Below are 72,089 nucleotides of genomic sequence, written 5' to 3'. Positions count from 1 at the left end.
AGAATATTTTGGTTTTTTTATAATAAGAGTATTATAGCCATTTTCTATAAAAAAGAAGATTAATTTAGATTGATTCAAGATTTGATTTATCGATTTTTCGGTCAAATCAGTTTGTTTGGTCTAATTTTGACAAAAATAACACAATTTGATCAGTTATATAAGTTAAATTTTAATTATTAAAAAGCGTTTAAAAAAAAAGACATTTTAAGAGTCTTTATGTGAATGGCTCCCATTTTAATTAGTTCGAAATATTGTTTAACGCATAGAGAAATTATTATTATTATTAATGTTGATAAATGAATTGAAGGAAAAATTAAACTAGCTAGTATACAAATTGGATAAGCTATGTAATGAAAACGATATGACATGATGAGAAGAAATTCATATATATGGATATGGTATGTAAAAGGTTGACCTATATATTTGTACTTAGAAAATGTTCCGTATTTTAAGAATGTGCCAAAATTGAAGTTCATTTTGTTCTTAAATTTCCCTGGCCTGTCTGGTCTCAAAGTAGTGTATCCAAGTTCATTTGTGTGAATTGAACAATTACCACTTGAAGAAACAAAATTTGATAACAGCTACTGTGCTGCAAATTCCAAATCTATTTTAATTTCGTCTTTTAGTTCTCTTCGTATTTTTTTATTTGTTAATATAGTTTGTTGGTAAATTAAACAATCTATGCATATAATAATAATCTCTAATTTACTTGAGAGAAAAGTATAAATCGATCCTTTATTTTTTGGTTTGCAAACATTTAAGTCCTTAAAAATTTAAAAATACATTCAAGTTCTTAACCTCTTTAAAATTTGGACACATCGATTTCTGAATCTAATTTGTCTCATTTTAAAAATTCTCTCACGTGTGTATCCGTATGAACCAGGTCAGCACAATAGGAATTACGTTTGATTTTTTCATTGGATCTGACAAACCCAAGTGAACATGAGGAATCGATATGTCCAAATTTTAAAAAAATCAGAAACTTAAATGTATTTTAAAAATTTATGAGAATTTAAATGTCTACGAATCAAAAGGTCAATGACTTATTATTTATCCTTTTCTCTTTACTTTATGCTCAATTTTTCTTAATCAATAAGGATCATATTCTGAATCAATTATTAAAATTAGTCACCGTATATTTAAGTATAATTAAATATATTATTTAATTTATTTTTTTTATGTATTTTATATTTTAATATATATTTTATATTAATAAATAATTTTAATGTATATCGTCTAACATGATTGATTCCGATATTATTATAAAATTATTTATCTCAATAGTGTAAATTAAACTGATATGGAAAAAAAAAATCATCTTTAAAATAAGAGTTGCACTCATTATTTTTTTCAGAACTCATAAAAACATTTATCCGGAGTAAGGAACGTACGATATATCTTGATAGAACTCACGTCCCACGTTAAACATGTTCTGAATGTTCCAGTGAACAGGTTATTTTCCACTTTTGTTTGCATTCTGAATATTTATATATATATATGTGTGTATGTGCAACATGCTTTAACAATTTGCATCGTAATTGTACTACTCTTTCGTTAATTAAACAACATACATTACGAAATGTATGTAGACTTAAATTAAAGCACATGACGATGAGTGCTTTTTTTGGTGTTGGAGTATAAATTAAAGATGAATTAATAAATAAAGTACATATACAATTGTGATTAATTAGATGAAGCTAATTAAGATGAATTAAATTAAAATGAAGAAGCCGCCAAAGCATAGAATGAAGAAGAAAAGGACGGGCACGATTGTTGTGTTAATGTCTTGTCGTCCTTTAAGCGCACGCTTTGGGGTTTGGAACTAAATAATTAAGGTTAAGAAGCAATATTATAAACCTAGGCGTGAATCTGTGTTCCCCAGTCTTTTCTTGTTTTTATAAAGTATACGTAACTATGTTGGTTTCAAACTCTACATTTGCACCATTCTTAACATAAAATATTTCTTAGTGCCTCCTCTATTATTTACAAACACCCTCCTCCTGTATGTTCCATTGCACCCACTATACTCAATTTTAAAAGAGCAATGCTAAGGAGCCAGCAATTTTTGTGATTGTTAGCCATCAACTAGCCATCAATGATGATTTGATGGTGTGAGATTGATATGAGATTTCATCCAATGGCTCACCTTCCCCTGCTGGTTACATGCTGGCCAAAATTCAATAAAACTGCTGGCCCCTAGACTTTTCCATTTTAAAATTCACTAGAGTACTCCACCACCATCATAATATCACATACTTCAAATTAAACAATCATAAATAATGCCCATATGTTCTAGCAAGAAAATACCTCAAAGGTGTTTTTGGCCAATATTTTTTGTTATTAGTTTAATTTAAAAAAATATATATAAGTAAACAATGTATATTGTGAATAATGTAAACAACGATTTGAAAAAGGAAAGTAAAATTAAAATTAAAATTTAGATTTTTAATTAATTAAATAATTATTAACCAATTTTCAAATTTAAAAAATTATAATTAACACCTAAACATATTCACACTCATGATTACTCTTAATTCCATCATAACCTTACTTTTGATGACTAGTCAATTTTTTTATTTTAACCATCTAATAATATATTTTTCAAGAATACTGATTAACTATTGATCAGAAACAATAAATTCTACTTCTGGTATTTTTACATTTTTGAGTAAATTTTCACTTTAACTTGGCCAATCACTATTATGTTCATTGATAGTTTGAAAAATTAACATCATATAAATTTTCATGGTCTATAATATTCAATAGTTTATTAGAATGCATTTAGTGTGGTTTTAACATTTGAATTGATTCATGCATGATATAAAATAGCAACTTCAATAGGGTATTCTTTGATATCATTTCTGACGCCTACAAGAATTATATCAATTTAAAATTAAAATTTATATTAAAAATAATTGATGAAATAAGACAAATCTCTATTTGTAACTAAAAAATCGTATTATTTTACTAGAAAACCAATCAAAATGTGTCATTTTATATAACTATTTTTGTTCAGTTTTTTTAATTTTAATTGAATTGAGTCAAATTATACATTTAATTTTAAATCATTATTTATAAGGGGAATGTTACGAAAATAATAATTATCTTGAATAACATGAACAACCACCAATCAAATATAAGTATATTACATCCTAATTTAATGCTACTCATTAAATTTACTCTTTTAACCCTATTAATTCACATTATTTACACATTGTTCAAGAATGTCATTAGTTACTTATACTTTTCCTATTTATAATATGTAATTCTACGAATGCTGATATTTTTGTTGAATCTAAAATAAAATTGAAATAAAAGGTAACATGGAAGATGCTCTAATAACCAATATGATCATTAACTCTGGATTGAAATGAATCATATTTATAAAAGACGAGAATAAGTACTAAATAGTCAAATTAATTCTTGAAAGATTACTCATTTTTTAAATTGATTTTTTTTAAAAAAATTATTAAATTTATTTGTTAATGTGATATGTTAACTAACGTCATAACATATACCGAATAATCCTAATTAATTTATGAAAGTAGATCAAATTAATCCTAAATAATTGAGAGATTCAATGCTTTAAATTTTTTCCTCGATTAAATTTTAATTTGATTTAGTTTCATAAACTAATAGTTAATTAAGACTTTTAAGTGTGTGTTATGATAGTGTCACTTAATATATTATATTAATAGATTTTGATATGATCAACAAAAAAATGACAGAAAAATTATCATGACTAATTTAAAATTTTTAAAAAACAAATTTGATTAAATTTTTTTTTAAAGATCCATTTAAAAAACAAATAATCTTTTAAACACCAATTTAACTATTTACTCATAAAGATAATGATCAAAGTAATTAAGTCAATACTGTATTTAGAAGGTGATAAACGAGAATCGTCCGATTATGAAAACTACTAAACAATCGATATTATAACGAACTCTAATAGAAAAAGTTGTTCAAACTTGTATAATGATTATCAAAATCTTATCTTTAGATCATAACATATATACATGGCAGTGTATCAACTCATGAGTTTTAATTGTCTTGGTTAATTTAACTAAGATTGCATGTCCACTTCTCATAACCTACACGGATTTGATGCCTCAAAATTAGAGGGGGTGTCATTATCTACTTACCTTTTTACAAGTCAGAGTTCACACCGTGGATGGTGGTGACTGGTGGCCGTGGGAGGAAATCAGATTCGGTTTATGAAGAGGCATGCCACGTGCCCCGCCATCCCATGACGGCGCAACACATGTCTCTATTTTACATAGGGTTCATGTAGGGGACCATTTGCAACTTGGTATCGTTTTAGTAAAACCCCACTTTTGGGTTGGTGACCTTTCATACACAATTATGAATGAAACATATATATGGTTATCATTGAAAAGTTGGTTTTTGAAAATACATGGATGGATCATTAGATTTGGATATATATGGTTTCTTCTTCGTAACAGCAAATCAGTGTTTATGAGTTGCATTGATTAAAATTTGGGATAGAATGAAAATTTTTTAATAAAATTTAATTGGTTCAAGTTGATTTGAGTTTTAAGTTTTTTTTTTTTTTGGAATAAATTCAAACTAATCTAAACCGATTAAATTTGAATTGCATCGATTGTATTAGAGTTTTTAAATATTTGATTGAAAATAAAATTTTAAAAAAAAGTTATTTATAAATATTTAATGATAAAAAAACACGAGTAATTTATTATCAATTTTATACTTAAAATGAATATCATAATTGAAACATTTTATGATATGGATGTTACAAATCTAATTTCATAATTTGGATTTATGCATTATAATTCGATACTTTATATTATAACTCAGCATTATATATACGTTATATCTTGAAATAAAAACGTTTGACTAGACGTTATCACTTATTAAAATTTAATAACTGCTCTTCAATTCGAATAATCAACAGTAACATAACCGACCTTTCATGTTTCACCTATAAAAGTATGATATCTTATTCTTGACGGATATACTGAATTCACAATACCAATTTAAACATTGGAGTGCTTTTATAAATACACTTTTCCTCTTTATTCATACTCCTCAAAAAACTCAAATTTCTCAAGCTCACAAATCTGCATTAAAAAAAGACAACTCGACGTCAACTCTCAAAAATCGAGTTATCTCCAAATTACTTACACCAAAACACTTTAAATTTTTAAAATTGTATATATATTATTATATTTTATTTTATTTTAAATTAATATAAGTTTAATCGGATAATTAGATTGATTCAAATCTTGCCATTCCAAAATTAATACTGGTATTAAGTAAGGTCGAATTTAATTAAGTTTAATCCTATTATATCTTATTATCCGACTACAAAATCGATATAAGGCGCATATGGAAAATTTCAAAAGTAATTTTTTTTGAATTTTTGACTTATGAAAAGTAGTAGTATTAATGTCTAGTGTAATTTTTAAAATTAAATTGTAGCTTTCTAATAAGAAGCTATCTAGGAGTTTATAGAAAAGTTAAAAAAATTACTTCTCTCATAATATTACTATTTTTTATCACATTTCTATAAAATAAACACTTTTAAAACTAAAGATTCAAATAGCAAAATAACTTATTTATAAATTAATTTTAATATAATCATTTATTATTTAAGTTATTTTTTTAAAAGTAACTTAATTAAGCTGTTTATATACGTAATGAACACCTTGAATGTAACTATTACTAAATTATTTATTTAAAAATTTAAATTGATAAACAATAGAGAGATATGAAAAGTGATGTATTTTACATTCTTCCTCACACAGAATTGTTTTTTAACATAAAACTTTAAAATAAAATATTATTTTATTTTTTAATGTTTGAAATAAATTCTAATTTTATTTTTAATATTTGAAGCATTAATTTTTGATTGCAAATATTTTATTTTATAATATTTTAGCTCTATATTTTTTATTATAAAAATTTTAGTATTATATTTTAAATCTAATTTTAAAATATTTAAATTGATAAAAATAAATATACGAATAATTATATTTGTAAAACAAATATTCGTATCGTTTTGCATGGATGATGTCTAGTTGAGATTGGTCCAAACAATGACACGAATACAAAAGAGTAATGGGTGCAAACATTCTGAGGTTAAGATAAAAGATATCGAGAAAAAATATCACAAATATATAATGTATGTTGATTATGATTTCTTATATATAATTAACCGTCCATAAATATACGGTTCCGTTCTCATCTGGAAAATTGACCCCAAGCTGTAGTAACTATCAAATAAAGATATATGTATGATTTTAATTACTTGGATCTTATGCAAAGCCAAGTCATCACAAAACCCTAAATTCTCCCACTATCTATATATGCTCAAAAAGCCATCATATAAATGGACCTATATATCTAGGAACAATGTCTCTCTATTTTAGATGTTATGACATTTATCTGTATATAAATTAAAGTAGTAGATAGAGAAAAAAAATTGAAAGTGATATATATCATAATAAATATATAACTTTTTAGAATGAATTGAATGAAGTGGGCATTTCCTAGTGGATCTCACTTAATTAATTAAATAAATATATATTTTGTTTTTTTGTTGTCTTTAATGTCAAAAGTCGAGTTACTGTGTAGCGGTAGTCTCACTTTTGAACCACACAAAATGTGTTACAAGTTATGACAATGATATAATAGAGACCATACTTAAAATTATTTTGTATGATATAATATTTATAATTATATATTTATTATATTTAAAATGATATAATTATTTTGACAATTAATAATTAATTTTAAATTGTTTTGGCTGAATTTTAATTATTTTTAAATATTATTGATGCTTTATTATTAACATGATATAATTAATTAACAAAGGAATATAAAAGCTAAGGTATCCTCTTAGCATGAGAATGCATGCAATATAAACTTACCAACACTCACCAATTCAATTTTAGATGTTATATAGATAAAACAAATCTACCAAACGGATATTAGGTTATGAATTCGCTTCTCCAAAAAAATTAAATTTGTAAAAAAAAAATAATAATATAACGATAATTAAAAAAAATCATGGTGATGAGCGTTCTTGATCTAATATCCATATTTTCACTAATTAAATGCACTAATTATAAAGCTTCATATATAGTTTTTTAAAATATTAAATAATTATTATATTACTTTTTTAGTTGATTTTTGAGATTGAATAAGACCCACTTAATTTTTTTTATAATACTTATAATAAGATATTGAATAATAATGCACTTCTGGTGGTATATTTTCCCCCTCATCTCTTCTCCCCACTTCATTTGGTGCTGGATTCGCTTCTTGAATAAAGCATCAATAATGTCGGCATCGATTTTTTTGAGCTCTATATATAATTACTAATAGAAAAAAAAATGTTACATATACATTCTTAAATTCAGTTCATAAAACGACAATAAAAAATATGTTATATACTATATATAGAAACTTAATTAGAATGTATTTATTAACAAAATTTAATTGAGTATTCTTAAATATTTTTTTTTTAATTTTTTACGGTATTTTCTAACTTACTAGACCAACAATGATTAATCTGATGCAGATTTGTATTTTTTTTAAAGAATTTACGTCTAAGTTACTGCATACATAACACATCATTTTAAAAAAAAAGTATAGATAGACAATGAATTTAGTGAACAATATAGTTATGCATACGGTAACTTCCATTCTTTACTTATGATTTTTGTAAGGGTGTAATGTATTTTTTATTTTATTAAACTAATTTTAAAGTCCATTGTTTACATTATTTACGAAAGTCATTGTCTATCTAGCAAAACCGAATTTAAAATCAATCATTCAACTAACTCAGACTGGTTAATGCTTTCTATATTCTTACTAGCAAATAAATGACAACATTTAATTTCATTTTCTTTGTCCTCTAGCAATTTTTTTCCCCTAGTGTTTCAATTAATATATTTCCCTTTCCTACCACTATAAAAGGAATAATCTTGATTATTGGCCAAATATTGGAAAAACGGAGAATTCAAAAGGCAATGAATAATAAAGATGAGAAAGAAAAGGTTGAAGATAACGACGAGATGGATATGAAACAAGTAACATACAGAGGTTGTGATAAGAGAAAGAAAGCTTGAGAAAGTGATGTATCAGTGTTCAAATATATGCAAATATATTTGAAGAAAGATAAGTTATTATTATAGCTATAGCCAATAGTCTAGATTCAATGACACTTATTGAATGAATGAAGTCCACGTTGTAAAAAGGACTTGATGTCTTTTGAAACTACTAGCTAGCTTGCTTTTCTAGATTTCTACTTATGGATATTGATTTATTCAATTCACTGTTTCATTTGCTTTCTTATAATGCTAATCTTTTCCCCCATTAAGAAATGACGGGACACTATCTTTTCTTGGCTCTATGTAGAAATTCTACTAAACTTTATCGTAAAATTATAGTTATGATATGATATGATAGGGTTTTAATTTCACTATCAAACTTTTTTTTTTTAATTTTTGGCTGCATTCTATTTGTCCCTTTGCAAGATGTTACTTCTACTACTACAATGCTTGTTTCGGAAATATTAAGTTTCATTATTTGTTCAATTGTTTTGTTACATTTGTATTTCAGAGAGTGATCCAACTTTATCATGGTCAACTCATAATGAAAGTTAAATATACTTGAAGAGAAAAGATTAGCCTTTTTTTTGTTTTTTGAAAATTGATAATAAGAAAGAAAAAATGTTTCTTTTTTTTTTAAATATCAACATCATCATATAATCTAGTTGTGTACACGTATATGAAACAAATCAACTTTACTTGTCAAGTTATAACCTTTAAACCAATCCTTATATTGTTCCAAAAGGATTTGGATCTTCTAAAGTTTGAACTCACTATTTATTTTATAGGTGGAGCCAAGAATAAATATGAAAGAGAAACCATTCAAGGATAGAAAATCACACTTTATCCTCTAAAATAAAAATTCAAAATTTAGAGAATCCAAATCCGTTTTAGAAAATCACTACTTTACATGAAGCATTTAACGTTTAGACACTTAATATTCAAACCAGCTTTTTTTTTAATAACAAGTATAGAAAATTAATTTTTAGTTAGTTATTAACTAGTGTTTTTTAACAATAAAAATTTAATTTTTGGAGGATTTAGAATTTAAAATGTAGAATAAAAAATAAGAGAAGTTTTAACATTTAGGATTTATCATGCAAGATAAAAAATTCTTTTAAAAAATTAGTTGATATTGATTGGAAAAAAATTGACTTTCTAATTGAACTCTTTTTTAATATATAAATATCTAAGAGTCGCTCGTTTAATTTTTTTTAAAGAAAAAGTTTATAACAAAACACGAAAAATGCATCGGAACCAACTTGCTTTACTTGCAATTTTAAGAGTTTAAATGCTAAAATCATTACAATTATATTCTTTCCATCTTAAATTGCATGGATAATTGATTAGAATAAAATGTTTACTAAAGACATGATTTTTTTTTTTGGGTTTTCTCAAACCGTCAATATATAACAATGATATAATTTTATTTAATTGAATTATTTTGTTATTTTTTAAAGTACATAAGCGGAATTTAGGTTCTTATTATATACACTACTATTATAAGCTTACATCTTTCGAAAATATAACATTTAATTAGATAACTTTTAAGGATAAAATATTTTTTTACGAATTAATATTTTGGATTGAATTATATCTATTCAATTTCAACGCTAAAATATATCAAAACTCGTATAATTTAATATTATTAAACTACTGATATAAAAATGTTAAAAACACTATATTATATGTTGAGTATCGTTGAATTTAATGTCGCACGTTAGCGATGATTTTATTGACAAATTTATCAACAATTTTGGTATGAGATTCTTCATGTCAACTAATTACTTGTGAATTATCGCTTCTGACAGTAAATTTGCAGGTAATATTTAGAGAAAAAAAATAAGAAAAATAGACACCAATTTCAGTGTCGGATTTATTGTCGAAAAAATCTGACAGCAGACACGTTTAGTAAAATGTTGCGTTTTGACGATTCGCACCGCGTTATCATCGAAGTTATCCGTCGTTAAAACCGACGGGAATTGTGTCTTAAATTCGAACCGCAAACTCCCTCTCTCTTCGTTTTGAAATCTCTTCTCTCTACCCCTCTCTTCTCACTCTCTCTCTCTACCTCCTCCTCTCCTTGCATTATCCCTTCTTCGTGATGAGATAGTTGCTCAAGCTGCGTCTTTGTTCCGTGAAGAATTTGTACCGTCTTGCCACTGCGACGAAGAGTTTGTTATGCCACCGGCTACCTCCTCCATTTTAAATAAGTTGGCAATTTCTACCATTAATGTTTGGATGTTGTGTAATTGGGTTTAATTTATGTTTTAAAAACAAATTGAACAAATTTCTATGAATTTGAGGTTTATAGTTTAAATTATGTTATTGTGAAATTGATTTAGGATTTAGAATTGATTATTGCAAAATTGGATTTAGGGTTTAGATTTTGTTACTTTAGAATTTTGTAACAACTCAATTAATTATTCAACATTATTGATAATAATATGATAATAAGAAATGTTATTTCATTGTATTTATACAATTATAAATTTAATATAAGAACAAAAACTGTTTGTTATAGAAATACGACTTTAGTTATTTAAAAAAATTGATGGGTTTCTATGTAAGGGTGTCAAATAAAAATAGTTATATTAAGAAAAATTAGTATAAAATCTAAAATATAAATATGCGAATTTGGTTATATAACTAGTATATTCATTATTTGCTACTGTGTGTTTTTTAAAAATTGTTTTTATTGTTTGATCTATAAATTATAAAATTAAAATGAAATTTTTTTAACTATAATTTCTAGTTGGCCATTAAGAATAAATAGTTGAATTTTTATTTTTCACAAATCTAGTCTTATAACAATTCAATTGTGTTTTATAAACAGCATACACCTACTTCTAAGGCTACTTAGTCATAATAATGTGTTTTCATGTGGTATAGGTCATTTTAAGTTTAAGTAATAAGTTGTTAGGCACATCTCAACAGATTAAATTGTTAAGTTGTTGACTCTGTCACCAGTCTTGTATGTCGATTTCGAATAAGTTGTTGACTTGAGGAAGGAGGTGCAGAAACTCAAATAGGAGTTTTATCAACAAGTTCAACAGTTTGAGCAGAGGTACAATAAGCTTCTTGTAAGCATGGAAGACACCGCAGTCATCAGCTCGCAGATGATAGAGAAGCTGGAGCGGTTAGAGCGTGCGAGAGCAGATGGAGGTGTATAACAAGCAGATGCGCGCTAGAGACAATGGCGCTGCTGGTAGGGCATTGACATTAGCACCTACTCCGTCGTCTCAATAGGGAGAAGACGACGACGACAATGATTACCGGGATCTGTATGGTTTAGGGATTTAATTTATTTTATGTCTATTTCACTCTATTATACTTTTGTGACATTTTATTATATTCAGACAATTGATATTTATTAAAATCATTAGTTGATTTCTGGTCATTTTAATTTTTTTCTCTAATTATGTTAACAAGAATTTTAATTTGACTACTAATTATGGCTTAATTGTGAAAAAAAACTACCGTAAAATTTATCGGCGAACAAATTCGACGGTAATTAGACTCCAAAATACATAATAAGGCACCAAAGTTACTGTCGCAATAATCCACCAGTATTTAACAACTTAATCTCGACAAATTCATTTAAAAATAGATAAAAAATCTGCCAGTAATTAGCGTCAGCCAAAATAATCTGTTAATAAATATTTTTCGACACCATTTATACGGTCAAATTTAATCCAACGGTACTCATAATTTTTTTTTGTAATAAAGACGGAGTTAGACTTATTTATTAATCTCAATTTTAATAACACCACCTACTATTATTTGGTATATTAAAATGGTTTTAGCTAACATATATTTTTAGAATATATAATAAATTTATCATGAATAAAAAATTTTAATTTTTTATTTAATAAATATAAAATAAATATATTAAAAACTTATTTTTTTGTATTTTTAATATTTTTTTAATTTGTAATTTTAATTTATACCCTTAACGAATATAATAGATAAATCCTATGGAAAAAACGATTGATATGCACTAGTAAATCGAAGTAGGTTGTTAATGTAACACACATCCCAATATAAGACAGTTGCTAATTAATTAATTAGTGTCATCTTAATCAACTCTTGAAAGTATGTACTTGTGTGTTACTCGCCGTGCTTAATTAAACTGATGAACATATGCATTACTACGACCACCATTTCCATTTTCGTACAATTATTGCATATTGAGTTTTCAGTTTTGGCTTTTTTTTTTTTTTTGCATGCTTGCTACCAAAAGCAGAAGCAAAATACGCGGAACTTGTGCAAAAAATTAGTAAAGTGTCAAACTCTCTTATAGGCTAAAAGATGACGAAAATATTTGATAACTAAAATAAATTAATAAAAAATAGTTAAAATTATTTTATTTAATATTTTTTAATTATTATAATAATTAATAAATATTAAATAAAATAAATTCTAACTTTGTTTTATCTCTCTAGCATTATCGAAAAGATAATATACACTAAATAATAAATATTACTTTAAATAGTTTGCAATAGGGAACGTAGAACCTAGTTAAATCACATTATGCCAAAAGTCAATAAACCTAGCTTAGGATTTCAAATCTTTTGTGTTTTATCCAAAGTGGAAATAAAAGGAAAAGCCAAAAGGCTCTTTGTTCACCACCATTATTGGTTATATCATTTTATAGGAAGCCAAGCCAAGCTTAATAAACTTAATAATAATTACTACTTTTTATATAGTAGAAACATTAGGCCCTAAACATGTTGCATGTGATTTGGTTAAAGCCCAGCATAATTATTCCTTTAAGTCAAATCAAACTTGCCTTTGGCAGCGCTTCCCTATGTTAATTCTCACTAAATAAAACTAATAAATCACCATGCAACTAGTTTGAATATAACAATTAATTATTGGTTTAATGCAGGCGACATTATTATGATATGTGAGTTTAGAAGTCTTCACTTTTGAATTATTTGTTTTGCAAGGATAATGTTTGTCTTCTTTAATTTGTTTTTTGTTATTATTTTAAGGACAAGAGGGCAAAATGCATGCGTTAAAAATGTTGAAGCCATCAATATATATGTCTTGGTGTGTTACCACAACTTTATATATTTATATATTTATATATTTATGTTACCATTCGTGCGCTTGCTTAGTGTAGTTTTCAACAGGGGAGTATAATTATTCTTAGGTTAAGATAATTTATATTATCCTATAAAAGTTATTGGTCAAAGTAGAAGAATGCATATGTTTCATCGTGTTGATTATAAATAAATAATTAATGTTACTAACCTCTAGATGTTTTTTATGAAGGAGTTCACATTTTGGTGATTGTGGAGGAAGTTATATGCAATGATTTCATTTTTATAGGTTAGATTATGATGGTATCTAACCTGCCAATTTTTATTTATTTATTTTGATTTCTCTCATTCAAATTTTTGTCAAAGCTTTCTTCTAATTAACAACTCAACAAGGTTAGACAAGTCAAAAGCAGAATTTTGCCTACCCAAAAAAGGTAGGAAATTAGATTTAAAAAAGGATAATAACTCAAAATTAAGATGTCAACGGACAAAAAAAACATTATGCATGCATTGTTTGGTGAGTCAGCTGGGTAAGCATTGTAGTTATAAACTACAATTTTCGGTTAATGTTGTTGTTGTTGTTGTCTTGCTCATCGTATTAGAATGAAGCACTCAATCAAAGTAAGGTTTAATTAATTTGCAAGTGTTGTTATTTTGCAGTAACACCTAATAATATACCTTTGACTTTTTATGTAGTTGACCCTTATTTGTTTAATAGCTTTCTCATCTGTCAACCTATTACATACCCACTTGTTATATTGACAAATCGTATCAAAACGTTGAATGTGTCTTTGACAATTTCGAGAATTACCAAGTGATGAATGTTTGAAATAGAATTAGAATGTTCTATGTTTTGGTCGTTCAATACTTGAATTTCTCTTCTTTGTTCGGCCGACTTTTTTTTTTTTTGGGTTTGTCAACTTGTTCTTTAGTGGTTAAGTTTCTTTGGTAGTTTGCTCTTAAATTTCTCTTTTTGGTGTTATGTTTGGAGAGCCCACCATCCACATAATTCGTTCTGAATTCGGCTTCCAAGGCCCATGAGGATTGTTTCATACTTTTATGTAAAGTAAATTTCTGGGCCTATTTTGGATATGCCTAAAAATTAAAAGATTCCTCAGACCCAAAATGACGTGAAAGTAAACTTAATACTTAATACTTAACTTTACAACTTTTGGATTTAATCTTTCCCCATTATAATACCTAAATGAATAGGCCCATTGTTTATCCAAACATGAATCTTCTCAATTTTTTTTCTCAATTATTTAGTAAGATGAAATTTCTTTGATCTCACTTAAAAAATATAAAGTAAAAAATTACATTTTATGAAATAATTGAAGAAAAAAATTAAAAAAAATATATTCTCGTTATTTCCTTCAATAGTTTGGGATGTTAATAATTTTTTTTGTTAACCAACTTTTGCTGATAAAGTAGTTAATTCACTTGTTTGTTTAAATAAATATTAAAATTTAAATCTTATTTGTATATGTAGTAACTTATTACATTTTTAAATAGAATTCAAATTCGTGGATTATTTATTATTTTATGGAATTAAATGCTTGTTTAAGTGTTATTAAATTGATAAAAAATATATATTTTTTAATCTTTTAATATTTTTGGTAAATTTTTAGTAATAAAAAATAAAAACACATAAAAAAACATCTTTTTTGAGAAACTATAATTTACATCTTTTTTTAAAGATTTTTTTTTAAAATAATATTTTTTTATGTAATAAATAAACAAAAAGTATCTTTATATGATATGTCCAAATATATAGAACTCATTTGGGTGCCATTATTTTGATAAAAAAAAATATTTTTTTAATATAAATTTTTTTTTTATTTTTTAGCGTGTTTGGCAAATTTCTAATAGTAAAAATAAAAGCACTAAAAAAATTAAAATAAACATCTTTTTTTGAGAAATTATAATTTACATCTTTTTTAAAAGATATTTTTGTATCTAATAAATAAACAAAAAAGTACTTTTATATTATTATACCGAAACATAATTGGTATATAAAAAGATCCTTTTGCATGAAATCTCTAAATATAAAATTATTTTTACTTTTTCATAAAAACTTTTAAAAAAAGATAATTTAAAAAAAGATATTTTATTAAAATTTCACCCAAATAAGCTCTATATAATTGATAAATAAAAAAATCTTTTTGTATGAATTATTCAAACATAAAATTATTTTTATTTTTTTATAAAATAAAAAAATTATAAAAATGCTTTTTTAGAAACTCACTCAATCCAACAAACACTAAGAGATACGATAAAAAAAAAATGATTCATTAAGATAAATATATAATAGATGTTTTTACTTTTTAGTGTATAAATAAAGTTCTAATAATATTTTAATGTTGCATTTTAATTAACTGGAGAATTGGGAATCCAGTTTCTTATAAACCTGCTTTCTCTTTTCTTCTTTTCTTCTTCTCTGCCGCTCTGAACAAGAAGTAGCTTCCGAGGTTTTGGGATTCATTCAGTGTATTCTAGGGCACCACTTTTCTTTTCTTTCACCTGAAGCCACCTCAGCTCTCACTTTGCCTCCTTCGATCTTCGTTCTTCTATGGAAGCTAGGGCCTGAATCGCTCCACTTCTAAATTAGCAACCGACAAAATGTTCTTCAGCGGCGATCCTTCTACGCGGAAGCGCGTCGATTTGGGCGGTCGCAGCTCCAAGGAAAGGGACAGGAAGAACCTTCTAGAACAGACTCGCGTCGAACGCAACCGCCGCCTCTGGCACCGTCAACAGAACTCTGCTGCGCTCAAAATTCAGGTTTTGCATTACTCATTGCATTTACTTGTCGTACTCGAACTTGCTCAATTCATCATCATATAGTAGTGGATTTGTTGCGGAGTTAGTTAGAGTTTCTGGTTTGTCGTAGTTTAGCTCAATTTAGTTGTAGTGGAAAAAAATCAGCTTCGTTTTATGCGTGTTGTGGCAAATGGTTGACGTATTCTAGCTGCAGAAATGCTTCAGAGGGAGAAAAGATGTCAGACTTGAAAAGTCTAGGTTGCGAGAGCAGTTCTACAAGACCTATGGCAAGTACTGCCAGAATGTAGACAGGTGAAATTTGATTTTCGTCCCTGAATTTAGCTTAGTGATTAGTTTTGTTTTGGCACCATCTTACTTGAACATTGTGCCATTTTGTAACCCCGAGTTGTTAATATGGTTTTCTGTGGATTCAGGAATTCTTTCTGTGTCAACTCTGATTTCCTTCGCCAGTTCCTTTATTTCTTTAAGGCAGACAATATAGATGATTTTTTAGTTCTCGTGCAGATATGCCGATTGCTTCAGCAGTTCGTTCACGAAGATGGTAAATGTTGATTAACGTTCCTTTCGCCATTGCTTTTACACGACTCTAAAAGTATCTTTAGGTGTTTGGAAAGAATTTATGGAGTGGAATGTATACTTGTTTTACATCTGTTCATTTAATCCAACGACGAAGGGATTTGTGCTGTAACCAACTTACTAAATGGTTATTGTTTTGTGTCTGGTTAAGCTGTACATCTTTCCAAGTGACATTTTGGATATGCATGAAGCTGTCCTTTTTGAATTCCTTTTATCATTAAAAGGGAAAAATAGGAATGAATTTCACAGAATTCAAATTCTGCTGAATATGCTAAAGTGGCAGTTTTCAATGTCATTTTTTATTTTTTATTTTTTGTGTCTCTTCTCCCAATTGTTTGTTATCTTCCTTTTGTTTATAAACTCTATTTATCGGAAACCCAAATTATGTTTGAAACAATATTGTGGGTATACTATAATACTGTAGATACTTGCTTCTGTTCTTCTATTAGAGAACTAATATGTCGCTGCAGGGGATGTTGTCAAACATTTTGCTGGTGTGGATTACTCATCCACGGGTGGTTTGGTGAATTACCGAGTGAAGCAACTTGTATATTCTTGTATTTGTGCACTACATCAGAATAGGTTAGTTCCATGGTCTATATCCATTATTTTCTGGGCCTTTGGCTCTTTTGAATCTAGCTAATTGTTGTTGTTCTCTTTGATATAATTTTGATGCCACTGATATGCATTTATTTCACGGCCTTCTTAGAGAGAAGTTTGTACTCATCATGGATATTTTTGAAGCATATTCCATTGTTGGGTTTTGAATTTTTTAAATCTCATTATAACTTTTAGAAGTCCTTATACTTTGCTACTTAGGTTTTGGGTTTCTTTACTAGCTCTCTTATGTAGTTTTTTTGCGGAATAGAAATCAGTTGAAGGATCAGCTTTTATTGAGTCCTGAGGAATTGGATGCGTCGGCTGTGCCTTTATTGGAAGTTATAGTATTGTTAATTGATCCCAAATTGCCATGGAGCTGCAAGATAGTAGGATATCTCTTTCAAAACAATGCATTAGGGCTACTCAGAGAGATTATCCTTACAGGAAAGGTAACATCTTTCAAAGTCCAGTTATTTTATGATTTTTCAGATTGTGAGGTGTTTCAGAAATATGGGAGTGAGCTAGGTCCCAAATTGCTGCTTGTTAGGTTTCTGCATATGCATTATATGATGAAAGTTTTTTAAACCCTAAGATGAATGACATCAAACTGGATGGTTCTCTCAATTTTTAAACCCTATTCCTCAACATGTTGATAGTGATTTCCTACCCTACTGGGGGAAAGAGTTCATCCCATCCTGTTTACAGATGACTTTGACTAAATGTCATTTAGATCTTATTCCTTTTCCATATTATATCATTTGTCATATAAATGCTTAAAGTATCTAGTGATCTGCTGCAGGATAATGCAGAAAATTATTTTCCCATTGGAAAAGGATCATCGTTGGAGCGTCTTCTTATGGTTGTAATTTGTCACATTGGTCAGAAACCATGTGTTTGTTCAGATATCAATCCAAGATATAGCTTTGCATCACAGATCATTACTATTCCATTCGTGTGGCATCTCTTCCCAAACTTAAGACAGGTACGTGTTGCATATTTCCATTTGTTGGGGTTGCGTGATGGTTAATATTTTAAGAGATGTATTACGGTATGAGTCAAGAAGGATTGCACTAACCCACCTTCTTACCACTGATTCCTTTTATCCAAAAAGAAAGTCTATGAGGATGTCTATCTGTTTCATAAATGTTAAGGATAAAAACTGTAAGCAGGAAATATTTTATTACAATATAGACAGAATCAACGAAGTAACATAGAACTAGAAACCTCGATGATAAAAATCTTGAAAAGCCAAAGGATCAAACTCTTCAGGGTAAATGGTTCAATAAATGCTTGAGATGATTAAGAGTGACTTATTTTAACACTCCTTTTCCTTTTTGGCTCCACCCCCCCAGGTTGTTAGTGTCTTCTTGATGTCTCCTATCTTTTCCCTGGAGTGACCCCTTGTGTTTTTGCCATTTTCCTGATCTGCTGCTTTAATCTTTATTTGTTCACATCTATTTTGTTTGTTCTTCGTACTCAGGTTTTTGCAGCAGAGGGCATGAGTCAACATTATATTCATCATATGGCAACATTTGGGCAAAATCTAATCAATTCGCTACCCAAAGATATGTCAAATGAAGTTCCTAGCTATGCATGTATGCTTGGAAATATATTAGAAACATCTGGAGTTGCTTTATCTCAGCCTGCGTGTTCATTTGATATGGTAAAGTGTTTATAGCTGCAGTATTTCATATGTTATTATCTTTCACTATTTAATTTCTCTGATATATCTCACCTTACTTGGTGAAAAAAGTTGTTGTCTTGATGGATATACATTTGATTCAGAAGGAACTTTGATATTGAATTTATTTACAAAGGATGTAATGATATATTCGAAGTTAAAGATTATACAAATAGCGACTTCAAATTTGACGTTGATTTTAATGGAAAAGGATTAATTGTCAATATATTTCTTTCCTTCTTTTGGGCGAAGAAGTTGAATATCTAGAATGTGTAAAATGTGCCACTGGATTGAATTTAGACTTTATATTAATTAATAGAGTTCTACAGCATTATTCTTAACATTTGACATTAACAACAACAGCAGCAAAAACAACAACAAAGCCTTATCCTATTAGGTGGGGTCGGCTACATGGATCAAATGACGCTATATTTGACATTGAAAGTGACTTCTTTTTTTCAGCCATGGAGTTGAAGTTTGAACCTTCGCCTTAACTTCCTTATTATTGTTTTCACTCAGGCCGTAGATCTTGCTGCTGTTACTACCTTTCTAATGGAGGCACTTCCTTCTGTGAGAACATCTGATAATAGAGAAAGTATGCCTTCTTATTGTATCCTCAATTTTTCTTTCATTTGAAGCTTTCATTCTCTGGATCAATTAATTACATAAAAGAATATCATTGTAAAATCTATGGTTTTAAAATTTATTATAGTCTTACGAAATTGAGATGGCTGTCCTTAGTGTTCAGTACTACTCTTGATTTGGTGTTGTTTGCATCAGGTTCAATGATTCTTGATGATGATATGATTGAAGATGAAGCAGCTGCGGAAGTAGCTTTAGATAAGAAACTGGAGCAGCAGATTTATAATGCCATAAACCCTCGCTTCCTTCTACATCTGGTATACCATGTTGCAAATGACGTTTGTATTTAGCATGTCAATTGTTTGATTTCCAATTTTCTTTGTATTCTATTTAAAATTGATCCATAACTATCTTTTGACATATGCAGACAAATATACTATTTAGAGAGCTTTCATCTGTCAATGCTTTAGAGTATGGACCGGATGATAGAGAGGTGGCAGCTGTTGGTGCAGCTTGTGGGTTTTTGTATGTTACCTTCAACAAACTTCCCATGGAACGGATTATGACTGTGCTTGCTTACAGAACTGAACTTGTTCCTATGCTTTGGAATTTTATGAAGCGGTGCCATGAAAATAAGAAATGGTCATCTTTGTCTGAGTGGTTATCATACCTCTCAGGTGATGCACCTGGTTGGCTGTTACCACTGGCTGTATTCTGTCCTGTCTACAAGTAAGACATTTTTACCATGGTCTTCTTCAATAAATGCTTGTATGGGTTCACAGACTGTCTTCTCTTGCTCATTGGTTTCTCGTTTTTTCCCCTCTTAAAATGTTTGATATTTTACACTGAGCTAACTGATTTTAACTATTTAAGTGTATACTTAAGCAGTTTTCTTTCTTACCAGGCACATGCTTATGATAGTCGATAATGAGGAATTTTATGAGCAGGAGAGGCCACTGTCACTGAAGGATATCAGAAGCCTTATCATTATATTGAGACAGGTAAGATTATTATCTTTGTAGGAAAGATTGAGAATTTTATGATTGAACTCCTTAGGGAAAAAAGGTTTGTTAACAGATACAGAGTCGGCACCTGATAAGGTGTATTAAATTTTCATTATATATATGCGACCAATATGTCATACCTTTTGTAAACTGGTGGTCTTAACACTTAAGCCAAGAATATAGTCTAAAGCTGCCCATGGTTTCTGCTAAAATTCCAATTACAAATGTATTTGCAGTTACAACTTTTTCATGTTAATTTTCGGTTTGTGCAGGCTTTATGGCAGCTGCTGTGGGTAAATCATACCACAAATCCTAATTTGCTGAAATCTGCTTCAGCCAGTTCGGCTAGTAAGAGGCAGTCTGTTGAAGCTATTCAACAGAGGGTTAGCATTGTGGTTTCTGAGCTTCTTTCACAGGTAGAGATAATCCATAGGTTGTATATCTTTTTTTCCCCCTCCTTTTTCTTTTTAACTATTATTCTGGAAAATTATATTCTTAGATCATTTATGTGGCAAAGGGTGTTTCTTAGGGTTTTGCTTTAAGCTAGGGTGTTGTTTATAGCTTATTTGCTCTATTCCTCTGAGAATTTCAGCGAGTGTCTATCACTAATAAACAGTTAGACTGGATATCTTCTACTCCCACTCTTTCATCTCTAATTACTTTTTTTATTTTTTTAAAAAAACTTATTTGGGTTTTCCTTAGTCTTATAATCCACGTTATGGGATCTTTGATATTTGCTCCTGGAAGAGAAATCCATGTGCATTTGCTATGAGTAACCTTATAATACAATGACTTTTTTCTCACTTGTGTTTTGATTTACCTCCCTAAGCTGCAAGATTGGAACAACAGGCGGCAGTTTACATCCCCCAGTGATTTTCATGCAGATGGGGTGAATGACTTTTTTATCTCCCAGGTATTTTCATTATCATTGATTTTTAAGGTTATATGAACAAAAGCTTAGGTTGCTAGTTGTATAATCCTTTTCCCACAGGCTGTAACAGAAAACACACGAGCAAATGAAATTTTGAAGCAGGCCCCTTTCTTGATACCATTTACGAGCAGGGTTAAAATATTCTCTGTAAGAATCTACTCTGCTTGGCTTTTATTTTGATAATGGTTACCTCTGTATGATTGTTTTATTTAATAGACAACAATGGAATAGTTTTCATAAGTTTCTGCATATAATTATATGTTGGATTTCATTACAATTTACGGGACTATAATGTAGTTACTGTTTCAACAGTCTCAACTAGCTGCAGTTAGGCAAAGACATGGTTCTCAGGCTGGATTTACTCGAAACCGGTTCAGAATAAAACGAGATCGCATTTTAGAAGATGCTTATAATCAAATGAGTCAGTTGTCCGAAGATAATCTTCGAGGACTGGTAAAATTTTTGTCTAAGACCTAGTACCGAATTTATGAATGATTGCCAACCCTTCTTTGAGAGAACCATTAAGTCCTTGTATAAGAGTGACTGTTTGTTATTCTGCTTTACAGATTCGTGTGACTTTTGTCAATGAATTTGGAGTTGAAGAGGCGGGAATCGATGGTGGTGGAATATTCAAAGATTTTATGGAGAACATCACACGTGCTGCCTTTGATGTGCAGTATGGATTGTTCAAGGTCATATAAACATTATGCTCTTCTTTTTGGTTATTTTGACATAGAATCCATTGTTACCAAATTTAAGATTACTGTAGCAAGTGAAAAATATGGTTCCAATTTTGTGGGGGAACTGATTGAAGTTTCTTCAATTCTGCTCCCTTTGTTTTCTTTATATTTGTGGTGTGGACATTATGGATTATTGATTCTTGATTTGCTGTATGTCAATGCATCCAGGAAACAGCAGATCACCTGCTTTATCCGAATCCTGGATCAGGAATGATACATGAACAACATTTCCAATTTTTCCACTTTCTTGGCACTCTTCTTGCAAAGGTGTGTTCTCCTGCCTTTTTGCTCTTGAATAAAGTGGACCTTTACATTGAAATGACTGAATCTAGTAATCTAATACTGCATGCTATTCTATCTTTTATCACTTAGTTTGAATTGGTCTGCATCCTTTTCCTATACTGCTTAATTGGAACTGTAGTTCACCGTTACCATTATATTGCAGGCCATGTTTGAAGGAATTCTGGTTGATATACCATTTGCTACATTCTTCTTGAGCAAACTTAAACAAAAGTAAGACTCAAGGAGTCTTTTGCTCTGCTTTAGGTAGTTTATTCATTTAAATTGAACTTTTTCAATGTTCAAATCCTGGATTTCGTTACATTAGAATATATGCTTGTATCTGCATTTGCTATTGTGAGATTCACAAAGCATAAATGAAAATATTTAACAATTTTTTAAATGTGTAGATGGTAGAAATACTATTTCTAGGAATTAATTAACCACATGCAGTTCCTAGTTAATAGAAGTAAATCTTATGGCTTACAAGATGTGAAAAAAATTACAAAATTCAGCTCAAAGTTTTTATTGGATTGGTTTTAGTGTATTAAATACTTAGTAATATACTGCATTCTGCCCAATACCCTTTTTCGTATTGAAGAGGTTTTCATAGATAAAGCAGTTATTTGTCTAGATTTGCTAGGTGAAAATATAAAGACAAATTATGAAGTTGGTGTTTGTTGATTTACTACTTTAGCAAGTGGTTTGACTCTGAATTTGCAAAAGTCCTATTAAATGTTAGAAGAAAAGCTGGCATCACCATGCTATTATAAGTTGCTATAGTTCTTGCCTTCTTATTATTCTTCTAATTCCCATTACATCAGGTACAACTATTTGAATGACTTGCCTTCCTTGGACCCAGAATTATATCGCCATCTTATTTTTCTCAAGGTAATGCCACTTCTTTGGCTTCTATCTGTCTCAGTTCTTTGGAAAATCTTATTCTTTTTAGCATATGCATCCAATAGATAAGAAAAATGTATAACCTTTGTTTCCCCATGTTTGTTGTTAATTTATCTCTGCAATTTTGTTGGAAATTGGGTAAGATTTAATGCAATTGAAATAGGTCTGTTCTTTTTGTCTTTAGCATATTTGCATCTACAACATTGCACTTTTGAAGTGAATTGAAATTGTAGAGCATTTTTACATTGCAATTAAATAATGTTCTCACGTGGACTTTGGGTTTAGTTGAGCACGACACAATTGTAAAGGTGGTCAGTTTCCTTGTTGGACATTCTTCTGTTTTTGTAATGTCTCAATCTTTGCCCTCATGATCTTATTTTGTTCGACAGCATTATGATGGTGACATATCAGACTTGGAATTATACTTTGTGATAGTAAACAATGAATATGGTGAGCAAACAGAGGAGGAACTGCTCCCGGGGGGAAGGAATCTACGTGTTACTAATGAAAATGTCATTACTTTTATTCATCTTGTAGCAAATCACCGCTTGAATTTTCAGGTGAAGTAACTCGGATTGCATCTTGTACTGCAAAATCAATTCCTCTTTCCATTGTATAATAAAAATAAGTATGCTTTCAGATACGCCAACAAAGTTCTCATTTCTTGAGGGGATTTCAGCAACTTATTCAGAAGGATTGGATTGACATGTTTAATGAACATGAACTTCAGGTTGTGTTATAAGCCTGTCCACTTTTGTGTTTTGAAAGCTTTGTGGTTCTCTTTTTTCCGTAATAATCTTTGTTTTCAATACTTGCTCTTCCATTGTGTTGATATTTGATCAAACTGGATGGTGCCATTTTCATTGCTTTGGCATAAACGTCAAGTTAGTTTCAAAAGAGAATGAAAATAAAATGAATATTTGTTGTTTTGTGATATTTTACCTAACTTGCTTGAGATTATTGTTTTCCACAGCTTTTGATATCAGGTTCACTGGAGAGCTTGGATGTCGATGATCTGCGGCAGCATACCAACTATGCAGGAGGCTATCACAGTGTAAGCTCTTTGGCGCCTATGTGGTTTTTAGTCAGTAAATCCTTAGCAGAAACACTCAAATGATATTATAATCATGCTAAAAAATCAGTTTGAGACTCTTTTTTAAAGTCTTTCTGGCTTCTTATCATTAGATATACATAAGAACTAGGGTCAAATCCATGATATTAATCAATAGTGGGGAAAAAGAAAGACTGAAAGAAGCTATCGGTGGCCAACACACACACGTCACATTTATCTTTGAAGTAGGCACTTCTAAATTCTAACAAGTGAGTTCTTCTGATAGGATCATTATGTGATTGAGATGTTTTGGGAGATTCTCAAAGGCTTTTCATTGGAAAACAGGAAGAAATTTCTGAAGTAAGATAAACATAGATATATGATTTAATAGCCCTTTTTTATTACTGAGTTCAGCATGGATAACAAACTTAACCTTTCTATAGGTTTGTGACAGGTTGCTCTCGTGGACCATTGCTGGGTTTCCGATATCTTGAACCTTTGTTTTGCATACAAAGGTGAATGATACTACAGAAATTATATTCTGAATTTCTGATATCGACGATATATCCGTAACATTAATTTTGTAAATAATGAAGATATGATCCAAAATTGTTTTCTCTAACCACAATTTATTTTTATGTTAGAAGAGTAATTAATGAGGCCAAGTGGAATTGTCTAATGCCTGCTGTTCTTATAGGGCTGCTGGTACTGCATCGGAGGAAGCTCTTGACCGATTACCAACGTCAGCTACTTGTATGAATCTGCTAAAGCTTCCACCTTATCAAAGGTTTGTCCTAAGCTAGTTTTCTTAGATTGAGAAAACGGTGCCTATGTTGAGTTCTTTGAATGTGTCATTGCTTGCTAACAAATGTACCCATTTTATAATTAATGGTGCAGTAAGGAGCAATTGGAAACCAAATTGCTTTATGCCATAAATGCCGATGCTGGTTTTGATTTAAGTTAAAGGGGGTAATGCAAATCGGAAATTTTAGCTGGATGCTGTTGGAGGAAAGAGGAATGGCTTATGGACACACTGTTAGAGCGGCATGGGAGACGACAAAATAATCAGATGGCAGACAACTAAGAATAAAATTATTATTATTATTATTATTATTATTATTATTATTATTATTATTATTGTATATTGTATATATATTCCTACATGATATTGCTCATCAATGTATTCTCTCTCAATGTACATATATAAAGTGTCATTGGAAACTGTAAAATCAATTCAATTATGTTTTTAATCATAATTGATTTGTTCTATTCTCTGATCATTAATTAATTAAAATAGCACTCCACACCTCCAGTGTTCAAATGGAAAGAGAGTTGCTGGAACATTTTGACGAAAAAATGAAAAGATTTGTACACGCACACAAAGGAGAGACAATAATTTGTATTTATGAATTTGCAAATGCTAACAAAAGCATCTATGGAAGTAGGAAACTGATTTTCTAATACATGGAAGTCTGGCATCGTCTGTTGAAAGTAACCGGACGTCAATGGCACGTTTTCTCCGTTAACTTGGAGGCAAATGTGGCATGTTAAGGAGTAAGCTCGTATAATGATCATTTTTTAAATTAGTTAAAATAGCCAAAATTTGAATACTAGAAATTTTAGTTACTAAAATGCAATCATAGTAAGAGAGTTGAGGTGATCGTCAATATACGGTTAATAACTCTATCTCACTCTCATACTTTTTTTTATTGCGTGTTTTATATGTAGTGTGTGTTTTTTTTAAATGTAGTATGACTTTCTTTAGTAATATCTCTAGTTTGTCCATTAGTAAATTAACAAGATTAAAAATTCTTACACTGTTCAAAGGTTGTCATTATCCACTCACTTTTAACTGAGATGCAGCTTTCGTCAGTGACCTGCATGCAGTGGGAATTTCACCGTTTCAACTGCAAAGATGACCTATATCATTGGCTTTCTCAAGTGGCACAAAAGAATTTATATATTGTGAAGCTTAATAGTTCATTGTATTCAAATGACAGAAGGATCTGAAGTAATTTTGCTGTAAAAACTAAAAAGTTATTGTTGATGATAGCACATTGATAGTTGTACTACGACATGTTTAACTTACAATATATTTGATGGATGAAAACAATAATACAACAATGTGTGCAAAGAAACGGGAAGAAAATAGGTGACAATTAAAAATGATGAATTCATGATTCTTCAGCAAGAGGCACCTCACTCAAATCCAGTCCCTCCTCAGGCAAGTCTGAAGTAATTGGTCCCAATATCCCATCACTCCCAAGAGTTAATCCACCCTATCAATTTAAAGAGCAAAGAGGTCACTACTCACTAGGGTCCTTCATACAAGAATTGAAATTGTATTATGATCTCAATTTAAAGTACCTCAGGCTGGAACCTAAGCATGTCAGCACGAGCCATAGCTTCGGCTTGAGCTATTCTCTGTCTGAATGTCTGAGCCATCTCCTCAGCCTAGAACAAAACATTCATCCATCATAAACTTGACCCTAATGGAATCCATTGATATTGTTCAAAGTCTCAATATACCTTCTCAAAGACAAGCTTTGGATTACGGATCATATCACCAGGTGTAGGTTCCAGCTTCTTGGTGGAAAGACTTACTCTTCCTCTCTCCCTATCATGACTCAAGATCATCACCTAACAAAGAAACAAGAGATTCAATCAAGTGCACACAACACACTGCCTTCAAAGTTTAAAGTTCAAATCCAAGCACATACCTTGAGAGTATCACCAGGTTGAAGAACAGTTGAGATATCAACTACTCTGTCATGGCTGATCTGACTCACATGAAGGAGGCCATTGATTCCACCAATGTCGACGAAGGCGCCGTATGGCTTTAGGCTTTGAACAGATCCTGTCACTACAGATCCAATTCCAAGCTGTGATTGGGTATCCGCCATGGCCTTTCGGTTACTCAGAACAAGTCTTTGTTGTTCCTCATCCACCTCCACAAACTTGAGAGGAATATCCTTATCCACAAGCTCCTCTCCACTTGATTTCTAAACACAATAATGATAACAAATATTTACATTCAGTCTCAATCTCAAGAATTAAGTCCTAAAGTGGTCTTTGAAATTGGTCGCGTCCCTGAGATCTTAGCAAAAGTGCATTGCATTAGTCTCTAATCATCTAATGATGATAGTCACCCGACAAAAAAAGGTTGAAAGACTAATGCAGTGCACTTTTGCCAATCTCAGAAACGTAGTTAGTACAATTAGAATAACAAAGACTATTTTAGTGTATCCGGCTAATCTCGAAATCACTCTGAGACTTAACTCCAATCTCAATTTTGATATAAATAAAGTTTTAGAAGTAACTAACAGTTGATATCTGTGAGAATGGAACGAAGCCTCTAAGGCCTTCCACCTCAGCCACCACTCCACCTTTGTTTGCACCAACAATCTGCCATGAAAACTCAAATCAGAATTGAGCCAATTAATTGGTTTCAGATGAGAGTTGAAGCAGAGGAAGAACATGAGTAACCCACCTTACCCTTGACAATAACATCTTCAGCTTGGAGTTGTCTGCATCGTTCCCAAGCAAGATCATGCTGCATAGACCTCAAGCTCAAGATCAAACTATCATCAGCTTCATTCTCACCAATTATCAAAAACTCGTCTCTCAATCCAACCACAATCCCTGCTTCTTCCACATTCTTGATCTTGTGTATGGAAGCCTCTTGTAGTGGCAAGTACGCAGAAGATTTCGCTGTGATATCAACGAGTGCTCCATTAGCATCTGTGGCAAACACAGTGCCTTTGACTTTGGTGCCAACTTCGGCATCGAAGTCATACTTGTCCAGAGCGGCGGTGAAGTCTTCGAGTGTGAAGGAAACGCCTTCCATGGGAGCATTGCGGCACCTGTCATAGGCTTCATTGAAGAGTTCCTTCAGCTTCAGCCTCTCCTTGCTCTGCGCATTGGATAGTGCCACTGAGTTGACGATGGTGAGGGAGCTTCGCTTCTGAGTGAAAGAGAATGATGGTTTGGAGAAGCGCGAAGAAGAGAGTGGGAATTGGTGACCCACAGAAGTAGCCATGTTTGTTGTTGTTGATGTTCTTCTTCGTCTTCCTGTTTTTCTCACTCACACACAGATAAGCTAAGCTACGTGTATTGTTATTTGTCCACTATTTTTCACAATTCATATGCTGCTGATATGGATAACTGGTTACTTTCACTCCTATAACTACTTTTCTATTTTCCAAATTTTCAACAAATTATTCTTTTTCTTCATTTTCTCTTCTACACATATTTTAGGTTTAATTACTCTGTTGTTGTTATTAGTCTCTATAATTTCACAAAATTTTTAATTAGGTCTTTGTACTTTTTTTTTTTAAGTAGGTCTCTGCACCATTTTTTTTTTCAATTAAGTCCCTATGTAGGGATTCAATTAGGGATGGCAACACTATCCGAACCCGCGGGTATCCACCCCGCCCTTACCCGTTCGGGGCGAGTAATTACCCGCACCCGCACCGGGACGGATTTTAGCAGGGCGGGTTCTTGGGCGGGGCGGAACAGGGTCGAGTTTAGGTTAAACCCACCCCTACCCGCCCCGGTATATATAATAGATATATAAATATATATATTTTTAATATATAATATATGTAATATATATAAAATAATTAGTAAAATGATTAATAATATTGTATTATATTTAAATTTTTACTTTAATTTATGTTATGAATATAAATAATGGTTATATAATTTTTAAAATTTTATTTTATTTTTTGGATTTAATAATTATTGGAACGGGTAGAGGCGGGGCGGGTACTCGCAGGGGTGGGGTAGGGTTTAACATTTTACTACCCGCGGGTAGAAGTGGGACGGGTTCGATGCGAATTTTTGTAAAGCGGGGCGAGGTCAGGTAGAGCAAAAATCCGCCCCTACCTGCCCCGTTGCCATCCTTAGACTCAATTAAAAAAAATTTGGTGCAAATATTCAATTAAAAATTTCGCAAAACTATAGGACCAATAGAGTAATTAAACCCATATTTTACCCTTCAAATTTGGTTATTTTCAAGGAAAAAATGTTAGGAGGTCATCTAAATTTATTGTTTTTGGCTATTACTTAGCCATTAACTTAATTTCTTTATTCAACAACATATTTTATCTCATACTTTTATATACTGGCAACAAATTAATGATTAAAAATAATAAATCCTGATGACCATCTAGCATTCTTCTAATTTAATTTTACTATTTTTCTTAATAATTAATATAGTTTTGAAATTTTAAAAATGAGGGCTAATAAAAATTTTATCATAATAATTTCATGCTATTATTATTTAAACAATGATTAGGAGTCCTAACTAATTAGTTCATGAGAATTTTAATCTTAGACTATAATTCTCTAAAAAAATATATCAATTAAAAAAGATATAATATGTCTACTGTTTATTATTGTGAATGATTTAATTGGTATTTTTCTTTTCTTTAAAGAGTTAATTAATCTAACTTTAAATCCTTCAAGAACTTAATTATCATTTTACTCATTTCTAAATAAAAATGTTTAATTCTTTTATCTTTTGATGCTTTAAAAAAAATACATATGTTTAAATTTTTTACTTATTTAAGTATGAGAGAGAAAATAAAATGATAAATTCAAACTTTCAATTATTACTCCTATTATTTTTCATTTAAACAAAATTTTTCACATATCAACTTTCTAATAATTTCATATATTTTGATATTAGATGAAAAAAATATAGATAAAAATAATGTATATTATTCCTTTTATTTATTTATGTGCACTAAACATTAATAAAGATTTATTTGTAAATAAATATTTTTAATATTTTATTTATGAGTTTAGGTAACCCAATTTATTTTTTTTTGTGTCTTCTTATTTATCTCGTTTACAGTATAAACAATTTAATTATAAATATATTTCGTTTACACGGTAAATAAAATAAGACACAAATTTTAAATACATAAAAAAAGAGAAAAAGAAAAAATCGATCCCTGATTTTTTGGTTCGTGGACATTTTAAGTCTCTGAAAATTTAAAAATACATTTAAGTCGCTGATCTCTTATCGAGGATCTAATTTGTTCAATTTTAAAAATTTTTTCACGTATGCATCCTATAAACAGATTCATGTTTGATTTTTTCTGTTGAGTTTGAACTGACTCAAGTGAACAGATCAATATGTCTAGGTTTTGAAAATGTCAGAATTTAAATATATTTTCAAATTTTCGAATACTTAAATGTCTGCAAATCAAAAGGTAAAGGACCTATTTGTCCTTTTCTCTAAAAAATTGTATTCGATAGGGGAGAAGTTACATGCTTAACATATCTTGTTTTATAATTTATTGTTCTATTTAACCAATTCAAAAATCTATAAGTCCAAAATAATATGCCAAATCTAAAGTGTTGTTTTTATTATTACGTATGAATGAATAGGCACTGCTATTTTAAATTCAAGTATCAACATATACTAATTATTGTTATTGATATCTTGTTCCATATGTGTTGTGGTTGGAGCTTAATTAGAAAAATCAAATTCAAGTTTTTTCTCAAAGAAAGAATTCATTATGCGAAATTTAAAACATGGATTTGAGGGTGTGAGAGAGAGGCCATTGTAAATGGGAAAGATATCCAGGATAGTGAAGCACGCAGGATCGCATTAGCATGTGTATTTACAGAGCCCACATCGTTTAAGGAGCAATGAGAAAGCAAGTCCAAGCACTATAAAATGAAACAACTATTAGGCTGTAAAATACAGAGTCGCGTTACAAGCACATAGCGAACTATTCTTTCGCCTTTTACTAAAGAATACCGTGTGCTTGTCACTTTAAGCGGCATACACTTATTTTTGTAAAGGGTTTTCTTTTTAAGAGAACTCTGCAATATAGTAAAAAAAATTTTTGTGAGAGATTTTGTTAATCATGTTTTTTTCTTTTAAATTCTAATTTCTAGTTTTAGATTTTTTTTCTAGGATGTTAGGTTTATCTATTTCTCTTTGTAATTATAAGGTACAAGTTAATTTAATTTTAAGAGAATGTATGGGGTCTATTGGTACCTTGTTGGCAATGGCTAATTTTTTTATATAAATAAGTTAAATATTTTGTTTATTAATATATATTGGAAGGTATTTTATTTATCTATTGGTATTACTATTTTAATTTAATTAGTACTTAAAAGAGTACATAATTTTTATCGTTTCAGCAATAAGCCAGAAGCTATTTTTATATAATTCGAACTTCGAACTCTATTTCTACATAATTCGAACCAGCTTGGTTCGAATTACACATAATTCGAACCAGCTTGGTTCGAATTACACACAGTAATTCATGGTATAATTCGAATTATGCTGTTAAAAAATTAATAATTTATTAAAAAAATTTATTAAAAAATTTATTAAAAAAATTAGTAATTAAAAAATTAAAAAATATATATTTTTATTTCATACGTTAAAAAAAAGTTAACAAAATATTTAATTACGAGACTTCTTTAAAATATTAATGAGCTATCAATTTGAATTCCATACAATACTTTTCTGTCCATTTTTAATAGTTCATGAATATTTTTTAATAAATTTTTTTAAATTATACTACAAAAAATATTTTATCCTATGCAAAACAATTTAAAAAAAATGGCTTAAAAATGTTAGGAGTACTATAAAAATTTGTAATGTTATAATAACTTAGGTAAATACATGCATGTACTCAAATTTTAAATAAAATACTCTACATAGTCAATAATAATTTAAAAATGAAAGAAAATATTTTATTCCATACAAAATAATTAAAAAATATATTTTATTCTATACAAAATAATTTTAAAAAATGGCTTAAAAGATGTTATGAGTACTATAAAAGTTTGTAATATTCTAGTGATTTAGGTAAATACATGATAAAAATATTTTTTCTTTAATTTCTAAATTATTAGTGACTATGTGGAGTATTTCTTTAATGTCCTAAGTCATTAGGACATTACAAATTTTTATATTACTTATAACATCCTTTAAGCCATTTTTTAAATTATCATGAATATTTTTAATAAATTTATTTAAATTATACCACAAAAAAATATTTTATTCTATGCAAAATAATTTAATAACATCCTTTAAGCCATTTTTTAAATTATTTTGCATAGAATAAAATATTTTTTTGTATAATTTAAATAAATTTATTAAAAATATTCATGATAATTTAAAAATGGCTTAAAGGATGTTAGAAGTAATATAAAAATTTGTAATGTCCTAATGACTTAGGACATTAAAGAAATACTCCACATAGTCACTAATAATTTAGAAATTAAAGAAAAAATATTTTTATCATGTATTTACCTAAATCACTAGAATATTACAAACTTTTATAGTACTCATAACATCTTTTAATCCATTTTTTAAAATTATTTTATATAGAATAAAATATATTTTTTAATTATTTTGTATGGAATAAAATATTTTCTTTCATTTTTAAATTATTATTGACTATGTAGAGTATTTTATTTAAAATTTGAGTACATGCATGTATTTACCTAAGTTATTATAACATTACAAATTTTTATAGTACTCCTAACATTTTTAAGCCATTTTTTTTAAATTGTTTTGCATAGGATAAAATATTTTTTGTAGTATAATTTAAAAAAATTTATTAAAAAATATTCATGAACTATTAAAAATGGACAGAAAAGTATAGTATGGAATTCAAATTGATAGCTCATTAATATTTTAAAGAAGTCTCGTAATTAAATATTTTGTTAACTTTTTTTTAACGTATGAAATAAAAATATATATTTTTTAATTTTTTAATTACTAATTTTTTTAATAAATTTTTTAATAAATTTTTTTAATAAATTATTAATTTTTTAACAGCATAATTCGAATTATACCATGAATTACTGTGTGTAATTCGAACCAAGCTGGTTCGAATTAGTGTGTGCGTGTGTTTGTGTGTAATTCGAACCAAGCTGGTTCGAATTATGTGTAATTCGAACCAAGCTGGTTCGAATTATGTGTGTGTATGTGTTTGTATATAATTCGAACCAAGCTGGTTCGAATTATGTAGAAATGGAGTTCGAACCAAGCTGGTTCGAATTATATAAAAATAGCTTCTGGCTTATTGCTGAAACGATTTTTGCTTTGGCGTATTTACGTTATTTTTTGACTCATTTGGCTTAATATGGTTTTTTACCCTTTTTTAACTAAAATTAGTATTTTAATTAGTATTATTTAATTTTGTTTAAAAAAAGTATTACTTTGATTTTTTTTAAAAAATTAAAAATAGAGATAGAAACCACTTCTGAAAAAATAAATGAGAGAAGTAGTTATTAATAATTTTTTTTCATATTATACTAATTTATCATTAAATTTTATGATCTAAATAATAATAAATTATATTCTTTATTTTACTATAAATAATTTGAAAAAATTAAACTTTTGTACATACAATTTTCATATCGTTTTATATTGCTATTCGACATTCGATTAAAAAATTTTCACCTATCTTATTTGCACCCATATATAACAAAAAAATGACTTATTTATAATATAAATAAAATATTTGTATAATTATTTTATATATATGTAAACATGATAAATAATATGATATAAATATATCTTAATTTATTTATTTAAATAAATAAAATATTTAATTTATTTATTTGAACAAAAATGTGCGGTCACCATAAAAAATTTTGTTTTTATACTATTATTTATATCAGTCATGTTACATATTCAATTCGTTTTAGTAATTAAGTCCAACCAAATTAGTTTAAACTTCAAACACAATAAAAATCAATTTTATTAGAAAAAAGTATCTATATGTTTCAATTTTTTTTTACATCTTCGATTTTTCTTCTTTTTTTTTCTAATGATTTTACATTTTATATCTCTTCTTATTTGAACATTTTATTTTTACTCTTGGTAAGAGGATAAAATAAGATGAATTATAAGAAGACAAACAAAAAGAAAAAAATGAATAAAAAAAAGAAAATAAAAAATTTTGAGTTATATAAAATTTATTAGAAATATAACACCAAAAATTTTTAAGTGGGACATAAAAATTTCTCACCAAAATTTCTTAACAGTGACATAAGTTCCTATTAAGAGGATAAAATAACAATTATGATAATAGGAAGAAGGAGGCGAGAGTTTTAAAGTATGAAAAATTTATCGAAAAATAATACCGAAAATTTTGTTTCTTCTTCTCCTTCTCTTTCTCATGTATTATTGAAGTTATTTATTTATTTTTTATTTAATTTATTTTTATTTTTTTTGTTTTATTCCTCTTAATAGAGTGAAATAAGAAAAATTATAAAAAAATGAAATAAGAAGAAAAAGATGAAAAAGATGAAAAAGAAAAAGATGAAAAAGAAGAAGAAACAGTAAAAAAATGAGAGAAAAAAGGGAGAAGAGTTTTAAATTGTATAGAATTTATCAGCAAAATAACACCAAAGTTTTTTAGCAATAAGTCAATAACATAAACTTTTTAGTTTTGACACTGAAATTTTATTACAAAAGTATAAAAATGTCTTCATTAATGTTGTATTTTTTTCTTTTTTTTTTTTAATTCTTCTTTCTTTCTTTCTTTCTTTTTCTGTTACTCTTACATCTTCTTTTAGAAGTATTGCTTCTCATATAATAATTATTTTTGATGTTGTGTGTACAAACTTAGTTCAAAAACAAGTACGAAAACAAGACTAAATCATGAACAAAAAACATCTCCAAAATTAATTTTAAATCGGATAACTTTATCAATATGCCTTCAATGACACCAGAACCACTACAATTATATTTTGATGATCTAATTATATCAAATCGGAGTGATGAGACTAAATACACTTCAATTATAAATAAAAATACATCCAAATCAATTTTAAATCAGACAACATCATTAATATGACAAAAATCAAATAATAACGATAACTATCATACGTATGAGAAGATGATGATGATGATAGAGAAAGGGAACAAAGGAAAGGAGAAAAAAATTAAATGAGAAAAGAAAGAGGAAGAAGAGAAATAGAAAAAGGAGGTGGTGGTAATACTAGTGATAACTATAATTAAAGAGAAAGATAACAAAAAATGAAGAGGAGGAGGAGGAATGAGGAAGAACATGCACGTGTGAATTTGAAACATTAAGAAGAAGAAGAAGAGAGTGCATATAGATTTAAAATCTTTATTAATAATTTGGTTGGACTTGATTAAATATTTTGCTTAAAGCTTTATTCTATTTGTATAAAGAAATTTTTGTAAAGATATTTTTGAAACGAAATTTAAAATAAGACAAAATAGCACAATCTGATAATATTAAATGAAAAAAGATTTAAAACAGCAAAAACTACAATTTTTTTAAGAGAAGGGAATGAGCATCATATAAGAGATATGTTACGGTGGGTAACCGGAGATTAATAAGATGGATGACGTTTGACGGCCCAAGTGTATGAAGGAGGAGAACTCCGGATGTATCTGCAACTCGGGAGGCTCCGTCCGACTTGCGCGCGTGAGTGAATGGGGGGTGGTACCTGCAAAGACACTCCGATGCCTAAGTTAGCAAGAGTGTGAGCAGGTCTAGAGAGTATTGGATTTAGAGATACCTGAGGCGTGTCAGTGTACTTATAGTGGTGAGCCAATAACCACCGTTGGAGTAGTGCCGTATCTTTAGGATATTAACCGTCCCATTATCTTAGGGAGGTTAAGATATGGCTTTATGAAGTGGTTAGAGAGATTTTAGGGGCGGTTACTCATTTGAATGAGTGTTTATCTGCCAGCCAATCTCATAACCGACTTCTTCATACTAAGTCGTGGTTGACACCGACTTCTTAAGTGGAGGTCGGTGCTTTGCTAGGCTTAATCTGTTGGATCAGGCCTTTTGGTTGGACCTGGGCCCTTAACATTGGGCCAGGGTATGAACAGTGCCCCTACTTGAGCCCAAGATCCTTTGAAGGCTTGGGTTCAAGTATTTAACTCGGGTTCGTAGCCGACCTTCACGGGTTTAAAACCGACGTGATTTTCGCGACCTTTTGTTTCTGACAGTTACGTCAATTCAAGCGTCGTGTCCGTTGAGGGATCATTTAGGGATCGAGGGCTTTGGTAACGGTGCAGTCTCATTAATGACTGCCTCGTTTTTACCATTATGCCCATTAGCCTATTTATAAATACTTTCCCTCTCTTTCGTTTTTCCGTTTCTGCAATCTTTCAAACTTCTTATTTTCTTGCTCGTGCTGTATTCTTGTGTTCGAAGATTTCCGCTCTCTCCAACCTTCATTTCTTGGATAAAGGTTAGTTTTATTTCTTCCATGTCATGCCTTATGTTTGCATGTTTTGCGTCGTGAGTGGATAGGTTGGCCTGTAGATTCTAACTTTGTATCTCTCCTCTTTAGGGGTCGTGTTTTTTGATTTTTCCTTTTCCTTTTTCTTTTTGTAGGTTTCTGCCACTTTTCTTTATATATAAAAAATGGCTTCCGTAGATGTTCTTTCTTTGTGGGTTGATGACACTGTCCTTGGGGAGGAACCCCTGGTCGACGCTGAGTTTATTACTCATCTTCGTACTCATCATCGGCTCTGTACTTCGGAGGAGGACGAGCCAAAATATGAACTGATAATCCCGGGTCCTGAAGACCGGGTCTGTTTTGGTAGAGTTAATGAGGCGGCCCCTCATTTTTTCTTCATGTACGAATGTATGATCACCCGTTTGGGTGTTTTTCTTCCTTTCTCTGATTTCGAGATATCCGTTTTGCACCACTGTAGAGTTGCCCCTACTCAACTTCACCCCAATTCTTGGGGTTTTTTGAAGATCTATCAGTTTATTAGCCACGCTCTAGACTTTCCGACCTCTTTGAGGATTTTCTTCTTTCTTTTTCATATGACTAAGCCCTTTAGTGGGCTAAACAACAAACAGCAATGGGTATCCTTCCGAGCCATACAAGGTCGGAGGATTTTCACCCTTTTCGACGAATCTTTTCATGACTTCAAAAACTATTTTTTCAAAGTACAAGCTGTAGATGGTCACCATCCCTTCTTCCTTTATGAGCACTCTTCCCCTCGCTTTCCCCTTTATTGGCTGGCGGCCTCCCCTCGTGAAAAGTATGGTCCAGATGACCTGGACGAGGTGGAGGCAGCCATTGTGGGGTTTTTCCGAGAAGCGTGGGGGAGGGCCCCATACTTGGATACCAGAAAAATCCTCCAGGGAACGCCGACTTTTGTTCAATCTCAATTAGGTAGTGCATGCATTCCTGATTTTCGAGTTGTTTCTACCGACTTGAATGTTACCGACTTATAACTGTTGGTTGTTTTTCTTGTAGATATGGCAAGGAAGAATGCTCAGGAGGCTTACCAAAGGGTCCAGGAGGCTAAAGCGAAGTCCCGAGCTAGGTCTGGTGGTGCCAGGGCGATCACCTCTCCTCCTCCTCCTCCTCCTCCTCCTAAAAATACTGGCACTCCTTCTCAACCCCTTGTCATTTCTTCCTCGAGTTTGTCTCGACCACCCCCTTCTGCCCAAATTCTCTCCGAGCCAGAAAAGAAGAAGCGTAAGGCTCCAGAGTCTGGCTCTTCTTCTTTTATCAGTATGGATGATGTTTCTGTTCGAAACCACCTCACCACCATGGCTGAGGAGAGTTTTAGGGCGGCGGGTGTTTGTGGCAAACTTTTGGACATTTTTGAGAAGGCTCCCCTCAGCTCTTTGGGGGCATCCTCGAGGGTTGAGGAGTTGGAGGGGAGGCTTCTTATTTATGAAAAACATGAGAAGGAGTTGAAGGAGGAGAGAGATAAATTAAGGAAGGAGAGGGATCACCTTAAGGAGGAAGAGGGCAAGCTGCGGGCTCAATGTACTTTGGAGGCGAATTTGAGGAAAACGGCACAAGACAGCTACCACAGTTTATTTCAGGATATTGTGGCCGTGAGGAAGGACTTGTTGAATTCTCGGAACGCATACGCCGAGTTGGAGGACTCTATTGCCGATGGCGCCGAGGAGTCTTGGAGAATTTTCCTGGAACAAGTCAGAGTTATCGCTCCCGACTTGGATCTTTCTTCTTTGCATCCTGACAAGGTCGTCATCGATGGTGCTATCGTGGATCCTCCCGCTCCCGAGGTTGTTTCCGAGTCAGATTTGAAGACTCGGGGGCAGAGGATTATCGAGTCTCCTCCTCATTCTAAAGAATCTCCGAGTTCTTCCTCCATTCCTCCGACTGGTCCTGGCGGCGCCCCTCCTGAATCTGGCGGTGGTGATTCCTATACTCCCTTGAAAAGATAACTTTGTTTTTTTATGGCTATATGGGGGTTCGGCCTGTGAGCCCCCCTTTTTTAAACTTATTCATTGTTGGTGGTTGTGTGAACAATTTCCTTTTGGCCTTCTAAGGCCGTAAACAAAATATCCTGATCTGTGCCCTTTTTTGGGTAAGGGTTTTTTAAACAAAGGTGAATGCCCCTTTTTGGATAAGGGTTTTGAGTTACCTTGTGCGTTTTGCGTTACCTTGTGCGTGTATGCTTTTCGATATTTTGAAAATCCTTTTGATCTCTTTCTGAAAACCTTTTGATTTGTTTGTCTTTCGGACTTTTTCGTTTAAGGACTTTTTTTCTTGGGATGCCCTTTAAACTTCTTCTTAGGTTTTCATATCTCTTTTGTTGTTCCTCATACTCGACTTTCATTTTAGCGAGTTCTTATGACTTAGGTTATTTTTGCGATGCGTTTTTCTTCTACTCGGTTCTACGCTCCGATTTAAGGATCGGTGTATTTCCGAGTTTTACCTACTCGGAATGTTGTTCCGACTTATGAGTCGGATTTGTTTTCCGAGTTTTTACGATCGACTCATGTAACCTCTTTACGCCGACTTGTACCTCGTCGTTTTATCCTGACGACCATCTAGGTCGGTTCATGGGATTTTCACGTTTTGTCGAGCTTAAGTCGGCGCGTTTCGTAGAAGGACTTAGAAAAATAAATAAGGATATAAGAGATATTATGAACGGAAAAAGATCTTTATTAATTAGGAAGGTATCTTCTTGCTACTAAGGGTCTTGATAGCCTATTTTCCTTTAGTCTCTACTATGATGCCTCGTTAAAAACCCTTCTCCAGAAAAAACCCTTTTGGGAAAAAATCATGAAGTTGGGAAAAGAGTACATCAGGGAGTAGAGTTCGCTTTTAACTGTAGTACCTTTTCATATTACAAGCATGCCACGACCTTGGTAGCTCAGTGCCGTTCAGGTCGGTTACTTTATAATAACCTTTCCCTAATACTTCTTTGATTTTGTACGGTCCCTTCCAATTTGCGGCGAGCTTTCCTTCTCCTGATTTGTTGACTCCAATGTCGTTTCTGATTAGGACCAAGTCATCTGTAGCAAATGTTCTTCGAATGACTTTTTTGTTATATCTTGTAGTCATTCTTTGCTTCAGCGCAGCTTCTCTTATCTGGGCGCCTTCTCGGACTTCGGGGAGCAAGTCGAGCTCCTCTTTGTGTCCTCGTATATTTCCGACCTCGTCGTGGAGAATTACCCTTGGGCTTTGCTCATTGATTTCTATTGGAATCATGGCTTCTACGCCATAGACTAGTCGGAAGGGTGTTTCTCCTGTGGCGGATTGAGGAGTTGTCCTATAAGCCCATAACACCTGAAGGAGCTCTTCAGCCCAAGCTCCTTTTGCTTCCTGTAGTCTCTTCTTTAATCCTGCCAGTATGACCTTGTTAGCTGCCTCGGCTTGCCCATTAGCTTGTGGGTGTTCTACCGAGGTGAACTGGTGCTTGATTTTCAGACTGGCCACTAGATTTCTGAAGGTGGCATCGGTGAATTGGGTTCCATTGTCTGTAGTGATGGAATAAGGTATTCCATACCTTGTGATAATATTTTTGTAGAGGAACCTGCGACTTCTTTGAGCGGTGATAGTGGCTAGCGGTTCTGCTTCTATCCATTTTGTGAAGTAATCTATTCCCACGATCAAGTATTTAACTTGTCCCGGTGCTTGGGGAAAAGGACCTAACAAGTCCATTCCCCATTTTGCGAAAGGCCAGGGAGAAGTGATACTGATGAGCTCTTCTGGTGGAGCTACGTGGAAATTTGCGTGCATCTGACATGGTTGGCATTTTTTCACAAATTCCGTGGCATCTTTCTGCAAGGTTGGCCAGTAGAATCCAGCTCGGATTACTTTTCTGGCTAATGACCTTGCTCCGAGATGATTTCCGCAGATCCCGCTATGTACTTCCTCCAACACCTCGGCGGTCCTTGAGGTCGGTACGCATTTTAATAATGGTGTTGATATTCTTCTTCGGTAGAGGACATTTCTTACCAAAGTGTAATGCTGTGCTTCCCTTCGGATTCTTTTGGCCTCCTTTTCCTCCTTAGGGAGGATGTCGAATTTCAAGTATTCGACTAAGGGATCCATCCATCCGAGGTTTAAACCGACTACCTCGAGTGCCTCTTGTCTGTCTTCTGTTTTGGATACCGAGGGCTCTTGGAGGGTTTCTTGAATCAGGCTTCTGTTGTTTCCTCCTGGTTTGGTACTTGCTAACTTGGAGAGGGCATCTGCTCTACTATTTAGATCCCGAGGTATGTGTTTGACCTCAGTTTCCGCAAAGTGCCCGAGGTGCTCCAAGGTTTTTTCTAAGTACCTTTTCATATTGGGGTCCTTTGCCTGATACTCTCCACTTATTTGGGAGGTTACCACCTGTGAGTCGCTGTAGATCATCACCTTTGTAGCACCAACTTCTTCTGCTAACTTTAATCCGGCTATCAGGGCTTCATATTCTGCCTGATTGTTTGAAGCCGGGAATTCAAATTTTAAGGAGACCTCTATTTGGGTTCCTTTTTCATCTACCAATATTATGCTCGCGCCGCTTCCCGTTTTGTTGGAGGATCCGTCTACATAGAGTTCCCATGTAGTCGGCTTTTCCTCTTGATCTCCTGCGTATTCTGCAACGAAGTCGGCGAGGCATTGGGCTTTAATTGCTGTCCGAGTTTCATATCTCAGATCGAACTCGGAGAGTTCTATTGCCCATTGAACCATTCTCCCTGCAACATCCGTTTTTTGGAGGATTTGCTTCATGGGTTGGTTTGTGCGGACTCTTATTGTATGAGCCTGGAAGTAAGGTCGTAACCTTCGTGAGGCTATTACTAAGGAGTAGACAAACTTTTCTAGTTTGTGGTACCTTAGTTCAGGGCCTTGCAGGACCTTACTGATGAAATAGACCGGGTGTTGTCCGACCTCGTCTTCTCTGATCAGGGCTGACGAGACAGCCTTGTTTGCTACGAATAGGTATAGGACGAGGTCTTTTCCCGGTATTGGTCTGGTTAAGATAGGAGGTTGGCTTAAGAACCTTTTGAACTCTTGGAACGCCTCCTCGCATTCCAGAGTCCATTCGAATTGGCATCCCTTCCTTAATAAAGAGAATAATGGCAGGGATTTTAGTGCCGATCCCGCCAAGAATCTGGAGAGGGCTGCAAGCCGGCCATTGAGCTGTTGAACCTCTCTCAAACAAGTCGGGCTTTTCATTTCTAGGATGGCTCTGCATTTATCGGGATTGGCCTCAATCCCTCTTTGTGTTAGCATGAATCCTAGAAATTTTCCTGCTTCAACCGCGAAGGCGCATTTTGCGGGATTTAGTCTCATCCCATGCAACCTTATGGTGTCGAAGACTTGTGAGAGGTCGGTTAAGAGGTCGACTTCTTCCTTGGTCTTTACTAGCATGTCGTCGACGTATACTTCCATCAAGCTCCCTAGGTGGGGGGAAAACACTTTATTCATCAACCGTTGGTATGTGGCCCCTGCATTTTTTAATCCGAATGGCATGACCACATAGCAATAGTTTGCCCTTGGTGTGATGAAAGATGTTTTCTCTTGGTCGGGCTCGTACATCGGGATTTGGTTATATCCCGAGTAGGCGTCCATGAATGATAAGTATTGATACCCCGAGCTGGAGTCCACCAGGGTATCAATACTCGGTAGGGGATAAGGGTCCTTAGGACATGCCTTATTCAGGTCGGTATAGTCGACGCACATTCTCCATTTACCATTTTGTTTTTTGACTAGCACTACATTGGCTAGCCACGTTGGGTATTTGACCTCTCTAATAAAGCCGGCTTCTAGGAGCGCCTGCACTTGCTCTTCTACTATTAGGGCTCGTTCCGGGCCGAGCTTGCGTCTTCTTTGCTGTATAGGTCGGGACCCTGGATAAATCGAGAGCCTGTGGGACATGAGCTCGGGGTCAATCCCAGGCATGTCGGAGGCCTTCCAGGCGAAGAGATCGGAATTTTCTCTTAGGAGCTTAGTCAACCCTTGTTTTAGAGTTTCCCCTAGGTTGGCTCCTATGTGAGTGTTTTTTCCTTCCTCTTTACCAACCTGTATCTCCTCGGTTTTTCCTCCCGGTTGTGGTCGCAGCTCTTCTCTGGCCCTTGTGCCGCCGAGCTCTATGGTGTGGACTTCTTTGCCCTTTCCTCTCAGATTTAGGCTTTCATTGTAGCATTTTCTTGCCAATTTTTGGTCTCCCCTCACCGTTGCTATTCCCGCTGAGGTCGGGAATTTCATGCAAAGGTGGGGAGTGGATACCACTGCTCCGAGGCGATTAAGGGTAGTCCTGCCGATTAGGGCTTTATAGGTTGACCCTTCATCAATGACTATGAAGTCTATGCTCAGAGTCCTTGATTTTTCCCCTCTTCCAAAAGTGGTGTGAAGGGGTAAGAATCCCAGTGGCTTTATTGGCGTATCCCCTAACCCGTATAAGGTGTCGGGGTAGGCTCTCAACTCTTTTTCATCTAACCCTAGCTTGTCGAAGGCGGGCTTGAAAAGGATGTCCGCCGAGCTTCCTTGGTCTACTAGGGTTCTGTGGAGATGGGCATTGGCTAGGATCATAGTTATCACCACGGGATCATCATGCCCGGGAATTATCCCTTGCCCATCTTCTTTTGTGAATGAGATAGTGGGGAAGTCGGGTGTCTCTTCCTCGACTTGATAAACTCTTTTGAGATGTCTTTTGCGAGAGGATTTAGTGAGGCCCCCTCCCGCAAATCCTCCCGAGATCATATGAATATGTCTCTCTGGAGTCTGCGGTGGTGGATCTCTTCTATCCATATCATCTCGCTTTCTTTTCCCGTGAGTGTCCGACCTTTCCATGAGATATCTGTCAAGCCGGCCTTCTCTAGCCAGCTTTTCTATCACATTTTTGAGGTCGTAACAATCGTTGGTGGAGTGACCATATATTTTATGGTACTCGCAGTAGTTGCTGCGGCTTCCCCCTTTTTTGTTTTTAATAGGTCTAGGGGGTGGCAGCCTTTCAGTGTGGCAAATCTCTCTGTATACATCCACTATAGAAGTTTTGAGAGGAGTATAAGAGTGATATTTTCTGGGCCTTTCGAGACCGAGCTCTTCCTTCTTCTTGACTTCCCTTTCCCTCTCCTTAGATGAGGGAGGGGGTCCAGGTCGCCAACTCAGGTCTCTTAATTTCGCATTCTCTTCCATGTTGATGTACTTTTCGGCCCTTTCTTGTACATCACTTAGAGAAACGAGGTGCCTTTTAGATATGGACTGTGAGAAGGGACCTTCTCTGAGCCCATTGACTAGCCCCATTATGACTGCCTCTGTGGGCAGGTCTTGGATCTCCAAGCATGCCTTATTGAACCTTTCCATATAGGTTCGTAAAGACTCTCCGGCCTCCTGTTTTATTCCCAGGAGGCTCGGTGCATGTTTTACTTTATCTTTCTGAATTGAAAACCTCATCAAAAACTTCCTTGAGAGGTCTTCAAAGCTGATGATTGATCTTGGTGGGAGGCTATCGAACCACTTCATTGCCGCTTTCGATAAAGTGGTCGGGAAAGCTTTGCATCTTGTAGCGTCGGAGGCATCGGCTAGATACATCCGACTTTTGAAGTTGCTTAGATGATGCTTTGGGTCTGTGGTCCCATCATAGAGGTCCATATCAGGGCTTTTAAAGTTTCTCGGAACTTTTGCCCTCATTATGTCCTCGCTGAAAGGATCCTCTCCACCTGGGAATTGATCTTCTTGGTCGTCGCGGGAGTTATGACCCATGAGGGAGGATTCTAGCTGTAAGAGTTTTCTTTCTAACTCTTTTCGCCGTTCCATCTCCTCTTTGAGGTACCTTTCAGTTTCTTTCTGCTTCTCCCGCTCTTGCTCCAGTTGTTCTAAGCGACTGTGGACTAACCCCATTAGTTCAGTTACGTGGGATGGTCCACCTTTTTCCGATTCTCGCTCGTCTGAGGGATTTGCCTTCGGGTTTTTTACCCCGGAGGTACCCTCTCTATGCTGATCATTAACCTCTTGGTGGAGGGTTAAATCCACATTGTCGTTACCTGCGTTCAGATTCTCTTCTTCGGAATCCGTTTCCGCATGGACTTCTTTGTGGGATCTATCCGCCATCGATGGATGATCTCTCGGGTTCGATCCCCGGCAACGGCGCCAATGTTACGGTGGGTAACTGGAGATTAATAAGATGGATGACGTTTGACGGCCCAAGTGTATGAAGGAGGAGAACTCCGGATGTATCTGCAACTCGGGAGGCTCCGTCCGACTTGCGCGCGTGAGTGAATGGGGGGTGGTACCTGCAAAGACACTCCGATGCCTAAGTTAGCAAGAGTGTGAGCAGGTCTAGAGAGTATTGGACTTAGAGATACCTGAGGCGTGTCAGTGTACTTATAGTGGTGAGCCAATAACCACCGTTGGAGTAGTGCCGTATCTTTAGGATATTAACCGTCCCATTATCTTAGGGAGGTTAAGATATGGCTTTATGAAGTGGTTAGAGAGATTTTAGGGGCGGTTACTCATTTGAATGAGTGTTTATCTGCCAGCCAATCTCATAACCGACTTCTTCATACTAAGTCGTGGTTGACACCGACTTCTTAAGTGGAGGTCGGTGCTTTGCTAGGCTTAATCTGTTGGATCAGGCCTTTTGGTTGGACCTGGGCCCTTAACATTGGGCCAGGGTATGAACATGATATAAGAGAGAAAACATAAGAAAATCCTGCTGTATTGATATAGAAATATTTAAATGGAAAATTCTACTATGCTAAACCCATTTCCTTTCTTTACATGCTGATGACAAATGGAGAGGCTGCTGCGATGACACGCGTTGAGAGAGACTGCCCCAGGAAAGCTAGCTTTCTGCTTTGCAACAGAATATGGGTCCCACACACTTTTATTTGTTGATTACTTTTCAGGTGGTTATGTTTCTAACGTTGGATTAAGTAAGGTGTTAATTTTTTTGTTATTAAGGTTGGTAGTTGTTGCAAAAATGTGATGGGTTATTTTACAAAAAAAGGGTTTGGGTTTAGCCAAAAAAGGCCTTTGTCTTATTACTAATAATGGATTGTAAGATCACCAAAAAAGAGGATTGGATTAGATTGACCCAAAAAAAAAAAGAGGTATGTTTATCATGTTACAAAATATTTTGTTTTGCTGAAAAGTCTTAAATAAGAATATCATAAGAAAAAGCCTATAATAATGTATAATTTAATAATTAAAGTTGTGACCATATTTGTTGGCAAGATAAAAGATAGTGATAATATAATTTTTGAATTGAAAATGAAGTATTAATTTATTTTTTATGAAATTAAAGATCATTTTTTAAAAATGAATTGTCAATAACAATCACCTTTATTTACTTGTATCGTAGAGAGTACGATACTCCCAATTGTTTTATTACTCGATTTTCTTATCGCTACATTTATAATTTTTATTTTTTCTAAGTTGTTAATAATTTCAATTAACATAAATAAGTGAATGAAAATTCAAATAAAAATAAGAAACATAAATATGAGGGAAAAAAAAAGTAAAAAAAAAATATTATAAAAATAAATTAAAATAAAAATACGAAAGCTATGAAAATAAATAATCATAAAATTAAATAATCAATAAAAATTATTGATATACATAGTATGGCCTATAACAGAAATAATAATTATGGTATTAAATGTTATTGTTTAATAATTTAATTTTGCAAACAGTCTATAATTTTAGAATATAATTTTTTATTGTATTTATGAAAGAACAACAGAAATAATGAATAATGATATTCCTAGTTATGTTGTTCCTGAGACCTGTTTTTTCTTTTTTCCATTAAGACATTAAAAACCGAATTTTTTTTCCTGATAAACATACCTCTTTTTTTTTTGGGTCAATCTAATCCAATCCTCTTTTTTGGTGGTCTTACAATCCATTATTAGTAATAAGACAAAGGTCTTTTTTGGCTAAACCCAAACCCCTTTTTTTGTAAAATAACCCATCACATTTTTACAACAACTACCAACCTTAATAACAAAAAAATTAACACCTTACTTAATCCAACGTTAGAAACATAACCACCTGAAAAGTAATCAACAAATAAAAGTGTGTGGGACCCATATTCTGTTGCAAAGCAGAAAGCTAGCTTTCCTGGACAATCTCTCTCAACGCGTGTCATCGCAGCAGCCTCTCCATTTGTCATCAGCATGTAAAGAAAGGAAATGGGTTCAGAAAATGGGTTCAGCATAGGTAAATAGAATAAAACATGATCGGTCATTATATTTTGGTTAAATATGAGGTATAAAAACACAATAAATAAATAATAGATATTAATGATTTATGGCTTTCGTTATAATCATTTGTTCCTAAATAATTAATGAAATTCTTTTTCCTAGTCATAGGCAGGCTAAAATTTGTTACTATAAACAAAGTTTTTGTGCAATTCAATAATATTAGTTTTGTATGTTTTTTTAGGAGAATAAGTAATTGGACCTTTCCATTACTTTGCATAGAATTTTAAAAGTTTTTAAATATAAAATTAGAGGATCTGATTTTTTTGGTTATAATATTATTTTAATTTTTAAAATTTACAGTTTACAAATTGGATCTTTCGATTTATATACTTTCATTTTTTATTTTTAAATACAAAGCGAAAGATAAGAGTATAAAAATGAGAGGATTCGATTTTTGTACTAAAAAATTGAATGGTCTAATCTCTGTATTTTTCAAAAATTAAATGGTCTAATTTTTATTCTTTAAATTAAATTATCTCACATTTTAAAATAATACCACAGAAGTCTAAAGTTCAAAGAAACACTGTTGTTAATCTAATATAAAAACGAAAAAGTACTCATGGGCATGCTTTAAACTTCAAAAAGAAAGTGCGTGTGATGCGTAGAAGAAAATGATACACAATATGAAAAATGGGAGTTCTAGAAGGGCGTGGCGTCTATAAATTTTGATCGACTTCAAATGCAACTGCATTCTGCGTCTTCACTATAATTTATTTGATCAAGTATGCGTAAACATTCAATATTAACGGAACAGAACGCCTTCTTTGAATTTCAATGCTTCTTTAAATTAGTCTCCAAGAATAACAATTAGCAGAAAATTAAAAGAGGATAGAAAAATGAAAATAAAAGACGACCCAACATGAAGGTCGTAGCAATGAGTCAGCCCCTTCACATATACACCATCCCGTCCTCATTCCCCATGATTCCATTATATGTCTATAAATAGAAGCCACTCCTCTCTTCATCAACCACACACTACAAAGCTAACCTCACTTATTACCATCTACTTCTCATTCCTTCCCTTAGCTTCTTAATTCACAATCATGGCCGTCTTCACATTCGAGGATGAAATCACCTCCACCCTGCCCCCTGCCAAGCTTTACAATGCTATGAAGGATGCCGATTCCATCACCCCTAAGATTATTGATGACGTCAAGAGTGTTGAAATCGTTGAGGGAAACGGTGGTCCTGGAACCATCAAGAAACTCACCATTGTTGAGGGTCAGTAACTATTCAATTCAGTAGACATACTATATATCTGATAATTATGTGTTGTGAATTGTAATAATAATAATGATATAAATGCAGATGGAGAAACCAAGTTTATCTTACACAAAGTGGAGGCAATAGATGAGGCTAACTATGCATACAACTACAGCGTGGTTGGAGGAGTGGCGCTGCCTCCCACGGCGGAGAAGATAACATTTGAGACAAAGCTGGTAGAAGGACCCAACGGAGGATCCATTGGGAAGCTGAGTGTGAAGTTCCACTCCAAAGGAGATGCGAAGCCAGAGGAGGAAGACATGAAGAAGGGTAAGGCCAAGGGTGAAGCTCTCTTCAAGGCTATTGAGGGTTACGTCTTGGCCAACCCTGCTCAATATTAGAACACTTAGCTCCATGTTGATTCGCAGTTGTTTTTTTTGGGGGGGGGGGGGGGGGGGGGGGGGGGGGGGGGGGGCATATTTGTGTGTGTGCATGCTTCAAATAAAAACCCATAGTAAAAGAACGATGGGATTCAAATGCAAAAACCCCTAATAGTCGTACATCAATAATATTCAATACCAGAGCCTTTTCAATCATCACTACACGGGAAATGAAAGCATTGAGGATTATGTTATAGGCAAGACATCACGCTTTTAAATGAAAAGCTTTTAATATAATGAACAAAAGCTTAAATGGCTATACTACAGGAAACTATAAGAGATCAGCAGCTCCCTTGATTTATAATCTAAGAGGTAATATATATTTATAATCTAAGAGGCAATATATAAGCATAAAACTCTTTATCCTTTCTAGACATTGATCATCAAAAGCATATTGAATTTTCCTATCTTACTACAATGTTTATGTACCAAAGAATAAATGGGCAAACCGAAACGTGAGAATACGGTCGTGTCTGAACTACTGGGCTGAGGAGGTAAAAGCAACGTTACCCAAACCCATCTTTTGTCCCAACACTGTAAGCTGCTCTACGAAGTCCACTCCAGTCAGGAGTTCTGTTGCCCCGTATATAATGTGCTTAGGAGGCTGCTGTTGTTGTGAAAGCTCTTGCAGACTGCAATATTCAACATAATTACCTCCACCGATCATGAATACAATTGCTTCCTTAAAGGGTCCCTTCAAATGGCTGCTACTTGTTCCTGAACCAGACTTTGGAGCACGTGGATCAAATATAAGATATGAATCTATTTCGGGATTTGGCCTTCCTTCAATCAAGGCTTCAACTGCCCTTGCCAATGCAAGCTGCTTGTCACCAGATAACAGATTTTTAACACCGGCTGTGACTGCACTAATTGACTGTCCATAGAGTTTCTCGGCCCAGTCAACAATGTTACTTCTGCTGGCAGAGTTTGCCGATGCAAAGGAAGCGTTTAATGCCTTGATCTTTTTCACATACTGAAAAGCAGCAGTATCAACCTCTGACTCTTGTAGTACTGCCTCCACACTGTCCACTTCTGATTGATTGATGGTTTCAGAGGAAATAAGATACAGGATGGCAAAACGAAGCTTATCCATCTTGGTGCCCGGTCCCTTAAGCACGCCAAGAAGGTCTTTCCATTCAAGGGTCCCTCTCATCATTGCATTCTCTGTCTTCACATAATTATTGAGCGCTCTCTGTTTAATCTCACTCAACAATGTGGTGGCAATGTTGGTATGCTTATCAATAACCTGCTTCCTCTCTGTCAGCTCAGGCAGCGAGTTCACTGCGTTCATCAAATGCTTTGTGTTACCAATCAAGTCTGTCCCATCGAACTCGGCACCATGTGTCCCACCAGTCCTCTTGTTCACCTCATCCACGTCCCTCTTATACTTATTCAGCTGAGTCTCAATCTCCTCCGCAACCGCTGGAAACTCCAGTGACCCATTTGCAGCCTAAAAGGGGTCAGAACTATCCAACTCATAAGACCTCATCCCACCCTTCTCCCCCTGGACATTCAATCTATTCAACCTCAACCCAAGCACATCATGAACCAGTGGCTGGTACCTAAAATCATGCTGAATCGCCACCGCCAACTCAAAGTTCCTATCAAAGATACACAACACTGGCCTCTGAAACGAGCTAACAAAATTCCCAGCCTCACTAAACAAATTGTTCTTGGACAACAAATGATCCCTTAGCCTCTGATCCAATGCAGATGCAACCATCTCAGCTGGTCCACCCCTAGGGCACCTAATAATTGGCACAACAGCCAAAGTGGCGAGAACACAGAAGAGCCCATTAACAACCTTCTCCACAATCCCCTCAATCTCCCTGTCCCCAGCAGAAGGATCATTAAGCTGAACAAAACAAGACTTATCCGCCAAGGAAAACAAATTGTCCTCAAGAGTGATGAATTCCAAGTACTGATCGTGGACCTTGGAGATCCGCTGGATGGAGTCGGAGGCAAGGGTGCCGGATGCGAGGTTTTCAAGGAGGGGGCGGGGGATGGAGGTTGAGAAATTGAGGTGGAAGGAGTGGTAGAGGGAGCGGGATGCGTCAGAGAGGATGCGGTTGATGTTGTTGGGGGTTGGTTGGACGAAATAGACGGCGGGGACGTCGTGGACGGGGTTGCGGTCCTTGTCGATGAGGAAGTAGAGGGTGACGCCGTGCTTGCGGAGGTCCTTGACGTGGATCAATGGAGAGAGGATGTTCTGGCAGAACCTGTCGTAGATCAGGATCTTGTAAACCTCCTCGTTCGCCGTCGTCGATGACGCGCTTATCGGCTGATTCAGGTTCAGCATCCTCGCGATGCATTCTGGAGCGGATTCAATGAACCAACAATCAAACACAATGCATTGAATTGAAAATGGAGTAATCATTCATTTGAAATTATTACCGGTTTGCTTATGGCGGAGATTGAGAGACATGGTTGGCTGGTCGGTTGTGCTCTATGGATCTGAAATTGGATGGTTGCAATGCAGAATAGTGAAGATGGATAAAATCGAATTAGACGTAGGGTTTTGGTTTGGGATCCAGTTTTCAAACCCTGCACTCGCACAAAGCCGTTAGTCGTAGATCCAGGGGCGAAGCTAGGTAAATGCGTTGTTGGTGGAAGGGGGAGTGTTTCCCACTTTGCATTTTGGTTGGTGTGTTACTGGAGTGCAGCAGAGTGATTCTCTCGTCAATTGACCGTTGAAAACGAAGAGAAAAGATGATAAATAAAAGGGGCGCACTACAATACGGAAGCGTTTCCGGTGAGGCATTGAACCGTACTGAAAGTTCAGTCCTCCATTCTTCTATAACGTTAAGATTTAATGTGAACACGGACGTATGGAGGTTCAGGGAGGACTTCTAACCGGTTAAGTAGTTGTCGAGTATGGATGCGGTGAATATGTCCAATATGCGTGAAGCTAATGCCTAATAAGAGTGATTGGCGTATAGTCGGCTTTAACGCCACCAATAGTGGAGCCAAGCAGTTATGGATTTGGGCCTTATGTAGATTTGTTTTGTGATTATGATCGAGAACGGACTGAGAAAATAAGTCCAGGTATTTATATTTTTTTGTTAAGTGAGGTTCGCAAATAATAATAATAATACTAATAATAATAATAATAATAATAATAATAATAATATGCGGTTTAGCCTATGTTAGACAAAATATTATTTTTGTAAGAAAATTATAAAAAGAAATAATTAGTTATTTAGTAATATTTCTATATATAATATTTATATCTATTTTAAATTAAATTAGATAATTTGATAGTTGGTTATTTATTTAAATTTTGAAATTAACATCAAGCAAGAAGTGCGGAACAGTTACAAGAAATTCAAATTTTCTGCAAGTGGTGTACAAATAATAACTGTTAACTGATATTAGGTTAGTCTATAAACAGAATTTTAGAAAAATGTTGTAACGAGTTCAGTTCTTCTTGGAAAACACTTAGAAACCCAAAATACTCTCAACCCCTTGGCATTACAGAGTATTTTGCTTTTTCCCAGTTTTTATTAATAAAATTCATTTACTTTTACGTCTTCTTCTCTTTTACGTTCATGTTTCTTCTTTCATCTTCTTTTTAATTTCCTATTTGTTTCAATTTCTGCAATTTATTTTGCCACCGGCACCTTGCATTTATTTGTTTATTTGTTACTTTTATTCCTTTTAATTTTATTTGACGTTACAATTGCGACATTGAGATACCCACATTTTCTTTTAAACATTAACAAAAATGAGTAAAACAAATTGGCACGCCCAGTGGGACATTGTCAATAGATTGTAGTTTGTCAAAAGAAAAATCAAGAGTTTTGAATTTGCATGTGGTTGCGCAGTGGTAAGTTCGTGCGTCCAGAGCCAAGAAAATCAGCGTCAGTTGACATGTCAAATACTTCTGCAACATCTTCTTCTACTTCTAGTGATGAGATTAGAGGAAATGAATCCGAAAATTCTCCTGTGATTTCAAACGCAGAGCCTACCTTGATGTCAGTGAGGCATGATGGCGTTGGCCATGCCCATACAGGGTTAAATGCAACTCACATAAATACCGTGGGGTGGCCGCCATATGGCTTGCCACCGGGTATGTTTCCTCCATGGTGACACAAGGATTGCCTGTGCCTCTCTACTCAACTTTTCAAAATCCTATTTACCAAAATTCATATGGCATGTCAAATGTACCTGTTTCTGGAGCGTCAGGTTCACACGTATCACAACAAAATTTTTTACATTCTATTAATACAGGAAATAACAGTGCATCTAATTCTACTACATCCACGGTTACTAGGGTAGAAAATTCCAGACCTGTATTTCCTGACATGTCAAGAGCAATGCCTGTTAATCAACCTAGTCAAACTGTGGGATCTTTAGCAAATATTAGGTAACAGATGGATGAAAGTCACCATGATCTAGTAAACATGTTAACTCATCAAATGGTGACAGTTTTAAATCCTCTTTTAGAAAACACAAACACTAGAATTGAACAATTAAATAGGCAAGTCAATAGGATTTCTACTGTGGTAAATTTAGAAGAAAATGATAACCAGGGTTTAAGATTTGATAATGTCAATCAAAATGGTGGAGCAATTCCTAATTATGATGTACATATGCCTAGACATGGTCAAAATGCTGATGATATGTTAGAAAGACTTAGGCAAAACATTATAATCTAGCAAAAAATGTTGAACAAGTGTTAAACCGTTTAGGATTTAATGTTAGTTGCTTAAATAGGCCATATTTTGTGTCTGCTTTTCCTGAATGTGTCCAACAAGCAGAGCTCTCAAGGGGTTGAAAAATTCCAAAATCCCTTACAAAATTTTCTGGAGAAGAAAATGAGTCTACAGTAGAGCATATTGCTCGATATACTGTTGAAATTGGAGAAGCAGCTTCTAATGAATATCTCAATATGAGATGCTTTCCTTCTTCTTTAACAAAAAATACATTTACATGGTTCTCCAACTTGAGACCAAATTCTATTCATTCTTGGGCGCAGTTAAAAAGAAATTTTCATGATCAATTTTTTCGAGGTGAATTAAAAGTTAGTCTTACGGATTTATTCTCTGTCAAACGTGCAGAAGGAGAATCCATTGATACTTATTTGGCGCGGTTTAGAAACATGAGAAATAAATGTTTTACTCCGATTCCAGAATTTGAAATTGTCAAAATGGCTACTAATGGGCTAGAATTTGGAGTTAGGAAGAAGCTTGTTAATCAACATACTTTAGATCTTTCCCAATTAGCTGAGAGAGTAAGACAGATAGAACAAATTAAGAAAGAAAAAGAAAATTTTAAAAAGGGTTCAAAAAAGGTTCCATATGTTGATTGTTTTTCCGATAGTAATGATTCAGATGAGAAAGAGATTTATATTGCCGAATTACGTGGGGGTCCTCCTTATGTATGCAAATCTTTGAACCCTGTTAAAGGAAAAGAAAAAATTTCTTCTTATTCTAAAGTTGAAAATAAGACTTATTCTTTTGATATTTCTAAGGCAGATCAAATATTTGAGGTTTTATTAAAAGATAAGCAGCTTATTTCACCTGAAGGAAAAAATGCCTACATTTGATGAAATAAAGAATAAAAAATTTTGTAAGTTTCATCAGGTATTTTCGCATACCACTAACAATTGCGTCCGTTTTAGGGACTTGATACAAAAAGCAATTGAGGAGGGAAGATTGAAGTTTGAAGATAAAATTACTATGAAGGTGGACACTGAACCATTTGCTGCTGACTCAAATTATGTCGAGCCATTCAATTTGTCAGTCAACATGGTAGAAGTTGATGCCACAATGGTTAGTGCTGAAGATGAAAATAAAGACTTGAGAATCTTTGAGCAAGATAAGAAGCCAGTTTATCCTCGTCCTGATGAGGATTTGTTAGATTTTTTTTTAGAATTAAAGAATCTGACAGCACCATCGCCATGTGCCCAAAGTGCAATGCTGTTTTTGACAAGGAAGCTGCAAAAGAGTTTGAAAAGTACAAAGTTGAAGAGAAAGAAAAGGCTGAGTTGAGAAAGAAGATTGCTAAAAAAGAAAATGAAACTAACGAGCTAAAGCGGAAAATAGCCGAGGGAAAACAAAAGTTGGGTGGTCAAACTCCTTTGTACAAGTGCGTCAACAATGCTGGGGTACAACTCGTCAACCAGAAGATGAAGACTATGGTCATGATTGATGGAAAACCTGATGGATTTTCTCAAAAGACAAGAGTTCCTCCCACCAAAATTTCAAACAATAAATGGGTCCAGAATGTGAGAAATGTGCAGAATCAACCTACTGCTTTTGCAAGAGGAAAAAACAAATGGGTGAAGTCTAAACCTTTCAAGTCCAGGTACTATGAGTCTCAGTTATGGAACATGAATCATGCACAAGACGGAGGTAGTATATATATTCCAAAAAAATGTGCCTATTCCCTCAAAGTCAATTTATTCTTGTTATAATCCTAACATGCAGCAGGTTCCTAATTATTCTCCTTGGCCAAACTATCAAAATATTCTAAAATATTCTCCTTTTACAACTTTTGAGCAGAAAGAGAATATACTTAAGTATGTTCCTTTGGATCCATACAAGGGACACGGAGTAGATTTTTCTCCTTTGCCAATATGGCCAAGTCTGTAGAAACAGGCAATTCTTCTAATCACCCTAAATGCAATAAAAATGTAAAGAAGAATCTTGTTGGGAAGAAGGTAATGGTTGAAGACAAAAGAGAAAAGGATGAATATTTAATTACTGATAATTTTGACACTGGTTTTGATGACAGCTCAGAAGTAATATTTGGTGTCAAACAACCTATAGCTATGGTGTCAATACTGTCTGAGGAGTATAGTCAAGTCCAAAAAGTAGAGTCATTAGAAGGTGATTGTTATGATGTCTTTCCTGGAAGCGAATGCTTATTGCTAGATGACAATATGTGTGGTGGAGGATTATTTGAGAAGCCTACTAAAAATGATAAGGAACACTTGCGACCACTGCATATCAAGACTCGTGTTGATGGAAGGATAGTCAATAAGATTTTGGTTGACGGGGGAGCTGCTGTTAATCTCATGCCTGAAATAATGATGGGAAGGCTTGGAAAGACTAAAAAAGATCTGATTAAAAGTAGCATTGGGGTAACAGATTTTAATGAAAGGATTTCTTCTGTTAGAGGTGTGGTTCTACTGTCAATTGAGGTTGGTTCTGTCAATAGGCCGACTCTATTTGTTGTGTTTCCTTCAAAGGCTGGTTTTAACTTACTTTTGGGACGTGACTGGATTCATGGAATGAGTGCTATTCCATCCACTTTACATCAAAAATTGATTTTTTGGAATGAAGATGGAGGAGTGGAAGAAGTTCCTGCATGAAATATTAGAAGAATTAAGTATAATCAAATCCTTGTGAACAGAGGAAGTCCATCATAGTAGGTGAAATTGGAGAAAGTGAGAGGCATAGAGTTAAAGAAGAAGCTTAACACTAACGTATTCTCTCTCACATGTATTACAAGAAGATAAGAGTAATGAGTTATTTTACCTTTGTTTAGCCAATTTAAAAATAAATAAATAAATAAACAAAATAATAAAAAAAAAGTGAAAAGAGCACAGTACTCTTATGTGCTTTCTATGTGATGTCTCAAAATTTTATTCTTATCAATACTTATTGTTATCATTTATATATATTTAAAATATATATATATATATATATCATCATTTATATATATATTTAAAATATATATATATATATATATATATATATATATATATATAAATGAAAAATAAATAAATAAACATACGTTTGTATATACTTCTCTTATTATTATAAACAACAAAATTTTTTACTTTCAATCCCTGTACGACTTCAAGTGAAAATTTTGGGGACATTATGTTAGACGAAATATTATTTTTATAAGAAAATTAAAAAAAAATTAGTTATTTAGTAATATTCCTATATATAATATTTATATAATATTCTCTTTTACGTTCATGTTTCTTCTTTTATCTTTTTTTTTTAATTTCTTGTTTGTTTCAATTTCTGCAATTTACTTTGCCATCAGCACTTTGTATTTATTTATTTATTTGTTACTTTTATTTTTTTTAATTTTATTTGACGTTACAATTGTGACATTGAGATACCCACATTCTCTTTTAAACATTAACAAAAATTTGAGTAAAACAACCTATAATTAAAAATTAAAAATGATATTGTTCTTGCCCTAGGTGAAAGTCTTACTGATTTACACTATTGAATAATCTTTTATAACGGATGAATTTTATTAATTCAATAGTAAATTCTAATATTATATTATATAAAATAATTTAATATAAGTTTAAGAAATTTCAAATTAACTTAAAGAAATGAGTCCAGGTATGAATATTTTTTTGTTAAATGAAATTGGCAATGTATTTTTTTTATTGTGAATTAGATAAAGATATTGGACTATATCAGTAAATCTCGATTTCAGTATTTTGATGGAGTAATCCACCAAAATCAAAATTTTCGGAAGTCTAATCTAATCCGAAATCTTCAACCTAACTAATCGCCACGAACTTCCCGGATACTGGAATAACAAACTTACTCAACGTTACCACCCCAGCACTCCTTTGATGATAATTTTTTTTCTTATGTTATACTAATTTACTATTAAATTTTATTTTTTAATTTATATTTTATTATATCTAATTTTTTATAAATTAATTTAATTTAATTTAAATAATAATAATAATTATATTTTTATTTTATAAATCGATCTAAATTATATCATAAATATTTTGAGAAGATTTTGTACATACTTACGTTATGTTATTTATTCTTATTTTTGTTATTTCAATGTTATTTTTATTTTGCTAGTTTATAAATTAATTCTTTTTATAATTTCACGTACTCTCACGTATTTTTATTTTTTATTAAATTAATTTATATTTAATACACAGAATTTAGAATCATATAACTATTTTAGTCATTTTGTATAATTATTTTAATCTTTTCTATGTCTATCTAAATATAATACACAAAAAATATATTAGTGTATCATATATTGCATCTAAATATAATACACAAAAAATAATTTTCAATGTTTCTATTCTATTGTCTCTATCTCATTATTCACTAAAACAAATGTAACCTAATAAAAAAATATATAAAGATTAAATATAAGGGAAAAACATATAGAGGTAACTCATTCACAAAAAATGCCGCCATGTTAACGGCGGGTATCTTCTTCAAAGAGGCTCATGTTTAGTACAGTGCATCCGTTGATTATCTTCACTTTCATCCGCGGTTATCCGTTTGTAACTTGTGTATTTTTATTTTTTTATTTATAATTTCATAAATATATTTTTATTAAATTGTGATTCTTTTAATTCTTATTTTTTATCTATAATTTTTAATCTTTATTATTAATGAATAATTTAAATATACATAGAAATATTATATTAATACAATTTCTATAATTTAAATATAAATACGGTACTTCAAGAATATTCTCATTAATATTTTTATTAAAATAGAAAATTATGCATTTTAATTTGTTAGGATCATAAATTATATTTTTTAAGATAGAAAATATTTGATATAGTTTCATATCAAAAATTGTATATATATGTTTATGACTAATAAAAAAAACAGGTTAAATTTTCTACATAGTATCAGTTTGATATACATATTTCTATGTATATCTAAATATAATACACCAAAAATAATTCTAAATATTTTTATTTTATTGTCTTTATCTTTGTATTCAATAAAATAAATGCAATATAATAAAAAGTACATAAAGATTAAATATAAGGAAAAAACATATGGAAGTAATTCCTTCACCAAAAATGTCGCTATGTTAACGGTCGGTATTTTCCTCAAAGAAACTATTATCATCCTCACGTTTAGCACAGTGTATCCATTGGTTATCCTCACTTTCACCTGATAACCATCGGTGGCTGACATGTAAAAACCTAGTAAAGAGAAAGGAGGGTTTGCGTACTTTTGATTGTAAATTTGAAGATGAATATTGTTATTTATAATTTCGTAATTTGTGTATTTTTATTTTTATTTTTGTATTTATAATTTTATAAATATATTTTATTAAATTGTGATTCTTTTAATTTTTATTTTTTATCTATAACTTTTAATCTTTATTATTAATGGATAATTTAGATATATATAAAAATATTATATTAATAATATTTCTATAATTTAAGTATAAATACAGTACTCTAATAGTACTTTCATGTATATTTTTATTAGGATAAAAAATTATGCATTCTAATTTATTAGGATCGTAAATTGTATTTTTTAATATAAAAAATATTTGATATAGTTTCACATAAAAAATTGTATATATATATATATATATATATATATATATATATATATATGTTCATGATTAATAAAAAAACTGGTTAAATTTTTTAGATGGTATCAGAGTAGAAATTATCCATTAATATTTATCTTTAATAAATTAATTTGACTATACCTATATATATTATATGTAATAAGTTTAATGTATTATTATATTGTATATTTATTGTTTATTATTAAATTATTACTGTGATTAGTTTCAAAGAATTAATCCTATTTTTTTATAAATAATTGATTCTTAAGTTGTTAACAAAAGAAAAAATTAAATCTTCTCATTTTTAAATATTTTTCATAATATTTTATTTTATTATAACATTTTGATATTATTACCATTTTATTTAATATTTTTTTTATAGAAGATTAGGTAAAATTTTAGAGCAAAGACATAAAAAAATGTTAATTAATTTTAGTATTGAGAATAGAATTAACAATATTAGACACTCATTTTTGCATGATAAATTTTTTTTGTCATGTATCTACTGTCACTTCATGTCAAATTGGATAATATAAACGATGTACACAAAATCTAAAAGATCTACTCTTTTAAAAATTGAATGTGTGTGAAACTACATTTAATATTTTTGCTAAGTTCAAAAAAGCCAATGAATTAGAGGTAGTTTTCGAGATTATTATAAAATAATGGAGGATATTTATAGTTAAAATGCTCATTATGTACTTCTATTATAATTAATTATTATTAATTTATCTGCGATCTCTTAGATGAGTACGAGAAGATTATGCTATTTAAGTTATAAGAAATTGGGGACGTGATTTTGCATCTTAAAATAAGAAGTTGTAGTTTCTATATTCACTTAACGTGTATTTACGTTTGCGGGTTATTATTGGTTTTAATAATTTTCTTCATAAGAATTTTCATATTTGTTCTAAGTCATTTCAAATATTTTAATTTTTTATTATTTTTAGTATTTTTTAATATTTTAATTTTTTATTTTTTTGTTATAATTTTATTATAATATAAATTATTGATCTTGTTAAGAATAACAAAGTAAATAAAAAATTGATTATACATAACAATAGAGTCATAAATGATAAAATTTTATAGTCTAAAATAATACTAAATTAAAGAACACTAAGAGTACTAAAAAATTATAGAATATTTTTTTATTTGATATTGTAAAATTTATCATTATAATTCTTGTGTACTGTTTATTATTCTAATTTTTTATAATATGTATTATTGTTCTTATTAGAATGATAAATTAAATAAAAAATTAATTATAAATAATCATAAAAATATAACTAGTAAAAAATTAAAACTCAAATAAGTAATAAAAATATGATTATTAACAGTATTTAAAAAGAGTACTAAAATATGTTATTTTTAATTTAATAAATTAATATTAAATTTTATTATAATAATAAAAAATTATAACATACTAAAATAAAGTATTATAAAAAATATTATATAAAAAAATAAATATATTTAAAAAATTAACATTATAATTTAATAAAATATTTTTTTGTGATTAACTAATTATTTATTTAAAAATAATTTTAATTAATATTATCCAAATAATATTCATTTTATCAAAATGAAATTTAATATAAAAATATCAAACATAAATTATATTAGCACAAATTTATTTTTATCCAAAATTAATTTTATAAAATCATTTTCATTTAAATTCTAGTTTAATAAATGACAATTCAAACGCACACGAAAGAGTTAAGAGGCATTTGTTAGTTCCAGTTGAAGCTTTTGTTAGCTACAGTTGAAGCTTTTATGAAGTATTCACCTTTGCCTATGCTTTGATTTACGTTTCTGGGAAGAACTAGCTTGAGTTGCTTAATTGAGGAAGAAATTACATGTGTTGCAGATTTGGTTCCAAAAACATCATTTATAGGCTTATAGCTAGTTTTATTCGCGATGGCAGTATGATTTTCAAATTGATTAGGTTGTGTAAAATTACATTATTCGAAAATTTTTTATTTGATTTTCATATTCTATGATTCTAGACTTCTAGTTAATTAAGATGATAAATTTGATTAAATTTAGGCTATTATGATAAAGATGATGTGAATATTCATTTATTATGAATAACTCACATCCTCAAAACTAAATTATATTAAAGAAATTTAAAAAGATAATACTTTATCTTTATAAATAGTAAAGTATAATTTTACATACATACATATACAATCAATAATAATAATTTTTTGTTTCTCTTTTATATTTACATTGTCAATATATAAAACACTTTTCTCTCTCCTTTATATATATATTATTACATATATTAGTAAATATACATGAATCACTTCTATTATATTGAGATTATTATATTGGTTAATATTAGTACTGTAGTCTTCTATTTATATTTTTTTATTTTATATTTATTTTTTTTATTTATTTATTTTATAACACGTTATCAGCACGAAACTCGAATCAAATTTTAGACAGACTCATGTAATAAATTTTTATTATGTCAAAACTCTCGCATCTCGAATTTAATATTTTTAATATATTTAGAAACAACTACTTATCATGGATATTAGATGCTGAAATTCATCTTAATTCAATAGATCTTAAAGATACCATTAAAACTAAAAATAATACATCTCAAAAGGATAAAACTAAAGTCATGATCTTCCTTCATCGTCATCTTAACAAAAAATTGAAAAATGAATATCTCATACTAAAAGATCCTGCAGATACGTGGAAGAACCTTTAAGAAATATATAAACGGCCCACATTTTTTAAAACATAAATATAAATAAATTAAAATTTATTTTTATAAATTAGAGTTCCTTATTTTTAAAAATTATTTTATTATAAGTAATTAAATTAATTTTATAATTATTTGAATTTAATCAAATTTATATTCTTATATATATATATATATATATATATATATATATATATATATATATATATATATATATATGATGATAGATTTACCTAATTAAATTTTAATTCTAGTAATTTATAAGTAATAATGTGATTTATATTAATAACTCATATATATTTAACTTTATATTATTAAAATTATATTATTATTATTATTATTATTATTATTATTATTATTTCCTTCGTTGGCCGAAGCCACAAAGTTATATATATATATATATCTTATTAACGTGAATCACATTTTATTTGCATTAATTATAATTATTCATAAATATGAATAACAATATTTTATATATATGTGCATATATATAAACGTGGCGTGAAGCCAACATATATATATATATATATATATGAAAATCAAGACAGCTAATCTTTTTATCACATTTAATCATCATCAATCAGTTTTCTTTAGTTCCATTTTTTCTTTCACTAACGAGACCAAAGCTGCATGGAAGAAACCGTAACTTCCACCGAATTTTCATCTTTAATTTTTTATTATCTGTAACTCCAATAAAAAATTTAATTTAATAAAAATATTCGTATTTATTTTTTTATGTGTTGGCATCATTTTTTGATCGATAAAAATTAATGGTAATATAGCTTTCTTACTCCTTAAGTTTGGTTAACTGAAGTTCTAGGAAACACAAACAATTTTGGATGTTCTTTTTTTCGACAGATTGATCAAAAAACTTCTCCAGAGTTTCGAGTACTTTATTTTCGTACAAAAGTAGGGTTTTGATAACTTTATAATAATTAAATGTGAATTTGATAAGTGAATATTGATTTAGTTGATTATAATTTGAGTTTGAGTGAATTAATTTGGTTAAATTATTATTGTTGATTGTGATTTGTTGGTTCGGCTATATATGAACGGCTAGCTAGGGTATTTTGGTGAATTTTGGGTTGAAATATTGTTGAGAATAAAGTATAAAATTTGGTGAGATTTGATTGTCGAGGGATTAAACTAAAAGTTACGAAGAATCGCTAACCGAAAAACTCGAGAACGGATTAAAATAAAAGTAATATTTTGAAAGGAAAGTGTTAAGGGTTTCACTCTTGATATAAGAGAAAGATTAGTAATTAAATTGTATTTTTCAAGGGGTAAAAATGGGTATTTTATAAAAGACCAGGATTGTTTTTATAAATATGAAAATAAGTGGGGGTTCAAATATAATTTTATAAAATATTAAAGTTATAAATAAAATATTAAAAAGTCCGTGATTTAGAAAATAATTAATAAAAGTTTAAAAATAAGATTTTATAAACTAAGTTTTAAAAGAAGATTATAAATATTATTTTAAATACTTCTTTAAAATTATTTATTTATATTAAAATAAATTATTATAATTAGTATTATCAAAGATATTATTTGTAAGATATATAATGTGTATTAATGAGTAAGCAAGCAAGTAAAGTATCCTAAAAGCTTTAGAAACGTAGACTTAATTAAAGAACTTTATAATTATTTTTCAGGGTTACCACCAAAAACGCCCCGAATTATTCAAACGTGACAAAAATACACCGAATTTTACTATCGACAAAAATACCTTTAATAATTTAAAACACAACAAAAATACCAACAGAAATATATATTTTCAAAAATGTCTTAGAGATTGAATTTGATGCAATTTTGCAAGAATAATTATAAAATTGAGATATTATTATTCTTAAAATTTGGTGATTTTTCATTAAGTATATTTTTTTATAATTTTTTTGTTAACAACTAATAATACTTTTAAAAATCAAAAAAAAATATATACTTAACAAAAATCACCAATTTTAAGAATAATAATATCTCATTTTCTAATCATACTTGCAAAAAGCATCAAAATTCAATTTCTAATGTATTTTGAGAAATACATATTTAATGTTAGTTTTTTGCAAGATTATCTAACATTAAATATGTATTTCTCAAAAATACATTAGAGATTGAATTTGATGCAATTTTTTGGAAGCATGATTATAAAAATAAGATATTATCTTTAAAATTTGGTAATTTTTGTTAAGTATATAATTTTTGTATTTTTTGTTAATAACCAATAATACTTTAAAAACTCACAAAAAAATATATATTCAAAAAATTACCAAATTTAAGAATAATAATATCATTTTCTATCATGCTTGCAAAAAATTGAGTCAAAATTCAATCTCTAAGGTATTTTAAAATATATATTACGTTGGGTATTTTTGTTGTATTTTAAATATTAAAGGTATTTTTGTCGATAGTAAAATTTGGGTGCATTTTTGTCAGCATTTGAATAATTCGGGGGCGTTTTTGGTAGTTAACCCTATTTTTCATAAGACACTTAGGGAAAGGAGAGGGAACAATGTGAGAATGATTTATATTATGAACGATAAGAAAGAAAGAAGAAGAAAGAAAAGAAAAAGAAAGAAACATATTAAAGAAACCTCTGCCACAGAAGAGCAGAGAGAAAAGATTAAAAGAATCTAAAGAACCTCTGCCACAGGAGAGTAGATAGTAGGAATAAAAGAAACGAAAGAAAGAACGAGCTAAGATGATTATGTACCTGCTGAAAATGAGTAGAGATATGGTGGTGAGCCCACCAAGATTTGCTTCTAGAGATACATCGGCCAATCTAGGGGATGGTCGCACCTGTAAGACAGAGGTTGCTTATAGAGGTTATCGCTACATACATTGGCTAGAGAGAGCCTCACTTGCAAGACAGAGGTTGCTTATAGAGGTTATGTTTGCATACATCGGCTCAAGAGATTCGCACCTGTAAGACAGAGGTTACTTACAGAGGTTATGACATTGGAAACCAAACTCAGACAAAAGTTGCTGAGTTGCATCGGGAGCGGGTCGAAACCGACAGATGAGCTCATTACCTACACTAGGGATAGACATGCATCATACTTGTTTGCGCATATTTGTTTGTAAGTGTGTTTTCTATGATTGTGTGTGCCTGCGATTGAGTTTTGTGTTCTATAGCTGTTGAATTGGCTTGTACTTTGTTGACTGTTGTTGCTGACCAAGTATATATAAAATGGATATAACTATACACTTCGACCCTACTAAGAACTCCCCAGTTCTTACCTCCTATTTCCACCCCTTTCATCTACAGGTGCGAAGGCTTAGTGCGGAACTATAAGAGCATAGAAGATTCTGTTTACAAGTTGAGTTCTTAGATTCTATTTTTCCTTCGTCATTTATTATTTTGGTTTTTAGAGGGGTAGGAATTGTATTTGAGGGTCTTTGAGTAAGTCTATGTACATAATGTTACGTGGATATATAATTTTTGTGATTAAATGATTTAAAGTACCGACTCTTCGTTTTCTTGGTGGAAGTTTCGGTTCTTATTCGCGAAAGCTCAATATTGAATAAAAATAGTATAGAATAAAAAGGTTTAGAGGTAAGTAATGCCTAAGCTTTTAGCATGATCATGAGGTACTAAAAGTTTGAGTGTTACAATAATCATCAAAAGACAGTGATATTTCTTCAAACCCGGTATGAGTGGACACACTTGCGTCTACAGGATTCTAAATCTATAAATGAATACAACTCAACAATGTTTCGAATTACCTCACAAATTAAATTACATGGGAAAAAAGATAACTGATAATGACATGTCAGAGAAACTTTCTCGACCTTCCATGCCTCGAATGTGCTCTTGTAGTAGCAGTATCGAGAAAAAGAATTTAAAAAATATTCTGAACTAATTTTTTACCTACTTGTTGCTGAATATAACAATGAATTGCTTTTAAGAAATCATGAAACGCGCCTAGCTGGAGCCACCCCGTTTCCTGAAGCAAATCATAACGCAGAAGAGGTAAATGACAAGGTTTTGGTAACAAGAAAAATCATGGAATGAAGAAAAATTATGTTCATAAGAAAGGATCTCACCAGAAGTGGGATAAAGAAAGAAATAATGGGTAAAATAAATCAACAAAGGATAAATATTTTCGTTATCATGAAAAGGGCCATTGGTCGCGTACCTGTCGTACTCGAAGGCATCTAGTCGATCTTTATCAAGTATATTTGAAAAAAGATGACAAAGGAAGGTAGACAAATTTTGTTTTAAAGGATTTTATTGCAAATTACACCACTCATTATAAATTATCTAATTTCTTTGAAATTCCTGAAGAAAATATTGGTCATTTGATCAATGATAAAAAAGTTTAATATTTAGGTTTGTTAAAGTATTTATGTAAATAAATAATGTAAAAACCTTTTGAGTTTAATTACCTATGTGTTTGAATTTCGAGTATGACGTATATAAATAATGTTTAATAAAATATTAATGTTTATGTTTAAGAATTTCAAAATCACTAAATGCGTCAAGTTTTAAAATAATAATAACAGTAATAATAATAAAATTCGTAGTATATGACAATATTTTTGTGTACAGTGCTTTTTAGGAAAACAATTTCAATCAGAAATACAATTTTACTGCGTATGTGTACTGCTACTCATTTTTTTTATTATTATTTGTCTTTGAAGAAAATGGTAAGGATATATATAATAAAGATGTTTGTCTTGGGAATAGTGCAAGTTCGCATATCATTCTCAAAAATAATATATATTTTACTCATCTTTTACCAAAAGAAGAATATGTTAATATTATTACTGGCTCAGGCAATGTGATAGAAAGCTCCAGAAGAGCTATAATTTTATTTTTCGGAGGAATAAAATTCATAATAAATAATACACTATTGTCTACCAAGTCTTTAAGGAACTTGTTGATTTTTAAAGATATTTGCAGAAATGGATATCATATTGAAATAATGAATGAAAAAAATCATGAGTATTCATGTATCACAAATCATGATTCAAATAAAAAGGTTATATTAGAAAAGTTGCTCTCACTTTTTTCTAGATTATATTATACTAAAATTAGTGCAATTGAATCACATGCCATTGTAAACCAGAAGTTTACTAACTCAAATGAATTTATAACTTGACATGATTGATTGAGTCATCTTGGAACAACAATGATGTAGAGAATTATTGAAATTTCTATGGACATTCACTAAAGAACCAGAAGATTCTTAAATCTTTTGAATTTTGTTGTGCTACATGTTCTCAAGGAAAGTTAATTTTAAGGCCATCATCAGTAAAGATTGGATCTGAGTCTCCTGAATTCCTAGAAAGGATTCAAGGCGATATATGTGGACGTATTCGTCCACCATATGGATCTTTTAAATATTTTATGGTCCTAATAGACGCATCTTCAAAATGGTCACATGTGTACTTATTGTCTTCTCGCAAACACAATTATTTGCTCAAATTATTTGATTAAAATCACAATTTTTAGAAAATCCAATCAAAGCAATTCGTCTTGATAATGCTGGTGAATTTACTTCCCAAGCCTTTGATGCTTATTGTATGGCTAACAGAATAAGCATTAAATATTCAGTAACTCATGTTTACACACAAAATGGGTTAGTAGAATCACTTATTAAACGCCTCCAATTAATTGTTAGACCCTTACTTATGAGAATAAATCTCCCAACCTCTACTTGGAGGCATGTCATTTTACATGTTGTAACAGTTATTCATTTGAAGCCAATAAGTTTCCATCAATTCTCTTCTCTGCAATTAGCTTTTGGTCAGTAGCCAAATATTTTTCATTTGAAGATATTTGGGTGTGCAATATATGTTCCAATTGTCCCATCTTCTCGCACCAAAATGGGACCCCAAAAAATTGAGAATTTATGTGGGATATAATTTTTCCTATAGTGAGGTATCTTCAGACACAAATAGGAGATGTATTTAAAGCTCAATTTGCAGATTATCATTTGATGAATCAAAATTTCTAACATCAGGGGGAGAAAATAAGCTTCTTGAAAAAGAACTTAATTGGAATACATCATTTTTGATGAATTTAGATCCTCGATCAAAGCAATGTGACTTAGAAGTTCAAAAGATTATACATTTGTAAAGAATAGTAAATAAATTGCCTGATTCATTTTTCGATACGAAAAGGATTACTAAATCCTATATATCAGCGAAAAATTCTCCAATTCGTATTGATGTCCTAGTCGAAAAAATGGCCACCGAAATAAATTCACGGTAGAAATGTGGTAAGCCTGTCGGTTTCAAAGACAAAAACCCTCGAAAAAGAAGAGATAAATACTATTCTTGTTGAAAAGAATAAAGACATAGTAAAGACACCTGCAGTTGTCCAAAATTCTTATATAATTTTGACGCCAGAAGACGTTCAAGTACCTGAAAATAATGAAAATTGTGAAAATGATGAGATCTCGATAAATTATATCTCTACAAGAGAAAAATAGAACCAAAATAAAATAATTCTCAATGAAATATTTGCATATAATATGACATTACACATCATGCATGAAAGTAAGGGTCTTGATCCAAGAATAGTCGAAGAATGTCGACAAAGGAATGATTGGCCAAAGTGGGAAGAAGCTATGAAGACTGAGTTAGACTTACTTGCAAAATGTGAAGTCTTTGGACCTGTAGTCCGTACACTAGAAGATGTAAAACATGTTGGATACAAATGGGTATTTGTGAGAAAACGAAATGAGAAAAATAAAGTTGTATGCTATAAGGTTCGACTTGTGGCATAATATTTTTCACAAAGGCCCGGTATAGATTATGAAGAAACATATTTTCCTGTAGTAGATGCAATAACATTGAGTTATTTAGTCAGTTTATCCGCATACCATAAACTACATATGCATCTAATGGATGTGGTAACAGCCTATTTATACAAATCATTAGATCGTGATATCTATATGAAAGTCTCTGAAAGACTAAAGATATCTAAACGATCCCTTGAATATTCGCAGGGGTTATACTCAGTAAAATTACAAAGATCTTTATATGGTCTAAAGCAATCTGGACGAATGTGGTATAATCATCTTGTTGAGTATTTGACCAAAAACAGATTTAAGAATGATGATATCTACTCATGTGTTTTCATAAAGAAATCTATATTTGGATTCATTATAATTACTGTGTATGTTGATGATTTAAATATCATTGGAACCCTTGAAGAGATTCCAACATTATAAAAGCTCTAAAAGAAGAATTTGAGATGAAAGATCTTGAAAAGATTAACTTTGTCTCAACCTGCAGATCAAGCATACAAAAAAGGGATCTTTATTTATCAAACAACATACACAGAAAAGATGTTGAAGATATTTTATATGAATAAATCACATCCATTAAGTACCCAATAATCGTAAAATTTTTGGATGTGAAAAATGATCAATTCCGTCCTAAAAAAGAAAATGAAGATATCATTGGTCGTGAAATATCATATCTCAGTGCCATTAAGTACTAATGTATCTTGCTAATAATACACGACTCGATATATCATTTGCTGTGAATTTACTCGCAAGGTATAATTCCTCTCCAATCAGAAGACATTGGAATGGAATCAAACAAATCTTTCGATATCTTCATGGAACAGTTGATGTGGGATTATTTTATCCATATGGATCCAAGTCACAACTAGTTGGCTATGCAGATGCAGGAGACTTGTCTGATCCACACAAAAAGAGATCTCAAACAGGATACCTGTTCACATATGGTAGACCAACTATATCATGGAGGTCCACGAAACAGACGATTGCAGCAACATCCTCTAATCATGCTGAAATACTAGTGATACATGAATCTAGTCGTGAGTGTTTTTGGTTAAGAAATTTGATCCAATATATTTTATCATCATGTAGACTAATTGTCATAAAATAGCTCCAACTGTTTTGTTTGAACATAATACAGCATGCATTGTTCAACTTAAGGATGAATACATTAAGGGTGATAGAACAAAACATATTTCTCCCAAATTCTTCTTCACTCATGATCTTCAAAATCAAATAACGATTGATGTCCAACAGATCCGCTCAAACAATAATCTGACAGATTTATTTACAAAGTCACTTCCAAAATCCTCTTTTGAAAGATTGGTACATCAGATTGGAATGCACCCATTTTGAGATATTAAATAATGGTGATAAGAGGGGGAGATTCAAGGTTGCGAGAACCGGACCGGTCATCGAACTGGTCAAGTGACTGGTTCAATGGTTCAATGGTTCAACCGGGGTTGAACCGTGGTTGAACCGGTTTAATTAAATATATAATAAAATTATAAAAAAAAATCAAAACATAATTTTAAAAAGTTAAATGCAATAATTTTTAAACTAATAAGATTCAAAATTTAATTGTTGTTGATCATTTTGGGACTGTTCCATCTAAATTCAGAATGCCAGGAACATACAATTTATTCACTTTATTCAACCAAGAACAGAATTTAATCAACCAAGAACACATAACTTAATCAATTTATTCAACATACAACAGCCTTAATAATTTGAAGCACAGAACAAAAAAAACCAACAAAATTTAATAACAGAGCAGAGTTCATTATTAACAGAGCATAGTTCATTATCCACCCTAACAACCAAAATTAACAATCAAAAATTAACAGAACATAAATCATTATCAACCAAGAAGTCAAGAACACAGAACTTAATCAAATTATCCAACATACAACAGCCTTAATAATTTGAAGCACAGAACAAAAAAAAATAAAATTTAATAACAGAGCTTAACAACCGAGCAGGAAGCACAACCCTAAACCCTAACATCAGAAGCCTTAAACTGGTTCAACCCAGAGGCCAGAACGAACTAACCTCGAAGGAGAGAAGACGACCAGCGACGGTAAGCGAGCACGAAGCAGAGAAGACGACCAGTGATGGACGAGCGACGGTGAGCGACCCTGGAAGCAGAGAAGACGACGAGCGACGGTGACCCACGACCCACGACCCGCGACTCCAGCCTCGACGCAGACAAGACGACCACCTCCGCCGTCTGCAGCTCCGATTAGGGTGGCTGTCTTCGAAACAAAGGTGAAGGGATTTTGGCTTTAGGTTAGTTTTGGAGATTTGGGGGAAAATGGGAAATGTCGAAGGGAAGGGGGAAGCAGCTTCAGATATTGGCTGTTTTAATTTTTTTTTTTTTTTAAGTTAATACGACGCCGTTTTCAGGGGGCTGGGAGAGAACCGGCGTTGACAAAAACCGGGCCGGTTCACCCGGTTCGCCGGTTAACCACCGGTTCGGCCGGTTTTTCCACCGGTTTTTTGCAGGGCGGTTTTCCATGTGGACCGGACCGGCTAGGGGACCGGTTTCCGGTTAACCCGGTTGAACCGGCCGGTCCGGTCCGGTTCTCAGAACATTGGGGAGATTTACTCTCTTTTTTTGTCAGATTTTTTTTCATTGGATTTTTCTTGATAATTATTTTAAATGAGGCAGTTCCCATCACAAATTATATTCTACTTTTTTTTCTTCACTAAAATTTTTTTTATTAGATTTTTCTTTAGTAAAGTTTTAACTAGGTATAATCCTAAATGATCATCTAAAGGGAAGTGTTGTGATAAAGATGATGATGTGAATGCCTATTCATTATGGGCAGCTCACATTCCCATAACTGAATTATATTAAAGAGGTTTGAAAAAGTTAACATTTTACCTCTATAAATAGTGAAGCATAGTTTTACATAAGTACACACACAATCAATAACAACAATTTTCTATCTCTCTTTTATTTCTACATTGTCAATATATAAAACACTCTTCTCTCTCTTTATATATATATATATATTAGTAAATATATATATGAATCACCTATATTATATTAAAATTATTATATTGGTGAATATTAATATTAGAATATTTTATTTATATTTTTTATTTTATATTTATTTATTTATTTATTTTACAACATAAACTTCCTTTTTTGACTATGACTAGAGTATGCTTTTATTTGATAATAATCAAGTTGATAATATCAATTTCATGAATAAATTCCACAAAGTTCCTACGCCTTAATAAATTAAAACTGATTTTGATTTTTTTTTTTTTACACTTTTTAGTATTGTATTGTTATAATTTTTGATGCATAAAAACAAATATTTATGGGGCAAAATAATTGAACAATAGTATAGGAAATTATAAATGGAACATAATGTGGAGGTGAAAGAGAAGGTGAAGATTTTTATGTGGTAAATAATGCATAGAAGAATCTTCACAGTAAGGCAAAGAGCCAGAACTTTGAGAGTTGATTTAAACTGTAATAACTGCAACTGAGTGGAAGAAACCTAAGAGATTGTCCAAAGGCACCTTCTATATCACTATATGGATGAGGCTAATCCATCCTCCTTCTATTCCTCTTGTCCTTTCAACTCCTTTTAATATGTGTCTGGATTTTAGTTTCCATAACAATATTGAAAAATGCTCACAACATCATAGGTTAGATTGATTTATTGCAACATGGTGGTTTTGGAGGTGAAATAATAAGAAAATTTTTACATTTTTTGAATTTACTAAAGATTCGAACTCTTGTGCGGTATTTTATGAGGCAGCTAAGTCTTTCATTAGATTCAAGCCTTGGCTGCATTACAAATACCCCATTTAATGAGGATAGATATGTAATTTCAATTTTTTTGAGTTTAGGTATGCATGTTTATTTCCCAAAAACAAATGAAAAATGAATACTTACCATAAAAAAAATGAATATGAATAGTATTTGAATAAAGGACAATAATAATGATGAATGAAGTTTT

The 72,089-nt window shown here is 31.7% G+C and overlaps 5 protein-coding genes and 1 non-coding gene across 6 annotated transcripts; 3 read left to right on the top strand and 3 right to left on the bottom strand.

Annotated features, from left to right (window-relative positions):
- The first annotated feature begins 15,530 nt into the window (after window positions 1-15,530).
- Window positions 15,531-25,735, top strand: LOC130969293 (E3 ubiquitin-protein ligase UPL6). Its single transcript, XM_057894957.1, has 26 exons — window positions 15,531-15,925; window positions 16,119-16,216; window positions 16,339-16,466; window positions 16,972-17,083; window positions 17,370-17,550; window positions 17,901-18,083; window positions 18,582-18,764; window positions 19,302-19,377; window positions 19,563-19,681; window positions 19,792-20,093; window positions 20,269-20,365; window positions 20,641-20,784; window positions 21,198-21,281; window positions 21,360-21,446; window positions 21,612-21,752; window positions 21,866-21,991; window positions 22,208-22,306; window positions 22,485-22,552; window positions 23,143-23,209; window positions 23,611-23,781; window positions 23,862-23,951; window positions 24,195-24,275; window positions 24,559-24,632; window positions 24,716-24,787; window positions 24,970-25,059; window positions 25,170-25,735. Exons 1-26 carry the CDS (start codon window positions 15,767-15,769, stop codon window positions 25,234-25,236), a joined length of 3,099 nt encoding a protein of 1,032 aa, XP_057750940.1. The 5' UTR covers window positions 15,531-15,766; the 3' UTR covers window positions 25,237-25,735.
- A 492-nt stretch (window positions 25,736-26,227) lies between these two features.
- LOC130969304 (30S ribosomal protein S1, chloroplastic-like) lies at window positions 26,228-28,416 on the bottom strand. Its single transcript, XM_057894967.1, has 6 exons — window positions 27,763-28,416; window positions 27,597-27,677; window positions 26,993-27,274; window positions 26,802-26,912; window positions 26,640-26,726; window positions 26,228-26,551 (listed from the first exon to the last, which is right to left on the bottom strand). Exons 1-6 carry the CDS (start codon window positions 28,309-28,311, stop codon window positions 26,447-26,449), a joined length of 1,215 nt encoding a protein of 404 aa, XP_057750950.1. The 5' UTR covers window positions 28,312-28,416; the 3' UTR covers window positions 26,228-26,446.
- Window positions 28,417-30,993: 2,577 nt separating this feature from the next.
- On the top strand, window positions 30,994-31,112 carry LOC130956472 (U5 spliceosomal RNA). Its single transcript, XR_009077130.1, has one exon. It is a non-coding gene; the product is annotated as a U5 spliceosomal RNA (small nuclear RNA).
- A 16,546-nt stretch (window positions 31,113-47,658) lies between these two features.
- LOC130966817 (pathogenesis-related protein 2-like) lies at window positions 47,659-48,368 on the top strand. The gene is made up of 2 exons (XM_057891667.1): window positions 47,659-47,944; window positions 48,032-48,368. The coding sequence occupies exons 1-2, from the start codon at window positions 47,767-47,769 to the stop codon at window positions 48,325-48,327; spliced, it is 474 nt and encodes a 157-aa protein (XP_057747650.1). The 5' UTR covers window positions 47,659-47,766; the 3' UTR covers window positions 48,328-48,368.
- A 295-nt stretch (window positions 48,369-48,663) lies between these two features.
- LOC130939655 (SEC1 family transport protein SLY1-like) lies at window positions 48,664-50,999 on the bottom strand. The gene is made up of 2 exons (XM_057867746.1): window positions 50,761-50,999; window positions 48,664-50,679 (listed from the first exon to the last, which is right to left on the bottom strand). The coding sequence occupies exons 1-2, from the start codon at window positions 50,789-50,791 to the stop codon at window positions 49,817-49,819; spliced, it is 894 nt and encodes a 297-aa protein (XP_057723729.1). The 5' UTR covers window positions 50,792-50,999; the 3' UTR covers window positions 48,664-49,816.
- Window positions 48,845-49,657, bottom strand: LOC130932930 (SEC1 family transport protein SLY1). Its single transcript, XM_057862399.1, has one exon. It carries the CDS (start codon window positions 49,655-49,657, stop codon window positions 48,845-48,847), a length of 813 nt encoding a protein of 270 aa, XP_057718382.1.
- Window positions 51,000-72,089: the final 21,090 nt, after the last annotated feature.

This window comes from Arachis stenosperma, chromosome 1 (assembly GCF_014773155.1).
Source record: "Arachis stenosperma cultivar V10309 chromosome 1, arast.V10309.gnm1.PFL2, whole genome shotgun sequence".
Taxonomy (NCBI): Eukaryota; Viridiplantae; Streptophyta; class Magnoliopsida; order Fabales; family Fabaceae; genus Arachis; species Arachis stenosperma.
The sequence above is the reverse complement of the archived record's forward strand: the minus strand, read 5'-3'. Positions and strand labels throughout refer to the sequence as shown.

Coding starts and splice junctions, on each gene's coding strand:
- LOC130969304 (XM_057894967.1), bottom strand. CDS start 28,311: ATGGCTACTTCTGTGGGTCACCAATTCCCACTCTCTTCTTCGCGCTTC. Junction 27,678..27,762: donor ATGTTATTGTCAAGGGTAAG/GTGGGTTACTCA, acceptor TTTTCATGGCAG/ATTGTTGGTGCAAACAAAGG. Junction 26,552..26,639: donor TGCTTAGGTTCCAGCCTGAG/GTACTTTAAATT, acceptor TTAAATTGATAG/GGTGGATTAACTCTTGGGAG.
- LOC130939655 (XM_057867746.1), bottom strand. CDS start 50,791: ATGTCTCTCAATCTCCGCCATAAGCAAACCG. Junction 50,680..50,760: donor TCTCCGCCATAAGCAAACCG/GTAATAATTTCA, acceptor AATCCGCTCCAG/AATGCATCGCGAGGATGCTG.
- LOC130966817 (XM_057891667.1), top strand. CDS start 47,767: ATGGCCGTCTTCACATTCGAGGATGAAATCACCTCCACCCTGCCCCCT. Junction 47,945..48,031: donor GAAACTCACCATTGTTGAGG/GTCAGTAACTAT, acceptor ATATAAATGCAG/ATGGAGAAACCAAGTTTATC.
- LOC130969293 (XM_057894957.1), top strand. CDS start 15,767: ATGTTCTTCAGCGGCGATCCTTCTACGCGGAAGCGCGTCGATTTGGGC. Junction 22,553..23,142: donor TTGAGCAAACTTAAACAAAA/GTAAGACTCAAG, acceptor CCATTACATCAG/GTACAACTATTTGAATGACT. Junction 24,788..24,969: donor CCTTTGTTTTGCATACAAAG/GTGAATGATACT, acceptor CTGTTCTTATAG/GGCTGCTGGTACTGCATCGG.
- LOC130932930 (XM_057862399.1), bottom strand. CDS start 49,657: ATGAACGCAGTGAACTCGCTGCCTGAGCTGACAGAGAGGAAGCAGGTT.